We start from the raw sequence: 72,089 nt of genomic DNA on the forward strand, positions 1-72,089 counted from the left end.
GTAACGAATGTCTATGTGCTTTGTTCTTGCATGATCGACTGGATTTTTTGCTCCTTGATTGTCCTCCAGGATCACTGTTGCTGTGGTCTCCATTCCAAGCTCAGTTAGTAGTCTTCTTAACCAAACTCCTTCTTGTGCAGCTTGGCTCAAAGCAATATACTCAGCCTCTGCAGTTGAAAGTGCAACTGTTGCTTGTTTCTATGCCAACTGACTGCACCTCCTGCAAGTAGAAAGATGTTTCCAGTTGTAGAACGTCGATCGTCCTGATCACCTGTCCAATCAGCATCTGAATACCCAACCAAGGTTCCTGTTTCTGTCCTTTGATATTTGAGCCCCAGGTTTAGAGTTCCTTTCAAATATCTTAGGATTCTTTTCACAGCTGTCAGGTGTGTAGTGTTTGGGTTTGCATTGAACCTTGACACCACACTCACTGCTTGTGCAATATCTGGTCATGTGGCCATGGCAGCATGCAATAAACTTCCAACCATTGACTGATACATGCTTGGGTTTACAGGTTGACTGACATCATCACTCTTTCTTAATTTGACATTTGTGTCAGCTGGAGTTGCTGGATTGGCACTGTCCATTCCATACTTTTGTAGTATGTTTTCAATATACTGTCTCTGATGAAGCATAACATGGTTTTTGTCCTTGTCTTGGATCACTGAGATGCCCAGAATGTAGGATAGCTCACCCATGTCTTTAATTTTGTAGTGTTTCTTCAGAGTATCCTTTAAGGTCTTCATGCTCTCTGCTGATTCTGCAATCAAAATCAGATCATCAACATACACAGCCAATATTTCCAACTCCTGACCTGTTCTAACAAACACACACTGATCTGAAGTACTCTGTGTAAAACCAATACTTTTCATGAACTCTGTAAAAGCTTTGCTCCAGCAACGTGGAGACTGCTTCAGTCCATATATTGACTTGTTTAGTTTGCACACTAGATGTTCCTGCCCAGGTTTGATGTAACCCTCTGGCTGCTCCATGTAGATTTCCTCTTCCAGGTGTCCATTCAAGAATGCAGTCACAACATCCATTTGATGCACATTTAGATTGTTTTGCACAGCAAATGACAACAATGTACGAATTGAACCAAATCGTACAACTGGAGAGAATGTTTCATCATAGTCTGCACCATAAATCTGTGAATAGCCTTTGGCAACAAGTCTGCACTTGTATCTTTCCACTTGTCCATCACTGTGATGCTTAACTTTAAAGACCCACTTTGATCCAACTGCTTTGCGATCCTTTGGTAGATCCACTAAATCCCATGTGCCATTCTCTAGCAGTGACTCATATTCCAAATCAGCTGCTTCTTTCCACTCCTTTGCATTTGGACCTGACATAGCCTCTTCGAGTGTATTTGGTTCTGTGACACAACAGATGTTTGCATAATGATCAACTGTAGTTACATCAGCAAACTCCTCAAATCCATATCTCTTTGGAGGTCTTCTGATCCGCTGATCTCCTTTTGCAGCTTCACTGGCGACAGTCTCCTCAGTACTTGTTTGTCTTTCACCCGTGTGTAGTATCACCTCATTCCCCAAACCGAGATCTTTTTCACTTTGTTTGCATTTAAACTCTGTTTCATTGAAGACCACATCTCGTCGACTCAGTATTTTTCCTTTTTCCTCATCCCACAGCCAGGTAGCCTTTTGCATTGGTTGCATATCCCAGGAAACGAACTTTCACTGCCTTTTTGTCCAGCTTCTTTCTCTCTGTGTCTGAAACATGAGCATAAGCAATACAACCAAATACTTTCATAGGGCTAATGTCTGGGTTTTTTCCATACCATCTCTGATAGGGTGTTTCGTTCTTTAAAGCAGATGTTGGGAGCCTATTCTGTATGTAAGTTGCAGTAGCAACAGCTTCTGCCCAGAATATGTTTGGCAACTTTGCATGTGACAGCATGCTTCTAGCAGATTCCACTAGAGTTCTGTTTTTTCTCTCTGCAAACCAATTTTGCTGTGGTGTGTGTGGTACAGTCATTTCATGGTGGATGCCTTGAGCTTTCAAATATTCTTGAAACTCTTTAGATGTGTATTCCCCACCATTGTCAGTTCTGAGTCTTATTACTCCCTGTCCACATTCATTTGAGAAGGTTCTTTCAAACTCTTTGAACTTGCTCGGGACTTCCGTTTTTTCTCTTATGAAATACACTTTACAACATCTGGAGTAGTCATTAATGAAAGTTACAAAGGACTTTTTTCCTCCTAGTGACTCAGTTTGAAAAGGACCACAAACGTCACTATGCACTAATTGCAACTTGCGTTTTGTTCGTATTTCTCCCACTGATTTGTAAGGTTTTCCTGATAATTTGCCCTCAACACAAGCTTCACAAAAAATGTCCTCCTCTTAACTCCTTTTACCAAGTTTTTGACTTTTTTCAGATTTGTAGTGTGACCTAGGCGCTGATGCCACATACTTGCTGGAACTGAAGCAGTTGACACTCCATGACAGGTTGTGCAGTTTCCCTCAATATCCAGCTGATACAAGCCGTCACATCTTTGTGTTCCCATTCCATGGAGAGCTCCATTCTTTCCTCTTATGTAGCAATGAGTCCTTTTGAACTTCACTGTGTTTCCCTTCTTGGCAGCAGCTCCCACTGAGAAAAGGTTCATTGATAATTTGGGAACATACAGCACATCATACATTGTGGCATCTTTTCCATTACTAACTCTGAATGACATTTTCATTGTTATGTTGCCCAGACCTAAAGCCTCAACTACTCTGCCATCACCGAGTTTTACTGTTTGTGGTTCTGAAAACTCTTGGTAGTCCTGTAGAGCTTCTTTATTTCTTTATTTCTTTAGACCGATGTGTGTTCTCTGATCAATAATTACCCATCTCTGTTTGCTGATACTCCCTCTCGCACTTCTGTCCTCGAACATGACATAGATGTAGGTGACCACCCTCCGATCAAACAACACGCTTATCGTGTGAACCCTACCAAACGTGCACTTTTTCAGCAAGAAGTTTCCTACCTGCTGGGAAATGGTCTTGCTGTCCCTAGTTCGAGTGCCTGGAGTTCCCCATGCCTTCTTGTGCCGAAGGAAGACAAAACTCCACGTTTTTGTAGTGATTTTCGCAAGGTGAACAGTGTGACCAAACCCGACTCCTACCCTCTTCCCCGCATGGAAGATTGTGTGGATAGGGTTGGCTCCGCAAAGTTTGTCACCAAACTGGATTTATTAAAGGGTTATTGGAAAGTTCCCCTCACTCCGCGTGCATCTGAAATTTCTGCTTTTGTCACTCCTGATCACTTCCTCCAATACACCGTCATGCCTTTTGGCCTTCGAAATGCCCCTGCCACATTCCAACGCCTTATGCACATTGTCTTAGGTAGTGTCACAAACTGTGAAGTGTACTTAGACGACATTGTAGCCTATTCAGAGACTTGGTCAGATCACCTTGGAACACTCACGGAGATTTTTGAAAGATTAAAAGAGGCATCCCTTACCCTAAATCTTGCCAAATGTGACTTTGGTAAGGCCACTGTGACTTATCTAGGGAAGCAGGTGGGTCAGGGACAGGTGCGCCCCCTGCTGGCTAAAATCCAGGCTATCCTAGATTTCCCTGTGCCTCGCACTAGACGTGAGCTTCGCCGGTTCCTTGGTATGGCCGGCTATTATCGTGGCTTCTGTAAGAATTTTGCAGATGTAGTTGCACCTCTCACCAGTCTCACAAGTGTATCAAAACCATTCGTATGGTCCCCCACCTGCCAGAATGCTTTTGAGTCTGCCAAAGCTCTCCTCTGCAGCACACCAGTACTTGCCGCTCCTGTTTTCACACATCCGTTTAAACTTGAGGTGGATGCCAGCGCCAACGGTGCAGGTGCGGTACTGTTGCAGGAGGATAGGCAGGGTGTTGATCACCCAATTGGTTACTTTTCGAAAAAATTCAACTCCCACCAACAGAAATACAGCACCATTGAAAAAGAAGCTCTCTCCCTATTGCTTGCTCTACAGCATTTCGAGGTCTATGTCGGTTCCAGTTCAGCACCTGTCATTGTTTACACAGACCACAACCCCCTCGTGTTTTTGACCCGAATGCGAAATTCTAACCAAAGGCTCATGAGATGGTCCCTCTTAGTACAGGATTTCAATCTGGAGATCCATCACAAGAAAGGGACAGAGAATGTACTGGCAGATGCGCTGTCACGTGGTTTTCGGAACCCCTAAGCGCCAAACATCTTTAGGGGAGATGTTTGGTCTTGGGAAGGGGGGTGTTATGGCCCTGTCCATAATCTGTTTTGGTGGCTGTTGTTGTCTGTTCCTTTAAGTCTTTGCAGGTCCCGGAGTGGATGAGCTGACGGCTGCTGATTGGTCCCCTGGCCATGTGATCTTCTTCAAATCCCTCACCAGCAGTTGTCCCGGGGCAGCCACTGACAGCAGCAGCAGACCTGACCCTGGCCTCCAAAACTTGAGACTTTTGTGCTTGTGATTTGTGCGGCTTCTCTGAGTTTTGTATATAGTGTGTATATTAGCTTTCATTGTACATAGCACATTGTAAATAGCACTGCAACAGAAGGGGTGAGCTGCCGTATTGTTTTTCCTTGCACTGTTTTCTCCTGTTTATTTCAGTTAGGGAGTTAGGTGTAGCGCTTGTCTTTTGTTTGATGTTTGATTTCACATAGGGTTTTAGATAGCACCTCCTCCTGACTTAGCTTGTTTTGTTTGTTATTTTGGCCTTTGTTCACCCTGGAGCTTCATTTTTGCAGTGTAGATAATAAAACACGATTCACTAAGGAATTGGTTTCCCTCTGTGTATGGTTTTGGGGACCAGGGCGGGGCAGTCTTTTCAAACTTATGTTGCGTTCCTGTACCCCTAGACTGGGGCGTAACACATGTCATGTGTTTTGATGCTCCTGAATCAATTAACCATTCTTCTTGTTGTGCATCACTTTTACATGACTCATTTACAACAAAAGCTCCCTCATATGAGTCCTCTTTGTCCTATACACCATGCTTTTAGCCTTGTGGGCCTTGTATTTCTTTTTAATGCTTGGACAATCACGCTTGATATGTCCTTCCTTCCCACATTTGTAACATCTCCATGAGTCGGAGCTGTTTGCTCCCACTGTTTTTGATCCACTCTGTTCATTTCTATGCATCTGAGATGACATCGCTGATACACTACTGGACACAGTGGTGTTGTCAGTAAGCACTCGCTTTTGTTCCTCATTTATCAAGGCTTGTTGAACAAACTGTCAGACTGTCCATCTTTGTCTCCAAAGCAGTAACAACAGTTGCATAGCTGGGTGGCAAACTACCTAGAAGGGTGACAATTTGATCTTCCTCTTCAATTACAGAACCTATTGCCCCTAGCTGATCAGTAAGTTCCTTCATCCTCTTTAAATGATCATTGAGATGTTCTCCTTCCTTCATTTCACACCGGAAGTACTTCTTCTTCAGAAATAGCTTGTTAGCAACAGTATCTCTTTCAAACTGTGCTTTTAGCATCTCCCATGCTTCTTTGGGGGTCTTACAGTTTGTTATCAAGTACAATTGGGGTGTACTTACATTCAGTACCAGCACTGAAAATGCCTTTTCTTTCTTCCGTTCAAATTCAGCTCGTGCTTGGGCATTAGAATCAGCAGCTAACTGCTCTATCTCCTGTACCATAGTACCCACAGTCCTTTTGCCTTCAACAGGTGCTCCAGTTGAAATTTCCACGTTGCCCAATTCTCCGCTCAGCTTGTCAATAAACAGTCTATCTTCCATTGGGAATCCCACAATTCTGTTTATGACTCCCAAAAGAAAACGTGTTAGCAGCTTCCCTTGGCGACCTCTGGGCCCATAACCTGATGTTTTTAACGAACACCTTTTATTGCTTTGCATTGCACAAACACAACAACAGAGGGCAATAATATCCCTTCAACATACATTGTAAAATTACTATTACAACAGGAATAAAACTTTCAACGGCTCCACTTACCAGAGTTTTGTGTGTGATGAGTCCTCTCAGGTTCTGTGCTTGATGTTCTCTGTACCATGAACGTTACTGTGTTTTTCCTCATCATGTAAATGATTTTCCCACTCATCCACCACAAGACAGGCCCCTCTGCTTAGCAGCTTGCCTGCTGTTTCTCTAGTTTTCCCTTGAGCACCTGCTCTCTCATAATAAACCCAGCTGTTGATTTTGGCAAAGCTGCACTTGGTTTTTTGCCTTATTGTTATTCTCTTCATGGCCAGTACAAGTTTTAGTTGCTGATAGAATGTCATTTGTCTTATCTGACATTACTCATTAATGAGAAATAAGAAGCAAAACAATATGTCAATCAAGTTAAATAATCTAGACTATATTGAGAATACCAGGCAAAGGGCAAAAGGTAATAGCAAAAATAACTAAAATCGAAACTGCAACCTTGTACAAATCAAATTTGCTGATTATTTTAAACAGCTTAAAACAACTGATGGGAGAAATGAAAAAAGAACATTTTAGTAACTTAAATTGGGATCAATCTGTAATCACAGGAGGGCTTAAGTAGAAGAAAATGGTTAATATCTCATACTGTTTAATTGTCGCAGTTTTGTCTTGGAGAAACGGAATAGTTAAAGATTTTTCTCTGTGTGGTCGCCTATTTAATCTTCAGACTGTAAGATGGCCCCACTTCATTCCAAATGGTAATGCTCAGCTATCAGTTTATTAAGGAGACACCATTTGAAGAAACTCATCACATATGAATGGTTTTGAGTAATAAAACACTGCAATGATGTAACATAACAGAGGCGAGTCTCAGGGTGGTGGTGGAAGTGAAGAAGATGAGGACTTGTGGTTCTCTGAGTGACAAGAATGAACTGACTGGGAGCGAGACTGAAAGGCAGAATAACAGAACAGAACTGAGATTTAAAGGACAAGGAATAGAGGCTGATTGATTCACAGAAGGCAGGCAAAAGCACTGTACCAGAGTGATGATGGCAGAGTTTCACATTATGGGAAAGACCAGGTGACAGAAAAGAAAGGATTATCAGCCTGAATGCCCAGGGATGCAAGCAAACGAGTGAAAAGACATATTCCTTATTTAACTTAACAAAAACTTTAATCCAGTAAGATGGGAGTATCCCTAACCGCAAGTCTACACTATCACAGTTACTGCTCATCGTTAGCGGTGATTTAGACCCAGTGTCTGTCTCTGTGTCCTTTTTGGGCAGTTAGCATAAATTAACTTTCATTTTAATAGTGACAGGGATAAAAACTGCATGTGTGGAGCCAAACCAGGCAAATATTTAAAAAAAAAAAAAAGCAAAGCAAAACCAAAATAATCCTTAAAAATGTTTTTATGATTTTGCCCCAAAATATGGTTTTATAAAGGCTTTTCCACTAGAAGCTACACTTCTAGCACCAGCTTTGATGTCACATCTCCATTTCATTGTCTTTGCTTAGACCTCACATGGTCTAAGCAAAGTCAGGCTCTGAGCCACATCTCCAGGAGTGTGGCTCCGAGCCTGACTAGCAATGAAGCAATGGCTGAGTGTTTTTGCACTCCTGTCAATAAATATCTGTGGACTGTCCGCGAATACAAGTTACTCAGCTACCAAAATGACTTTCTCAAGCATTACATGCACTCTGAGTTCTAAGTGAACTGAATGAATAAAACATGGACCAAATTCCAGGTATTTAATATAGTCTGTTGCCAAAAAACAAAATATTTATTTTTTATATATGAAATCAACTGTGCTCTAAGAGCAGTCCCAGAGCAGAACAGATTTAGACTACTTAATTAGATTAGATTACAGTTCTATTTTGAATGTAGCGATTCTGACTGGCGTGGGTTGGTGTTCACAGGTGAGTCTTAAGACAAGGCAACCAGTTGTCTTATGAAAAAGTAGTATTTATCTATTTTTTTCCAATTTAAAAGTACAACTGCTGTGAAGAAAAGACTACTGAGACAGAAAAATAAGCAGGCAGACCATTGGAAATTCACACTTTGCTCTGCTCTGTCTTTGTGACACATGGAGTAAATGAGCAGATGGTTCTCTGTGTGTGGTGTTCTCACTGTAACGCACAGAGGAACCTTGTGATGGGGATACAGTTTATGATTTATACTGACTTTATTCAAGCTGGTTATCACAACACCCTGCATTGATATGTCATGCTACATAGATTTATGTAACTATTGTTTGTTCTTCTGCAGGCAAGTGAACCAAAACACACCTCTGGATGTTTTAGGACTCGAATGATAGAAAGCATCAGACCTTCCTTCCACAAACCTAAACTAAACTAACCTAAAAAGAACAAGCCAAATGTGCTTTTTAAGCAATCAAAACTTGTGCTGTGGCACCTTTTTTAATTCTATGAGTTATTTTTATCAGTATTCTCTCTCCCCAAGCATTCGCAGCAGATGGCCGCCCTTCGCTGAGCCTGGTTCTGCCAGAGGTTTCTTCCTGTTAAAGGGGAGTTTTTCCTTCCCACTTTTGCCAAAGTGCTTGGTCACAGGGGGTCATATCATTGTTGGGTTTTTCTCTGTATGTATTATTGTACGATCTACCTTACAATATAAAGCACCTTGAGGCAACTGTTGTTGTGATTTGACACTATATAAAGAAAATTTAATTGAATTAAAACTAGTGGTGATACTGTTTCCAAACCTTAATTGATGTGTGTTATTGTAGAGTTTTTACCTCACAGTATAAAGATGATGTGACTGTTAATGTGATTTGGCACTAAATAAATAACATTTAATTGACCAACATTGAATCTCTCTCACACACACACAAAATACTTGAGACATAAAATAATCAGCTGTTCAGCTTTTGTAATTAGAAGAAAAATGACATCTATGAATCAGTCCATAAAAAGATCATTATAAAAGAAAGAGAAAAAAAAACAGTACCAAAAGAAAAAAAAAAGACAATATGAATTTATAAAGTTGTCAAAGATTGAGAACTGATTAAAGAGCACAACAAGCAGGATTGCATATATACATTTACATGACAGCCACACTCCTCAACATCAGCAGAGTACATAACAACAATGCTATCAGAGAAAAGACACAGACAGGAGGAGAGTTTGTTTGTGTAGAAAGGGCAGCATTCTTGTTATTCATTTCAAAATTAATGCAAAAATAAAAATATGAGGGCTGACATATTATAAATAAATAATGAATTTAATGTCAGTGAATAAAAATTAAATACAAGAGTTTTTATGCAAAGCTGCTTTGGCACATTTACAGACAGTATTGTGATCATTAGATTCAAATCAGGGACATTTTTAAAAATATTGCATGTTGTGCTAATTGAGCATCACCCTCAACATCCCAGTGTTCAACTTACTCTGTAAAAGGCTCTGTCACACCAGCATCTAAAACAGCCAAATGTGGGAGTAAAGAGTCTCCACAGAGCAAGGGTGGTTCTAGTTCCTCAATCAGTGAGTTTCTACATCTACATAAAGGTACAGTGTGCAAAATATCACCACTAGATGTCAGTAGATTGCAGGAAATTGTAATCAAACTGCTGATCAGATGGAAAGTGTGATTTTTAAGACATTTGAGCCTAACATTAGCGAGCATAAGGTTAGCTTATAACCAGCTGCTATTGTTTAGCTGACTTGTTTTTACTTGATAAGTAATTTAAAGAATTTAAAAAAAATAGCATTGTGTATATTTATTTCAGTGTTTATTTAAGAATTAAACATTCTTTTTTTAATTAAATAACTTAAAAAATTATGGTGCCAAAGTCACTTCAATCAGGTAAATCTGCAGAACTTTTGTAATGGAACATTTGGCTTTGAGTTTAGATGCTTTGATTTCTAAATGTCTATATGGTATTAGAAGTCAGTATTGTAAGCATAGTTTGATCCACAAACTATATATTAACGATTAATGTAGTTTACTGGTCAAAAAAGTACATCCAATGTGGATGTAGCTGCATTATTTTTAATTACCACCAGGGGGTGACTCGTGTGGTTGCAAAAATAAGACTAGAACTCTGTGGGGAAAAGGGTTCTTTTCTGCCTGGATCTTGATATGATCACAATAATGACTTTTATGACTTTTATGCTTTAAACATTAATTTAACTTAAATTTAACTTTAACTTTTATTTATTAGCAGGGATGGGCATTTACATCAAAAATAGAACTTCATATTTACTGGTCTCCTTTTGACGATTCGTTGACAACTGCCAACCCCAATCTTCTTTCACATGATTGTGCATAGTTGTAGTAGACTTGCACCATGCTAACTTTACCTTGTGTTTGCCCTGGTTCACATTGATGTTTTAGAACATTTTGACAGAGTTTCTAAGTAGTGATGGGATTTCCAGCTCTTTTCGGCTCCGAACCGCGCCTAGCATCCTGGAGCACTTCTGTTGTGTTTTGTACGTTTTTTGGAGTTTTTACGTGTTTTGGAGTTTGTACATGCTTTGTCTCTAGGTGCCACCGTAAATATACACAGCAAAATCTCCAGTGTTAAATTAACACTAGAGAGTGTCTATATGGGTCCACACCTCTGAGTGTAAAATACAACACTGTTGAGTGTTAAATTAACACTTTTGACAGTGTCATATGTTTAAAAGTAACCTAGTCAGTTTTGAAGATTAACAATGGCTAACACTGAGCAGTGCTGATTTTCTAACACTGGAAAATAACTCAAAATGTTAGAAATATTCCAGTGTTAGCAAACCAGCACTGCTCAGTGTTAGCCATTGTTAATCTTCAAAACTGACTAGGTTACTTTTAAACATATAACACTGTCAAAAGTGTTAATTTAACACTTTTCAGTGTTGTATTTAACACTCAGAGGTGTGGACCCATATAGACACTCTCTAGTGTTAATTTAACACTGGAGATTTTGCTTTTATTTATTCACTCCACATAAAATGTAACAAATAAATCATATAATACAAAAAACAACTATTCACATTTCAACTTTTAACTATTTAAATTTTCAGCTTTTTCCTTTTAAACAAATTTAAAGTGAAACAACACAAAACACTGCAAACCACAACACAATTAAATACAAATTAAAATATGAAAAAAAAGAAGATGCACATTCTCTGTCATATGGGCCTGCATGAATAAACTTTCTGAATCCTTTATCATCTGCAACTGAAAATAGTTGTGGATGATTACTACACCTTTCTAATGTGACGTTGTTGTCTCTTTCTCTCTCTCTCCCTCCTACTCTGTTCCTGTGCGAGTGTAACTACCGCCCCTCCCCCCTCTTCCCAGCACAAAGCACAAGGCTCCCGTGCGGAGTGAAGTGGGAAAAAAGTGCGAGAGAGAGGGTGAGAGAAAGAAAAAAAAACTTATGGCTAGTGATAAGGATCAAATGATCCGGCTCTAAGAGCCGTTTCTTTCGCGACTGAAACATCACTAGTTCTAATCCACTAACGCCACCTTCTGGTTGTAGAGGTGCATTGCAAATTGAATGGTAAATGGACTGATTCTTATATTGCGCTTTTCTGCTCTTCCAGAGGACTCAACGAGCTTTATACAACATGCTACGTTTTTAAGTGCTTTCTAGCTAACATTCAGCTCCACATTCATACAATTTAGGATTTAGCAACTTGCCCAAGGATATTCGACATGCAGACTGGGGCAGCCGGGGAGTGAACCACCAACCCTCCAGTCAGTAGATGACCTGCTCTACCTCCTGAGCTACAGCGACCCCATGTGCTGGTAAAAACAAAGGATTTTAATAACTAATAAGTGCTTTTGCTTTAGGTTTCTAGCTTTCATGTTTTACAGGGATGATCAATTGTGCTTTTTGTGCCTAGACAAGTCAACAGGTTTTTGTGAAAAAGGTCTGTTGGTCATGGCACAAATTCTTGTGGCAAAGTTCATCATATCTGAATAGGTTACAGATTTTAAATGCTGCCGTTAACACACATTTTCATTTGTTTTAAATGGGCAGCCAAGCAATTTCCATGGGCAAGAAGCATTAAAGAAAATATTAATTAACTGGCAAACAGAGCAATAATCTCTATACAGAACTCTCTATTTCATCTGAAATACATCATAGTTTTGTCTTTCTTGTTTTATTTCAAACTAATCTTTATTATAAGACCATAAGTGGTGCAAGTCTTCTTTATGCACGTCCAAGTAACTATATAGATATGCATGTGCTTTTCTAATGGAAAATACATTTGTGCTGCTATACTGGTGTGGTTATATTAATATATATAATATCCTGATAGTATACTGCACCTTCAGCTTCTTAGACATTTTATTGTGTTTTGAAATAAATCTGAACATTTAAGTGGCATTAATCATCAGGTTACCCTCAGTAACCTACACAGACCTAATGTTGTTTTAGAATTTACCACCAGTAATTAGAATATATCACTTAAAAAGGGCATTTGGGTTGTTGCTATGGCCCTTCAAACTGTGATTATCTTGTTTCCTTTATTTGCTCTTAAGTTGTAGCTAAGAGTAAATAAACTGCCTCCAGTCTGCCTGCAGTAAACTGATTTTGCCTGATAGATTTTAGAAAGAGAGAAAAAGAGCTCTGCGTCAGTGTATGTAACTCTCTGGTGACAAGGGCATAAAACTGTTTTTAGCACTCTGAACGTGAATGTGACCACAGCAGCCTTAATTCCCGTGAATAGAAACAAGTTTAAAACAACCAAAACTCAAACTGAGAAAGTAAACAGAAAGTACCTTGGACAGCAAGGTGACTATAATCACTGTAAGTGAGGATGGAGGATGATCAAGCATCTCTGAGGACACGCCCACTGAAGCAGCATTTTATTACTCTACTGTTTATTGTGTAGCTAATGGAGTGAAGGGAAAAAAATCAAGCATAGAGTAATTTCAGTAAAGTCATGAAGCTAAGGTTAGTTACTGACATGGCAGACCACAATGCTGGAATCCCTTCAGGACAAGACCTGTGGATAACTGTGGTGATAGCATTGCACAGATCTTTCTATCTGCTGTGACATATCTTAAAGTGATTTACCAATAACTGTCCAAATCCAAGTATCCAAAACCAGAAGAGATTTACCTAAGAAGACTGGAGGCTGTATTTAATCTTTAAGAAGTTCATTGAAGTAAAGAATTAAGGTTCTAAATAGTCTTACATTTCAAAACATCAAAAATGTGTTGTGCATTTGTTAATGTGGGATACTGAGTGAAGATTGATGAGAAAAATAAGGCAATATTTCCCTTTTGAATGTCTAAAAAGTGAGTGTAGGTATGAGCCTTTTACGACTTTTGGCTTTAAATGACTCAAGCAATATGAAGTTAATTTGGTTTTATTAATACTGGCTGTGGGATCTCGTAGAGTATAACATGCCATTGCTTTGTCTGTAGGAAAAAAAAACAAAATATGTAATTTTGTTCCAGTAATGTGGAAAATAACCGACCGGTATAAATGCTTTTTTTTTGTTCATACTGTAAACGCTTTGTATACCACAAAGGTCTGAGGTGTTTCATTGGTTCTTGAGGATTATTGAATTATGAAACACAAATGTCATGAACCTCACACTGTATGGAGTCAATTGAACTGATTATAGAGATCTGTAGAATTTTAGTACATAAAAAACTACATAAAAACCTGTGTGGCTTGGCCCTGCTACGAAACACTCACACCCACGCGTTCATAGCAGGGTTTTCTGTCAAGATAGCAGCATGTTAGACGTCATCACGTGCCATTGTAAGTCATGGTGTTTTTTGTGTGTGCATGAAGGCATTCTGGGGGTGTTTGTTACATACACATACACAAGATGATCCCTGCCATCATAGCCTGGCATGCAGGTTGACAATAACGCCGTCCTCAGGGAGATCTTTGACAGGAAGGTCGCTCAAGTGTTCCATGCTATGGTCGGTGTTCTCGCAGCTGCTTTGTGGTGACTCTGGGGGAGGCTGGTACAGGATACTGGCTACCAGGAAAAAGATGGTCCCCAAAACCTGAAACAGAGGAGGAATAAAGATGTGAAAGAGATCAAAATATGACAAATTTGCACAACTAATTCAAAGTTACTGACATACAGTCGGTCACTGGAATGTCAAAAAATTAGCTATAGCATAGTAAAGTGATATCATTTTAATTGAAGACGTTTAACAAAATATTACACTAATCACTAAAGAATTGTCTGCTATGCCTCCTCTGTGCCAATAAAATGAGTGGACAAAGCAAAAAATTAAGAATATTAATTAAACTAAAAAACAAACAAAAACAAAACTGAGAACACTGAAATGCTAATGTTGGTATAGTCAGAGGTTTATATACACTCATGGCTATGAATGTCAAGGAAAATTTGGCCTTTTAATGATTTCTTTAAACTGTTCTTTTTCTTTATTTAAGAGGATGATTCTGCAGCATACATATTTAAAGACTTTAAAAAACAGGAATTGGGTGGAATACATATACATAGATTCACTTATTAAATCACGCAGTAAGTGTTGCTTACAATGTATTTGAACTTGTCAAGGCCAATACCTATTAATATCCTGTTAGTGATTTTGATTGATTGAAAAATAGAAACTGTTATGAATAGTATTGCATGCAAAGTATGTTTGTTTTAAACTTAGCTACTTGGTTATCTTGGAAAATATTTAGTAACCCTATCTGGTTTTATATTTCATTTAAAAAAAAAAAACCACTATAAAAAGATAAACGGTTAAAAGACATTTGGGAGTGAAAAAAATCCGTCAAACAACCTGTTCGCCTATGAATCATTAATACCTTATAGAGGATTCCAGCTACTAGTGTGTACTGGCTCATGGCTGAATTGTGATAAAGGTAGCAGGATCCCTGCTCCCCACACTTATCCTGCCACATTAAGCAGGATAGGTCAATCACTGAGCCAAAGGCTATGGGTCCTGGAATACCACCTGCGAAAAGAAAAAAGAGACAAAATGGCAGAACATAAAGCATTTTGATTTTGCATGGGCATCTGTGTAAAAGTTAATCTAAATAAAGAATGCACTTGGCCTACCAAGTGTGCGCACTACAATCCACTGGATACCAAGTCCAAAGGATCTCTGACTGTCAGGTACACACCTATGGAGGGCAGGGTTAGCCAGACATATTAGAATCAGAAACAGAATACTTTATTAATCGCTAAGGAAATTATGTGGTTAGAGTTGCTTAGAGAGAATAATAACAGTAGCACACTGAACTAAACAAATAATACAATAATTTATTAATTATCAATTTTATTTATAGAGTGTCTCAAGGTGCTTAAATGTATTATTAAAAATGTATTGTTTATTTTATTCACCAATTCAAATTATACTAGAATTTTGTTAAAGATAGACAGTTTAAGAAATACTTTGAAGCTTAGAGCTCAAATGAATGACATTAATAAATGAAACAGAGTGTGATACATATTTAGTACATTCAGAGGTTTAAGTGTGGCCACCTACCTGAGTGTGGCAGTGAGTGCTGGGATGCTACAAAGGAAGGTGAAGCTGATAATGATGAAAAGCAAGGAGAGGAAGGCTGGCATGTGATGGCAAGAGCTGCCACACTTCCCTGCCAGAGCGAAGCCTTCCTCATCCCATGACACATTACCCACCACACAGCTACATCCAGAGTACACCTAGAGGCGAAAACATAAGCCAGATATAAATGTATAATGTATAACTACTGAAACACACTTCAGTCTCTACATACAGTGGGCTATATAGTTATTGAACACGTTGCCAGTTTTCTAAGTTAATTTCTAAACATAATATTGACATGAAATTCTCCCCAAATGTTGATAACAACCCAACCAAATTACACATGCAAGAAATCAAACCATATAGATGTCCATAAATTAATATATGTGTGTAATAATGAGAATGGACACAGTCCATGAACATGCTTACTACTATGTATTTAATACTTCATACATAAGCCTTTGTAGGTGATGATGGCTTTAAGACACACCCTGTATGGAGAAACTGGTCACATGCATTGCTCAGGTGTGATTTTGTAGTTTTCGTTAACTTTATCTGTATTGTTATTTTAAGGTTGGAACTGACTCTTAAAGAGCACATTGTGACATTGTTTCCCTTTGTGTGTCCCCTCTATGTTGTCTTGCAGGTCCCTGGTAGGAACTGGACAATCTTTGCTTCTATCAACACCCGGCCTGTCTTCTCTTTCTTTTTGGGATATCTTCTGATGTATTACTTTAGGTAAATAAAACCTTATATTTACTCTATCATTCAAACACCTATCTGACTGCTGATAGCACACAAACCAAGGTTAGGTAAAGTATAATGTTAAGGTTCTTTTTGTAGGCAGGTGGATATTGGTTAGGTTTAGGCACCAAAGTTACTTTGACTAGTTCAGAGAAAGATTGTGGTTTGAGTAAAAATATAACAAGTTGGAACCCTTTTAACTGTTGCATCACAGGAACACTAAAGAGCATCTTGTGCACATCTCTGGGACACCAGTGGATTTGACTAAACAGCAGAGAATTTTTATCATAAAAATCAGAATAATCATTTATAAATATATTATGAAGTATATAAAATCTTGTATCTATCCATGTAATCAGTATGCAGTTATTCTCTTTTAAGTCTCTTCGAAGATATGATATAATCCTAAACATTGTACATAATTTCATATTTGCAATATTTTTTTTGCATCTCTGTCAATAAAATGCACCTTTTGCACTGCAGTAAGTGGCTCTGCTGCAAAATTCAGCTTTTATTCTAAAATGTATCAATGAAAGTGAGCCACAGAGGATTGTGCATTTTTCTGCTCCTGAGTTTGAAATAATTGTAAAATAACTCAATATTTCAAAACAGTCAGATTGCATCATTTCTGCAAAAGAAAAGATTTTAGCTTATCAGACACATGTGTATCACAAAGCCATCCCCTGTAAAAGCTCAGGCTTTCTGCTATTTCCCAATCTGTCTAAAAAATATGGTGTAATTTCCCCTGTGAGCAAAGTGTGAGCGATACCTGTTTGCCCGTTGAGAGTTGGGTGTGGTTAATGGAGGTGCAGCCAGCATGGCAAGGGGAGTAATACATCACACCGTCTGCCCCACACACTGGGTTGTAGAGCTCTCTGACACAACTACAGCCTGCATTACAGCCCACATCTAAGGAAGAGCTGCAGTTAGGAGGGAGAGAAAGAAGGACAGAAATGAGAGGAAACAAATGAGGGGAGAGCGTGATAGAACTGATGAGGATACATCACTAGAGCTCAGTATTAGAATGAACCACTGATTACTGTTCCAGTGATTGATGCTCACAATAAACAAAGCAAGTTAAATTGCAAAGTTTTTCCTTACACCGAGCCAAAAGAGAAAGCCACAAAGTCTAAACGTTTTCTAAACTCTTGGTTTCAGATTGTTGTTCTACTTTTTGTTCTATGTAAGAGGATAAATGTCATATAAACAGCTCTGTCTGCAAGCACAGAAGACTTCCAATCTGCTGATCAAACATTCTGTCAAGGCCAGTGAGAAGAAAGCTCGCTTACAGGAGCAATGTGCCCATTGATAAATGGGTGTGTGGAGATTAAGTAAAAAGAAACTGTTAACTACAACTAGTGTTTCTGCATGTACTGAAGCCGCACACATGCCCAGGGTACATTAGTCTTGGCCTTGTGTCCATCTGCAGAGTACAATACATCCTAAGTGGTAAAGCACAAATCCCCAATCTAATTAACCCTATAAGTTCAGAGTCATCATTGGAGTTAACCTGAACCTAAGAACACTTTGCAATCAGAAAATGTAATTTTACTTTTGATTAAACTGTTCTCCTAAGTCTTGGCAATCAAGGGACAAAGAAGATAATCATTCTAATGTATCTGCCTGACATCCTTCTCATTCAGATCAGTGATTATAATGGTTGGACTTGGATTTTTTTAAAAAGGCCTATCAGAATGTCTGTGGACAATATCCCAATGCTTTGCAAAGGTATCTTACTTTCCTGGAACTAAAGCAATACTTATATTCACTGGGTGAGTAGGCAGCAAGTGCAAGAACATCTAAAATAATCTCTGATATGGCTGGATGGTGTGGCACTGAGAAACATTGTGGTAAAAGATATCCAAATGAAATATGATTGGATTTATATTTAATTCAATTTCAATTCAATTTTATTTATATAGTTGCAAATCATAGCAACAGTTGCCTCAAGGAAGGTGAATCCCTGCAAAAAAAGAGAGGAAACCCCATCAGACGACGCCCTAGGAGCAAGCACTCCATTAAGCAGGAAGGGAAAATCTCCCTTTTAACAGGAAGAAACCTCCAGCAGAAACAGGCTCAAGGAGGGGGAACCATCTGCCATGACTGGTTAGGGGTGGGAGGGGGAAGTTTTATGGATTTATCGTAACATTTAATATTATATTAAATGCTTTTGTTAATATTTAATAATTTAATATTTATTAAAAGCAGTAATACTATATAACAGCCTTTTATTTTAAGGTAGCAATTTTTGTTTCCTTCTTAAATCTAAAGGGTAGCTGGCTTATTCCACTGCACTGCAGCTCAACACAAACAAAGTCCCTGTTTACATTTACACTGATATAAAACTTTTCTGCTCATTTGAAGCTATAACATGACAGTGAACACAATTTACCACAGTGCACCAATACTTCAAGTGTGACTTAAAGTCCAAAGTAATTTCTGGCCAGATATAATTAATTTGGTATTTTCTGGCTTGTGTTCACATGACAGCAGTAAAGAGGAACCACGAGGGAGGAACTTCAGAGAAAACATTACCTAGCACAGAGACTGTGAGCTGAATGTAAAACTTACCTGGTCAGATCTGACAGACAGGTACATTAACCTCTTGTAGAATAAAACTAACAACAGTCAGAACCAATTTAACTTAAAGAAATCATAACTAAAATAACGAGTTCTATACACAGCTTACCTGTTTCTGAGGTACAGTTTACTTGGGCTGTCATACACATTTTTGTACAGGTCCAGTTGCTGTTTAGTCTTCAGACCAGACTGGTAAGGCACTGTGACACCAGCCATGGGCACATTGGGGCAGTGGATGACAAAGATGAAGATGGCGAGCAGACTGACCATGGCACACATCATGCAGAAGCGGATGATACCTCGACACCGCAGGTTCAACTTCTTTACAATGTAGCCACCCAAGAAGGTGCCCCCACCTCCTGCTGGTACCACCATATATCCTGAGAGAAAAAGAATAAAAGCATAACGGATCAATGTTGTTGATATATGAAAGAGTCCCATCTGTCCAAAAGAGGAGCAAGACCTCCAGACTTAAAGAGGCATAAAATGATCCCAAACCATGAACCATGTAATATTTATGTCATCTGTAGTTTTTTGGGGGTATCAGGGAGAAATGTGATCATGTTGTGCTGCTCGTTGTGGAGGAAAACTGATTGATGATAAGCATTGACAGCCCGGGATTAGTAAAGAGGTAGTGAGGGCAGCTATGAAGAGGATGAGTGGAAAGGCAGCCTGTGGAGGTATGCAGATATGAAGGAGAGAAAGCAGTGGACTTTTTTATTAGATTGTTTAACGCAATACTGGAGAGTGACAGGATGCCAGAAAAGTGAAGAAGAAGTGTGCGAGTACCAGTTTTCAGGAACAATGTGCAGAGCAGGTGATGTGCAAAACTGCAGTAATGCTGATGATGATCAATGAATAGCAGTAAGCAGCAGTAAACAGATTCATTTAAATGTCTGGGGTCAACCAACCAAAGCAACAAACAGTGGAAAAGAGAAGTGAAAAGGAAAGAGCAAGCAGCGTGGAGTAGGTGGAGATGAGTATCAGGGTGGATTTGTGACTGAGGATAGCAGCAAAATAGTGAAACGGTGGCACTGACAAAAGGGTGTGCAGACTGTGATCAGCTGACCTGTGCTGCAATTTCCATAGTCAGGGGTCTACGTGGATTTAGTCAACTGAATTCAACTAGAGCTAAAGAGATCTTTCACTAGCTTTGTGGCCGATTTCCAGATATTACAAAAAGGGAGAAATGGTAAGTGAATCAAATCAGCATCATCAATTGATGTCTTCTAACCTTGATGTCAGCCAGCGACAACACCCTAGATCAGGGGTGTCGAACTCCAGGCCTCGAGGGCCGGTGTCCTGCAGGTTTTAGATCTCACCCTGGGTCAACACACCTGAATCACATAATTAGTTCATTACCAGGCTTCTGGAGAACTTCAACACATGTTGAGGAAGTAATTTAGCCATTTAAATCAGCTGTGTTGGATCAAGGACACATCTAAAACCTGCAGGACACTGGCCCTCGAGGCCTGGAGTTCGACACCTGTGCCCTAGATGCAACCAGTCCACCACAGTGCATCACTGTAAACTTTGGCAGTAATTAGTTTGTCTGGTATTTTCATGCACCTTTGAATAACACAAAATCATATACATCAATTTGGTTTGTACGACCTTTCAGAATTGTTTTTTTTCTACCTGGGAGATACAACAACTATACAGTTATCTCCAAGACACATTATGTGACAAACTACACAAAAACTATTGATGTGTTTGGTGACATTTGTTAGGCTGTTTGGATGCTGGAACGCCCTTCTGGATCATTCTGACCTACTTTAAACCCTGACAATACAGTTGACTTGAATGTTGGAAAGCTACCAATGCTGACACAGGTTTACTAGGTAATTAATAACTAGTTGGCTAACTGCCCTGTACTATAGACAGTAAGTGTTCTACATTTTGACCTGTGAATCATACACCGTGAGTATCATACCATTTTATATTACGTGATTAATATTCTGAATCACATTCTGCAGTAATTTAAAAGTAGAATGAAAAATATGCAGCTTTTATATTCAGATATGAGTTTGCCAAGAAAGATACTCAAAGTAATTACAAATGGCTTATTAAATTATGAGATTAAATCTAGAATTAATAGCTGACCTTGTTTACTAAATTCAGTATTTTACTTTGTGAGAAACTTGCAGTTATAGTTTCAGCAGAGGTGCTAATGTTAGCTAACATTTCCCAAAGGTAAGATTGGATTTGATCGCCAAAACCAAACGATCCCTCCATGATATCATTCTATCATTCTACAGCAGGTGACAGTAGTTTTCCCTTTATTGTCAAATTGCTCTTTAGCCTAGCATATTACATTCAGTAGAACAGTATTGTTCCTTGTTTCTCTTTAACATTGTTACTAGCATAAACTACTATCTGACCTATATGATATTTTGGATTTTTTTGTATTCATTTTGTATTCATGTAGAGGTTGTGCTGCATTTGTTGACCTTCTAGACTATGATTATCTAGTATCCTCTCTTACTAGCAGTTTATACATAAACTGCTAGTAAGAAATCACCAGCATAGGAGGCACTAAGGGAACGGTCTATGATTGAACAAAAGCACCTAAAATTTCAAATTTTCACAAAAAAATAGATCCTCTCTTTTAGATCAGTGTTATTTCACAAGCTGTTGTGAAGATTTTCTAAGGTTCAATAAATAAAGTAATAAAATGAGTTAAATGCATAGCGAAAGTTGCCCATGTGATGGGCCTCTTTACTTTTCACTCACCAAACCATGTGGCAGCCTCTGATGCACTGAGACTGAACTGTGATTCCAAGAACTTTGGACCAAAAGTGGACATGCCAGCAATGAGGGTGGCCTCAGTAGCCCCAGCCAAGCACAGGAACAGGAAGGTGGGATTTTTTAGGAGAAGCAGCACAGATCTGGAAATACACAGTAAGAGAGAGAGGGTGAGAGTCAGGGGGCATCGATGTGTGAAGCCACTGTGACTGAACAAACCTGAGCTTCCTTTTTCATTAATGCACCCTGCTCTAATCGCAAGATGTTCTTAATATAGAGCAGATACACACTGCTGTAAATCCAAAGACATATAATCAAGTTACATAACGTATCATGTAACTCTCTGTAATCTCCACAGAGACAGAGTAATAGATGCGATCACAGTAAGCTCATAGTATATATGGTTGTGAAATGGAAAGGAGCAATACTGTCACTCATTTGTGCTGTTCTGCATTCATAGCTGCCTGTCGTTGCTTTAGGATGACAGTAAACTTATTAACATTAAGGTTTTCTGTGACATTTTAGAGGTGAATTTGCATGGTGAACTAATCCTTGCATAAGCCACACTGATAAACCTGAGCTACATAATGCCAATGAGAAACAGCAGTAAAACCAGTACCAATGGTAAGAGAGCCCACATGTGGTTTGAGATGTCTGTCTCCCAGAACAGCAACATGGGGCTTAGGTTGAAAGCACTGCAGGCTTCATTAAAAGTAATAATTGCTACATGTAACAAACTAAAAACTAAAACTAATTAATCTGTATTCTCTAAAGAAAACAATATGTTTCTGATTTATCTAACGCATGGTTCTTTTGTTAAGCCAACTAGCCACTTTTCATGTAAAGAAACAAGGAGATGCAAACAATAGTTTGCATTGGAAAAAAGTGGAGGCTCTTTGCAGCAACAAAACAGATTTTACATTAATCCTTTTAACAGTCTAGTTATTAGTTTTTAGCCATTTAGAACCACCATTCCCAAATGGGATTTGTTTGTTTATCAGGATGATTAAGCTAGAGGTTATGGATGCATTTGCAATATTCTTTTTTCTGTACCAGGGGTCGCTTAGAAATTATTAATCTTAGTGCTGATCAGTACATTCCTAAGTGAAACAAACTAATCAAGATACAGATATCCTTCGGGATCCTGCTTCTTAATCACAGCACTGTGAGGACAGAGGTTTTAGCCTTAGTAGAGGTTTGTAATAGTGAACAGTTATTTATTTAAGTGGTTAGTATATTTGGGCGTCATCAGTGTAAAAGTGGGAAGCTGTAATACAGAAGTGGACCCAGAGGTAAAGCATGTCACAGGTCAGTGAAGCAGTGTTAGAAGAATAGTTACCAATGGTGATGGAAACGTACAGCTCAGGGTAGTACTAAAAATACCAATACATTACTCCGGATGATGAGGCAAGTGAGATCTTGTGGTTAAATGCATCAAATGCAGCAGTGAGATCCAGTAATATGCATGCAGCAGATTCATCAGCATGAAAAATGGCAATGGAAATTATTCATACAGCATTTTTCATTACACATAAACTCAATGTGCTCAACATAAAAGATAAAAAACAAAACAATGAAGCAAACTGTACAAAGTAATAAAATGCAATTTAAAATAGAAACTAGACGAGGTCGTGAAAGCATTTATTTCTTGAAGCTCTCTACCTTGGCATGTCTTTAACTGATTTGCCAAACTGAGGGTCTGAGGCAGTGGTGTGGCTTCCATCCTTAAGCTGGTGGGCCTCAGACACACGCATGGTCACATACTCCTGAGAGCCTGCAGGAAGACACAGAAAAGTAAGAGTGAGGCTGTTTCGAAAATATATGGTATTTTACATACCAGAGTACCACCTAATGTATTAGTCAGTGTTTTTTTTAATGCCCTCGCTGTTATAAAGAAGACTGGCCATGGCCTTTGCTGGCACCTGGTAGTTGCCGTGGGTAGCCCAGGATGGGAAATGCCACCAGCAGAGCGGCTGCTCCTCCTGCTAAAAAGCCAATCCACCAAGCCCCAACCCAGTGAGGGTTCTCTGGCGTCATCTCAGGCCTGGAACATCACGCACATATGATTAAACACATTTATAGAATCAGAATCAGAATATTGTATTGATACCCGATAAATTATGTGCTCACAGTTGCTCCAAGACAGTAAGAATAGTACCTGACTAAACTAAATTAAATAATACAATATATTACAAAGTTACAAAATATAACAAAATAGCTCTAATATATACAAACAGCTAAAATATAACATTCCCAGTATATAACACTAATTAAATATATATGGTTGAAACTGAGATGCCTCTCTTATCAAACTGTAAAACGTTTCTTATTTTCTCTGTAGAGGATCTGCAATAAAGGTGTGCAACTGCTGCAGTGCGCACTTGTGCATTAGCTGGAGGAGTTGTATGAGAGATATGCACAGGCAGGAATGAACCACTTGACCTTTAAAGAGGCAGATCTCTAAAGCATCTTGTAATGAGACAGTATTGTTCTATTGTGTATATTTTTATTCTACATTCTCCCATTGTCTATTTCATATCACAATATTTGACTCTATTCCACATTCTGCATGTCAGCTTTTGTTTATTCCCAGTTTAGTAATCTGTAATTGGTTTTAGTGCATTGCATTCTAGTCAGTGGTTTTCTAAATCATTATTTTGGCCATTTTAGCCTTTATTTATGTATTGGAAATGACAGTAAGGTAACTAGGTGAGAGGATAAGGGGCACTCTCCCTAGTCTTGCCCTGTAGACTAGAACCCAGGCCCTTGCAGGCCTTACCTATGTGAGGTAAGCCATAGCAGTGCCCCGACTCAGTTCTATTCTATTATACTGATCTCATTTCTTTTTGAGTCAGTTATCCTTGTCCATGGTACCAACCAAAGCAGACTCACGTTAGATGGATCTCAGTGTACATGTTGAGGAAGTAACCACCCAGCAGGTAACCGGCTGCTGGACCCACAATGGCTGCTGTGTAGAAGATCCCTAAGGGGAGGGGGGGAAGACCATAGACACAGAGCAAGGGTGTGTCAGTACAATGACTCCAGCGTCTACCTCCTGTTTCCTACTTACTCTTCCTGTCCTACAGGTTAAAAGGGCCATTGTTCTTTATATGGGCTCTGCATCTAGAAAATTTCCTGTTGTGTTTGTGTGTTTTCATAAAAGCAATGTGCTCTGCTGTTATTTGAAAGAGAATGATAGCTAAATGCTGAAAAGGGGTCATGACAGGAGCCTAGAGGGTCAAATTTACAAGACTTGCAGTAGATGGCATCAGACAATGACAGTGCTCAATATGTACATTTGAGGCACATTAGCTGCGTTTACCAAACAAGCCCTTTTATCTATATCCAGTTCCTTCTTAATAGAGATTATACTGGATGGTTGCTGGTAATAAAATTATTCTGTGGAAGAGGGACAGAGACTGATAAAAGAAGGTAGACAGCTGGTGAAAGAAGTCGTGCTGTAACCGTGAGAGTATATATCTGTTCATGCACCTGCATTAGCATGTGATGCTCAAACAAAAGTCTACATTTACATTGAGCTAAACAACAGATATATTTGAGCCTGCACCTGCAAAAGAATTATTGCTAAAAGACACAGCTGGGATTGTGTTCAGTGCCTGCTGTTTGCATATGCATTCTCACTATTCTATTTAATCAAAGCTCTGTCAAAATAATTAATCTTCAGAGAGAGTTATCACTGTCCAGCTGACAAAATGAGCCAAGCAGCACATGAATCAGCACAACTATGGCCTTAAACCTTGTATCATTTAAAAAATGCGGGAATTTAACAAAGAGTCATCAGTTTAACAAAGATGATGGAAGATCAACATAGAGCTGCACAACTGATGGAACATATATCATTGTGATTTGATGTTTAATCAGTTGATTCATTTATGAAAAAAACTAAACAACAACCAATCAGTTAATAAGCTAATAAATTATTCAAATAATTTTTCAGAGAGAGTAGTGGTTTGAATTTTTATAAATTCTCAAATTTTGATGGTTTAATATATCTATTAAATAATCAATTTATTATCACAATTTCAGTCCCATATTTCTAAAATGACCAAGTCTCTCTAGAAAAACGTCTTGGCACTCATCTTGGCATGAACTCGCATGTCGTCGTCCCCCCCACCCCCCACAGATAGGAATAAGCACCTGTCTAAATGAATAAGCTGGCCACTGAAATATAAAATGTAGGTATGGTACATTACATTTTAGTTTCTGGTAAGCTACTACTGCTACTACTACTTTACTATTGTAATTAATAGTTATCCCCACTTCCTAACAGTTGAAGCTATTATTTAACTGATGAATGACTTTCTGGGGTAATCCCAGGAATGCTGCATCTTTACTATTTTTTCAGGGACTATAATGTCAAATGCTTGGCATGAGATGAGAGAGGTGACAACAGTATGTTTTTTTTTTAATTTTTTGGCATAAATTATCATCAATCATAAATAAATGAATAGGGTTATAGTAAATAATCAACTGCAAACAAAACAGATAAAGAAGAACAGTCTGCTTGCTGCCATTTCTGGTGACTGTTACTAGTAGGACTCACCTATATAAACTGGTGCATAGTTGGAGTTGACATTCTCATCCAGGTATGTGACCCCTAATGTGTAGAGAGGCGTAGCGCCCATACCATGCAAAAACTGGCCAAGCATGAACACAAAGCGATAGCTGGACAGTCCTCCTGCCTCTTTGTTCTGACACGGGCTGGTACGGTTAGTAGAGCACATTCCTGTTTGCTCGGGTAAACTGACCTGGTAGGGAGGTGTAGTAAAGTGAGGCAAGGCAAACATCAGAGAACCCAGTGCCATGATAAGTACTCCCCATCCCAGCCAACGGGGCTTGTGACCTGTACCGCCGAAGTAACTGACAAAGGCCAGGCAGACGCATGCAGCAATGTCATAGGAACTGGCGATGAGGCCAGCCTGGTAGCTGCGCAGATCAAAGCGTCGCTCGATTGAGGTGATCACTGTGTTAATGAAGCCATTGATTATCATCCCCTGGAGGAAAGAGGCCACACAAAGGAAGAACAACACCCACCGAGGAGTGTTGAAAACTTGGATGCTTTTGGGGGTCAGAGCTCCCCAGCCACACAACTGATCTGTGTTAGTAGAGATTAACTTTAGCCCAATCTCTGCATTAGGTCTTGTTTCCCCCCCATATATTGGCCCAGGGAGTGCCGACGCCCCGGTGAAAATGAGTGGCTCATTAGTAATGGGACTGTCAGGGTTTCTGAGACCAGAGCCTATGGGGCTGCCTGTCTGGGAATCCACAGGACTAGGGGTGTCCAAAGAGGGGCCTCTGCTGAGAGGACAATCCTGCAGGTCCAGGAGCTCCTGTTTGGAGCTAAAAGAGGCGTCGGCATTTAGCAAGACGGGCATCGCCCCTCTGAGGGGCACTGTGAGGATCCTGTGAAGTGGATTCTATGAACTGAGGCAATAAATCAATTACCTCAACAACAAAAAAAGGAAATTTGAAGTAATAAAGGGTCAAGAAGATATTGTGGTAAGGCCAGGTTCTTCTTGGAAATTATCTATTCTTGCTTTGTAGTTTGCACCTCATGTGTCCACGGCTCTTCGTGTGCTCCTTTTTATTTGCACAAGGTTGCATATGGTGTAAAGATGGCTTTGTTACTGTGATGAGTAATAGCATCCTGAGGAGAGAAAAGAAAAATTAGATAGATTAAATAAAGAAACAACCAACTTTTGTAAAGATTTAATGCATAAAGAAGTCATCATTAGAATTTATGTACAGGCCACAGACACTGTGACCTAGACCGATGCTTCATATTTTACCAAATGTATAAAAACACATACATACATATCTCTACATGGGCATTAAATAATTCCTGGCATTACCACCGCATTGTTTAAAGAACAGTTTTGCCTTTTAACATTATGCTGGTACAAAGACTCCTCTAACTGTGAGTCGATTGAAGCATTAGTATCAAGCATTGCACCCAATCTCAGAGTCTTACACATACAGGGAACTCATAAAACCTCAAAGTGCACACTGCTAATGAACCATAAGCATTGTTACTTTGCTCTAGTAATCACAAATAGAGCTTTCATAATCACCATCATGAAAATACTGTGCAGGTCTATTTGTTGCATAACAACAACACAACAACACAAGTGTGTATTTGATCCATTATTGCAATCTGAAAGCTCATTTTAACTGATGTAATGTATTTATTTATATTACTTTCTTTCATTGTGAAGTACAATGTGGAACACTAGAAACTCAATGTCCACTTGTCACAACACAAAACAAGCAGCCTTACTGACCTTCAGGGGGTCATATTTGACAGTGACAGTGATAGAGCTTAATTGGATGCATAAACAAAACAGAAGAGATTTACTGAGAAATAAGAAAAGGCGCAGCACAATAAAACAGTTTGGTCGACATATTAAATACATGCAGTACAAGCAAAGTTCTTGTTAGTTTTCCCACTCAAAGCTTGGACTCCAAGATTTACCCATCGTACGTTTTGGAGTGGCAGCTTAGAAACATCTGAACAGTGAGTTTAACTGAATGCAGGAATAGCTTCTGAGCATGATCTGATGATGCTAACCTCTGAATGTTGGTTTAGTAGCACATCAACAAGTTTACTCCACCTTTCTAAGTTGTCATTATTGTGTCACTTTTATGTATCGTCAGCCTTAACAAGTGAAAGATGAAAAGCCATTTTGTTCAAGTTGTGAAAAGATTTATAGAAAGAGAACTCTTTAAATCTAAATTTGATTGAGCAATAAAAACACACTCAATATCCTTGCCAACTCCTCAGATGATGACTGGTAAAACCAAAAGCCTCCTCGTTATGTAGTGACTGTACTTACCACTGTACCAGCGCTATGGAAAAGGAAAACGTGTTTCCCTGATCTCAACCAAGAATGAAGAATTATGTTGCAATGTTCAAAAACACCTTGTTCATAAACTTCTACATACAGTTATGTAACTGTGCTAAAAATGTAAAAGAGAGCACTTCCCTCTATGCCAATACTGTAAAAATCTCTAAAATACTCGCTAAAAATCTTTTAAAAAAACCCCAAAACATTTCTATTGCCAACACCTTTTAATCACCTTTTAATCTTTAAAATATTTACAACGTATCACACACAAAGCAGTTAAAATATAAATTAAATTAAATTATAAATAGAATCAGTTTACCCTCCTACCTCTATTCCTTCATATAACAGCCAACAGGACTGCTAACAGTTGTTAATCTGGGAAAATGAAAACATTTGACAGAGATGGAATAAGAGCGGCAAATAAAGATGAACAGTTACAGAGAGGTATATCCATGCTAGGTCCTAAGCCCATTTCTCAAAGCCTCTTATAACTGAAGGACTACATCAGCAAATTCCTACACAACAACCCCCGCCCCACATGATTGGAGTCCTGCAGGCAGCCTGCAGGGAGGAAAGGAGGGAAGTGTCACCAGCCCACATAGTCCACCTTTGAATTACTGCTCACCAATGAGCAGCAAAATTGTGAGCAAGGAGAAATATAGAAACAGTCATTTCAAATGTGGCTATAAATAATATTTGAATGTTGGTTAACAAGTTTTTGTGTTTTTTATATAGTTTTTCTTTATTTTAACAAGTGCACAAAGCTATTATTCACTTTATGTCTATGTAGGTTCTCAGTCATCCAGGTCATGGTAATCTAAGGAGCTTCCAAAGAAAAGTGACTGGACTTGTTTATGCTTCTTGAAGACAGTTCACCTTTCATCCGAGCTTCTTCAGTTCTAAGACTGAATGGTGGAGAGACCCAGGTTTTTAAGACCTATTGGAGCTTAAAAACGAATACCTTATCTGAATCTGAGGCAGAGGTGCTGTGCTGCCTCAGCTGCTACCAGGCAATTTGTCTTATTTCAGCCACGAAACATTCTGATAAACTCCCCATCACAGAATAGTTTACAGTTTTGTTTTGTTTTTTAATTTTATCACAATACAACTTAGTTGCGAGTGGGCGTTAAGGCGTCTGGGAAGGGATCTCAAAACTGGATTATAGATGGCAGAGAGTTGGTGTCGTAAACCCCCGCCTCTGTTCAAAGATGGTCACTCACAGTGGACATAGATGGCTTCTTTCACTCCTCTTTCAAACCATCTGTCCTCTCTGTCCAAAATATGAACATTGGCATCCTCGAAAGAGTGTCCTTTATCCTTAAGATGCATCGATGCCATCTGACCTCAGGAATTCGCATGATAAGGTGGGGCCAGGTTTCACAATGAACACACCCGAAACTCTGGCTGATTGGGACCCACACCCCGTTTCACACCTTGGCTCAGGCGATTAGAGGATCATCAGGGGGTCCTTTTGTTCCTCTGTGGGGGGTTACTCCCACTAGGTTTATATCTGGGACTCTCCACCATTTGACCTTAGAACTGAAGAAGCTTCTCGGATGAGAGGTGAAACGTCTTCAAGTAACTTAAAGAAGTCCAGACACTTTTCTTTGCAAACTCCTTTGACAACATGCCTTGATGCAGAACATGAAAGGGTCCTGGCAAGCAAATCAACACAAAATGAATGGTACCAACCACACTGCTGCGAGCTGTTGTCTGTTCAGCTGATCGCCCATGAAAAGAACAAGTATAAGGTTTTGGAGGGAAGCCAGAGCGTAAAACCTTATTATGCCCAAATGAAACTCGGGCTTATTTCCCCATTGAGGTGGGGCTGAATTCCTCATAAGCAGAAGAATTTGAGGTTTTAGACTGTGAGTTTTAACTTTGATGTCTAAATTATCATCAGTGTTGAACTGTGCTATCAGAATGCTGTGATGCTGTGTTTAAGTTTTTTTGTTTGTGTTTAAGTTTTTTTGTTTGTGTGTTTAGGCTTAGGGTTTAGATTGGGGATATCACCAATTATGACTTAATTCCTCAGGATCAATATGCACCAGATTGCCAATACCTCTGTAAGACAGGGGTATGAACTTGCATGTGTTTATTTAGACTGTACATTATTTTTCATTTATTTATTTATTTACATTTGGGGTTTTTTTTTTTTCAGATTTTGAAAATGCTATAAAAATGGTGGCCATGCTTTAATCTAACTTGGGGAGGGCAATTCATTTTCCCAAAGGGGTCACATGAGGAACTAGGACTATTGAGGAGGGCTGCACCAATAAGCGTATAAACAGATAAAATTAATATTGAGCAAAACTGAGTTCAGCTTGTGGCCACTTAGGAAAATCAATTGCCCAGCCCTGATCTAATTCAAACCTTACACCTAACCCAACACGTTATTCCCACGATCCAATGGTTGTTAAGAGGTTAAAAGCTATCAGGAGAGGAAAGGAGGTGGGCCACTATCAGGTGATGATGAGACGACCAGAGGTGGGAGTGTTTTGAAAGTTGAACCAGGCCACACTGTTAACAATGCACTTACAGTGAGGTAACACTTTCCTGTCTCACTGTTTGTTTGTCTGAAGCCAGAAATGGAATAGTTCTCAATGGATAATTTTTTTCTCATGTAATTTCGATCCAATTCTCCATCACGCCTTTTCATTTCTGTTTTCAAAGCAAGATCAGAGTGGGGAGCTGCAATATTAATAACCAACAAGCTCTGCCTTACCTAATGGGTCCTTTATCTTCACAGTAGAAACTTATTTATTTTGGAATGGGAAGACTTTCCTCCTCTGTGATACACAAAGGCTTTTGAAGTATCAAGAGGAAGTCTCTCATGTGGTTATTATAACAGACTTAGATGAAGCCTAAACTGTCAATCTCACACAGAAACACCACCGGTGTTTGTATACACTGTTGTAATATCTCACTACAAAAGAAACAATAGAAACTTTAGCAGGTCGTTGCTCTGGTAAAACTGGAAGCAGAGAACAAACTGTGAGACTCACTGTGTCAGCTTTGAGAATAAGTAACCCTGTTTGAACCCACTGATGATGTAATTCCAGGAACTGCTCTTTGAATCTTAAAGTGGAAAAGCATTGAGTTACAGCAAATTGAGCTACAGCAGCACTGTGCGTTTGGCCTTGTTGAACTTTTGCATGTCAGGCTAATGTTACATCTTTTGTGGGCGATAACAACCCAAGAATTCTTGGTTTTGTTCTTCTATAAATAGCAGAGACAAATAGTCAGCTTGAAATTCAATCAAGTCTGAACTTGAAATTGTGAGTCCTTTTGCAATTTTTCAGTTTTTTGGTTGTTGTTGTTTTTTTTGTTTTTTTTTTAAAGAAAAACAGAGGTATTGGAAGCTCTTGTTTTTTGCTTATTGCTTCTTTGATGTGAACAAGACTTAAAGTGATACAACCATGAATGGCAACTTCAAGGTTTGAAAACATGAGGTAACATTTTAAAAATTATTTTTAATCCTTTTCCAGCTTAGCCAATATCCTATCTTGCAGGTCCGTTGCTCTTGCACTCAACACCTTCAACGCACCAGTTGAAGATATTGAGAAATCCTACCAATGGCTGCACAAAGTTACAGAGGTACTGATCATGGTAGGACAGGAACAAGCTCTAAGCACAAGATCAGTAGAGGCTGGGGACTATCACACCAGGCAAGACCCCAGGTGTAGGCTGTGCAAAGAAGCTCCTGAGACAATCCAGCACATAACAGCAGGCCAGGGCATACATGGAACACCATAACCAAGTCGCTTTCAAAATATAGAGGAACATCTGTGCTGGGTATAACCTGGAAAGCTGAGGTCAAAATCAGATAAACCCGCTAGGGTGGTGGAGCTAACAAAACTAAGATCCCATGGACTTCCAGATACAGATAACTAACTGGTGATAGTAGTGGTGGACAAGCAAAGGTGATAGCAACATAAAGAAGAAGGAACACGAGAAGCTGGACAATTATTAAGGGCTGAGAGAGGAACTCAAGGCAGGACCTTATCTATTGCTGCTCCTAATCTCTGGAACAATCTGCCCCATCACATTAGAGAGGCCCCTTCAGTGTCCACTTTTAAAACCCATTTTTACTCCTTGGCACATGACACAGTATGACCCTGATTTTATTGTTTTAATCTAAAATCAGGGTCATATCTGATTTTAGAGTATTAACATGCTGATGGCATTGTATCTGACACATGTAAGTCAGTAAGATGGACATAAACCAAGTATAGCCTTAAAAATGAGAATATAATAGTAGTTATGTCTCAAACGTAACAAAGCAGAACACCCAACCTGATCATACAATATACCGTAGTGAGTAAGAGCTTTAAAATTTGTAATAAATCTCAGTGCTTCATGATAGACAGAATCCAGCATACATGTGTAAGCATATTAATCACATTACTACAATTAAGCAAGTGGAAACAAAAAATCATTTTCTTTATTCAAAGGTAAGACAGGACTTTATTCTAAAGTAAGTATCCAGTTTCAATTTAAAGTTTTTCACCAGTTGCTAAATGTGAGACAATTCTAATTTGTGAGTACGAGTTTTATCGTTGACTGTTCTACAAGGCCTTTGGCAATCAGGAAACAGAGAAAGTAGTCTTTGTAACTGAAAAGTATCAAAAGCTGTTTACAGGTCATGTATGTCTTTGCTTATTGTTGTATCTATTCTGTTGATATATATGTTAATCATTTCTTTGTACAATATTCAGTACTTACCAGCAAGGGATATCAACCTCTTCACGGCTGGTTTGGTACAGGCAGAATAGTGGAGGTGCACAAGTGTAACTGAGAACAGCGAAACTTACTGCATGCCATTCATGTGATTCTGGGGCACTGCTATTGGACATGCTGGCTCATTGTCACTGCCACTCAGTTACATGAGTTACATGTTAACACTGTTAAAAGGCACACTCCACATATTTTTTTCTGCAAACATATATAAATTGAATGATTTGAAACTTGTATCATGAAAAGAGTAATTCTGATTACATTCAAACTGGCATATTGAATAAAGTGCCCCCCCCCCCCCCCCCCCCCCCATTCATGAGTTCTTATATTTTTGGGATATTTATCACACTAACACGGTTAAAATTGTCAAACTAATTTTGTTATTAGATAGATAATTGTTTGTTCATTTAGTTAAACTTAAAGTGTTGGTTAAAGTTTATTTATTTATTAGATAGATTCGATATTAGAAAGATAACATATAAAGTCTAGCTTTTAAATTATGATTTCACGTATTAGGCGAAAAAGAAAAATTATCAGACCCTGCCTGGCCTTAGCCCAGCCTTGGCGGAAAATCCCATTTGCTCCAGATCTCTGACCTCAGGTAAATGCTATTGCTGTCACTTCTTGGTAAGGGAAGGTTTGTTATAAAACTTTGGGCTGAAAGTTTTTTGACCGCTGTGTATTGGTGTTTTCAAAGCAGACACTACTACCAAACCTGAAGGTACTCATAAGCACACTCTAGACAATACTTCTTATTGACTCTAATTGAAAAGATAAACTTCATGTTTTACTTAGTATGAGCATCTAAGACCTCATTGAGAGGTTACTGAGGCCGCAGAAAAAGGAAACCACCGTCCATTTTCCCATTTTCTCAATTTTTGGTCTTAATATTTCCATTGAAAATTAAACAGACTGCAGAGTCTATCTATTTAACTGAGATGTCTGCAATGAATGCATGTAGAAATTAGTGCATATATTAATAGCCCAGCAAACTCCTTTCTTTTAGTCAGTAAGTGGTACAATAGTTGCTCATTTTACAGTAGGCAGGGTGATCTACCTCTGTGGAATCCCACTGTTACTGTGGGGAATTAATGCAATGGGACAGCACTGACCTGATAATGCCCTTCTGCTTGGCTGCAACTTCGAAAGCAAAAACACCAACAGTAGCATCATTACTGTCTGCTGTCCTTCTCTTCCTCGCCTTTTTAACTCCATAGTCGTGACAATATGGGCTGATTATGGAGAACAAATATACAACTAGAAGTGCAGGTACACCAACTCTACCTCTACCTAAATTGAAGGTGGAAGAATATTTGCATGATATGCAAATTATCCTGTATTGATTTCCATCCATATACACATGGTTTGAAAGGGGAAATTTAGGGGGAAGTAAGTCCATGCAGTACACCAGTACACAGTGTGCTCATGGTAACATTTCAGAGAAAATAGGAACCTGATAACATCCAGCAGAGCAGCAGTGGAGCCTTTTACTCCAAGTCACAGTTATCATAAAAGGAGGATATGTATATTTATATACTACACAACCATTCTTAAACCTATATAAATATCCATTTTGTCCAGATCTCCGTCTTAGTGTTGCGTGACACAGTTGTGAATAAAGCAGTTTGTGTTTTCATTGATTCTGATTGGTTCTCTGACAACTGACTTGTTGAAATGCATTCTCCTTTAACAGCTTCACTTCCCCTACCTGATAAAATCACCTCTATTTCAGTTCAGCTATTTAATTATTGTAAGGGGAATACAATAAGTTACATATTTACATTAATTGTAACCTAAATTTGATCTATTCAGTAATGCCACTGTGGCATGCTTGTTTAAAGCTAAAAGCATCCACCTGCAGACATAGACACACACACAGTCATCATGTATGCGTCAACCTCCTGCCCCAGATCTCACAGTCATACTAGCATACGTGAACTTGCTGCCTCCTGTTGGTGAAAGAAGTGACCTAGAGAGTAAGTCAATACTGGGTATAAAAGGCAATTAAGAAGATGCCACCAAATCTGTTTGACTGTCTGCACTGCTTTGAAGTTCAACTTTTGACCTTAGCTAAACCTTTCAAGAAATGATGGAGGGTGCAGGAGGGAAAGTACCGCATTTGTACTGTGAACCACAAGAAAGGATGAACAGTCTCAGAAACAAACATGCCACACATAAACCTAATTACCAACTCTTAAGCCAGATAGAGAATAGAGATTAGAGAACTTCAATTATCCAAGCACTTGGCAATCATGGGACACAAGACCCCCCTTTTAAAAGAAAGACAGGCAGTCAACCACTAAAAATGACATAGGAGGTTAAAGGAAAATATCATACAGAAATAGACAACCAAAAACTCTGAAATGGTTTACCTGAAGGCCAAAAATATATATATATTTTTTTTTTCTCCAAAATCATTCACCTACAGCTGGAAAAAATGAAGACAGCTCTAAATGCTTTATATGTATTTAAAAGTAAACAGGCAAAGACACATGCTTAAATCAGTTGAAATGTCTAAAAAGACAAAGTTTCTGTTCTGTCTCTGTCGCTACTAAAAAACTCCTTCCTTTGACTCTACCTTACTGACGTTCATCTGTTAATATGTATTTGGGGAAAATATCAGTAAATCATGTATTTTCCAGGAATTTCTCTCTCACACCATTTCTCAGAACTAAATGACTGTTTACCACTGACTCATTATTTCCTGTTAAGAAATAATGTGGGTAACATTATGAAGTTGCCTGCTTCTCATTTCAAAGTTATATACTTTTTCATGGATTTTATTCTTTTTTGTCTTTCTTACTTCTGCTTCGTGTGGATCCAGTAATGAACTACTAACTGGTACATGTGTTATATTCTGCATAGGCAGATGTGTACATGCTAGCCCCTATTAGGATGTATCAGTTGAAAACTTCACTTTTGTGATACAATTAATTAAATTTGCTGTATTGTTTTGGACAAATACATTCATATACTATGCTACTAATACTAATATCTATGTTATAATTAGTTTTTTTAAAGAAACTACAAAGCAATTATGGTGAAGGGGGTGTGATAAAAATAAGACTAATGAGAGGCAAGAAGAGCCAGAAATAGAGATGGTAATTAATCCTCTGAGGTCTAAACTGTCATCTGCGATGACCCCAACCCAAGCTCTGAACACTTGCTGTGTCAATATGTGTGGAAGACAAGCAAAAAGTGCTTAAATACATATACAAAAAAATGTGTGTGTTAGTTACAATAATTACTTTTCTTGCCTCATAATAGCCAACACTTTGGAGAACAAAAATAACAAAAGTTTGATATTTTATCACGGGGTTAGGATTAAGGTCCTGATCTGGCCCCATCTGTTTCTGTGAACTGGGTCGGACAATCTTGTTAAATTAAGCTGCATTAGTTCTGCAACACGCTCATCAGCACAGAGGCTGAACTCCCTGTGAAACCGCTGTGCTGTTATTAAGCAAAATGTCATGTTCCACATTTGGTACACTCTATGACTTTACATTGTACATCATTCAAACTGCACTGTAAAACAGCTGTGTTAACAGATTAAATAACTGACACGAGGCATCAGCAAACAGCTTGTTTCTGTTGTGCTAACGTGTAAGAAACACAGACGTGCAGAGAAGGTGCAAGCTTTGATGAGAAGTGCTTATAGGTCTGTTGTGGTTTGGCAGAAACTAAGTCAGCAGTCAAAGCCTAGACACACACGAACATTATGACTTTACTTCTGATAAGCTCTGAACTAGAATGCAATGTTTTAAAATGTACAGAACAGTGTCCACATGAAAATAATGTCTACTGTGATACAAATCTGATCGGCTATCAAAGTGAAACTGAAAGGAGGAACATCTTAAAGCATGTGCCAAGGAATATTAACTTGACAACAAGTGATCTAATACTGGAGCTGTGTATAAAATCACATTCATAATTTCCTACACAAAGTGCCAGTAACTTCATAATACTCTTTCTGTCAGCTGGATCTTAACCAGGCAATATGCAGAATAGGGATTCCACATCAGAGCTATTCTGTCCTGTAATGAAGAGAAAAACCTTCATGTTGCAGAATTAAGATACTTAAGTAAAAGACTTGATATTTTAGGGAATATGCTTTCCTAAATATCACTAAACATTATATTATGTGACCTAGTATGCTGATTTTCAGCTCCATGTTTTTTTTCTAGGACTCTACTAGATACCCAGAAACACATTGTTTATAGTTCATTGTACGCCTTATTTATAGTATACTGGGCGAGTAATCAACCTTATCACTTCAGAAGTCTAAAAAAAGATTTGTGATGGAGGCTGCTAAATGGGAATTTAACCAAGAAATTGTCTACAAAACCTTTCCAAAATTTGGAAAGTTAGACATCTTTAACATATATCATTGGCTTTCTCAGTGGATGAACCTTTTGTCATCTGGATGACAAGCAGGCAGCACTTTAATTAGCACAAAGTCAAGAGGGAATTTCTCACATTAAAACTTTGGCAGTTCTACTAAGTTATTACTTTTGGCTCTTATCTATCTGCTGATTCCTAGAATCACCACATTATCAAGTCAAAATTAGAAGAAATGACTATGGGGACTGTACTAGGAACATGACAGATAACGTGCAACACACTTCTTGAGAGAGTGTGTCAGTAACAGTCTATTGAGCAACCAGACTGACAGCTTCCAAAAAGGTCTATGTGGTTAATTGTGGGGATCATTTAAAGGTCACAACCTACCTGAGTATCGCTGCTGATCATATCAATCCCTTCCTGGCCACAGTTTACTCAGCAACACTAACAGACGGATGGATAAATGCTATAAATGAAATGAAAAGTCCAACTGAGATGGTAACTGAAACTAATAGACATTCTAAGCTGTGATTGCCTGAGTTGCCTTTAATATAGTCTGAATTGTGTCATGTTTCAGTCAGCGGTATTCTTCATGGCCATTGGTAGCTGCTTAAATCGCTTTCCTCAAATTAAAAAAAAAAAAATTAACACAGGATCTGCCCACTTTGTATCGCCAGCTGTCACTTGAAGTCATTGAACGTGTCTGATCACAACATCAGTGCTTGCTGCTCGCTGTGTGGATACTACTTTGGAGCAACATAATCCACAAGCAACATGCATATGTGTCACAGTGAGAGCAGGCAAAGGACAAACACACTCTCACAGTCGAAACAAGACTTAAGCAGAGAAATTAGCTCACATTTTTAAATTTTTCATGTGATTTGTCTTCATCCTATGTCATTCATCATAAAAAGTTTCATTGTGCATTCCTTCATATCATTATTATTGTTATTATTACTCTTGTTGTTATTATTATTATTAAAAAGCTTCTTGGACTCAATAGGCAACGTAAAACGTAACAGTTTTTTTTGTAGATTTCCCTACACCTTAATAAAGATTGTATGCATTAAAACATGACCCAATACACCTACACCAATCTGTCTTTGATAAAATAATCAAATTGCCTCCCTACGGACTTCCCGTGTTGCATGTCTGCATCACAGGAGCTCTTGACTTGAAACGCACTCTTTCCGCCTGTACCGCAAGTGTGTGTGTGTGTGTGTGTGTGCGTGTGTTCGGATGTCTGGCTAAAGCAGATCTTGTAGCCTCACAGGAAACAAAGCGTAGGCGAATACACATAGGACTATAAATGGTGACTCACACTGTCTACACATGCTTCTAAGAAAGGCACTCAAGGCAAACAAACCCACCGGAAGATGCTTGTCTTGCAATAATCAGCCAAATCGGCGCATTTTTCATTAAATGAAAGACACGTGGGAGCGACGTATATGTGAGGGGAATGCTTTTTGATGGCTGACAATTCAAAAACGTATCCGCATTAATGATTTGCTGATTTATTTTGAATGATTGGCTCTGTAGACATTGAAATCGCATCTATATATTACACTAGGCTATTTACTACAGTGCAGAATTCAGTGAGAGAGCATGTGAAGGATGAATGAGACCAAATGCGACTGATTAAAAAGCAATTTGTTCATTTTAGTTTATGGATTGCTCAAAAAACCCTAAAAAACAGACAATGTGTGGAATGTTCGCGTATTGCTATATGAACATGTTGTAGATTGCAAACTAAATGCATTTCTTGCCATCATTTTAGCTTCGGACATGTGGATACAGGGATATCACTGCTGCTGATGCTGAGCGGCAGTCCCCGCCATATAGTCGACACCGGTGTATGAAAATAGGCACGCTTACCTTGTAAATCAGCGCTTATTAGTTCACTTCTTCCCATATAATCTTCTGTCTACAGTCTCGTGTGCTGAAAAACTAGCTGCAGATGTGGTGCACTGACTGCAATGCTGCTGCTTAGCGATCCTCTTTTATGGAGGCAGCGGGATTTAATCGCGGTGTGGCCACTTTTAGTATGGAGGATGATCGGTGCCGCCATAAAAAATAAAATAAAATAAATAAATTAATAAATGAACAAATACACACATATGAGCAAAAATAGAGTATATTACGATTACGCATGCATGTTTATTCATTTCTTGTCTTTTTCCTTTTAGTATTAAATTGTGTTAGTCTGAATAAAATATCACTGTAAGATATGTATGTAAAAATTACAGTAAATAACTGTAAAATGGCAACGGTAAATTAACATTAAATCAAAAAGAGTAAATGATTGTAATATGTATATTAAATTTCTGTAAATTGAGAAACAGTGATTTGCATTTATTTTTACACTGCTAATTAGTTGAAAATATATTAATTTACAGTAATATGGCACATTGTCTTTGAAAACAACAGGAAAAATCTGTAACATTATCTACAATTTACGGTGGCCCCTAGAGACAAAGCACGTACAAACTCCAAAACACATGCAAACCCCAAAACACATGCAAATTCCAAAACACAACGGAAGTGCTCCAGGAACGCTAGGGGCACTGTTGAGCTTTTGTTACCTAGTAACTACACAAGCCAGGAAGTACCAATGACCGGATTTGGGCTGTATCCCAATTCAGGGTTTGCAGCCTTAAAGACCGCATTTTAAGGCCAATTACGTCACAGCGACACGACGAAGGCTGTCCCAATTCAAAGGCTGCTCAAAATGCGGCCCTCAAATGCGTCCTTAATTTCCCTGAATTTTAAGGATGGGCCCAACATATCCCAGATTTCATAACGCGGCGGTGGTGTGGATAAGCCGAAAAAAAACGGCGGAAGCGGAGCCACCGAAGAGTAAACTTTCAGAAGTAAGTACTGAATATTATGCCACTTATTTATGCGCAAATGTTTTTATAATGAAGAACATTAAAACATTACTGTTGGCCACATGTCGGGAAAGTTATGTGGCATTAGCGATGTTTGTACTAAATTGGTTTTAAAGCCTTTACTTTATACGCCGTTCAATAGTTTACTTTAATCTTACAGAGAATGTGATGATTTTATGGATAATTAAAGTCAGTCATGTATCCACAAACACAACAGGCTGAAAGTCAGTGATGCTGCTCAGTTTGCAGTCCTGAATATCACGGCAAAAGCAGGATCCACTGCACTGTTAATGTTAGCTATGTTATATTGCTGCCTCTGTTCGATGGTGTCGAGCCAAACGGACTTTAACGTGTGTTTGAGCGAGCTGACGGTTCACTCGTTAAGCTGAAAGAAAGATGCTTTAATCACAGGAGTCACACATGTGTCCACTGTACCATCTGGGAACTCTTCTTGTTTCGTAATAACACAAACACTAAATCCTCCTTCTCTTGTGCTGTTTTGTAGCAGTGTATACACCTGAGACTCCTGACTCACCTGTCTGTCTGTCCTGCACTCTCTCTCTGTTTCTTTCTCTCTGATTGTGTAATAAAAGTATGAACATGTATTTAGCATGAGGTTTCAACAGGTCAGAGATATACTAGGGAGCTTCACCGTGCAGAGCTCTAAAAGTTACAACTAAAATTTTAAAATGAACCCTAAAATTTACTGGCAATCAATGAAGAAGAGAAGCCAAAACTGGAGTAATGTGTGACCTCTTGTTTGTACTAGTTAAAAGTCTTGCCGCTGCATTCTGTACAGACTGAAGGCGATCCAGAGCTGATTTGTTGAGACACGTAAAAAGACCGTTACAATAATCCAAACGAGAAGAGATAAAAGCATGAATAATCATCTCAAGTTCTGCCTTTGACACCAGTAGTCTGAGTTTAGAGATGTTTCTTAAATGATAAAAACAGCTCCGGACAAGTTGTTTAGAGTGTTTCTCAAGAGACATTGAACTGTCAAATATAACACCCAAGTTTCTGAGACTGAAATGAAGGGTCTAAAAAACTGATATGCTGCCTAATTTCTGTGTGATCAGGTGCAATAATCAAAGTTTCTGTTTTATCTGCATTTAACTGAAGGAAATTGTCATTTAACCATTGTTTGATTTCTGACAGACAATTATTTAAACAAGACAATTTATAAAACTCAGAAGCTTTGAAAGAACAGTATAACTGAATGTCATCAGCATAGAGATGATAAGAAATATTATTGTAACGTCTGATAATTTGGCCTAGAGGGAGTATATACAGCAAAAAGAGAATAGGACCTAAAACAGATCCTTGAGGTACCCCAGAAGGCAGAACTGATGTTTCCGACAACACATGATTCATACAGACAGTAAAGGATCTCTCAGATAGATACGACATAAACCATTTTAAAACAACACCAGTAATCCCAAACAAGTCCTTCATCCTATTTATCATGATGCTGTGATCAACAGTATCAAAAGCAGAGCTGAGATCCAACATAACCAGAATGGTGTACTCTCCGGTGTCTGCTGCCATCAGAATGTCACTAGACACTTTAAGCAAAGCAGTTTCAGTAGAGTGCAATTTGCGGAAACCACACAGGAAAATGTCCAGAAAATTGTTCTTCTCCAAAAAGTTGTTAAGTTGTTCTGCAACTGTTTTTTCCAAGATCTTTGACACCAATGGCAATTTTGATATTGACCTGTAACTGCTTGGAAGAGATGGGTCCAAATTGGGTTTCTTTAACCAATAGCTTGTTTAAAATAGCTGGGAAAGAGAAGTATTAATTATTTCCAGAATACAGGGGTCAATAGAGTAAAACACACTAATGAAAAATGATGGAGGAAGTACATCAAGGTGGCTTGAAGTCAGTTTCATTCGACCAAGCAGAGCACTGATGTCCCGTAAGGTAACAGGAGTAAAAGAGGACCAGGTATGAAAGGTAAGCAACGTGTCAGTGTGATACTGAGAGGATGATGGAGAAATATTATAACCAACTACCCTGAAAATAACACCGTCTGTGTGCTTTTACAGTGTTTTTTAACCCTTTAATGCACATCATGAGTCACAAGTGATTATGTTTTAATCTTCCTTATCATTGCAAAGAGGACCCGGAGGACCCAGCCAGCACATCCTCGTGTCTGCTGACGGCTCTGGGGAGCCTGTTCAGCCACCACCTGCATCACCACCTGCAACCTCCATGCTGTTGTCTGCTTCCACAGCTGCCACGCTGTCATCTGGTTCCGCAGCTGCCTCACCTGGTCCTGCCTCACCTGGTCCTGCCTCGCCTGGTCCTGCCTCGTCTGGTCCTGCGGTTGCTACACTGCTGTCAGATCCAGCCTGGTCTGTTCCATCTTGCCGCTGCTGTCCACACGGCCGGCCCCCTGAACTTTTTTGGCTCATGTGCTTTCAACCTCCGGGTCAACCCCTTGAACTTTTCATGGACTCATGTCAAGATCTAGTTTGGTTTTGTTTTGATCTGTTTTCCTGTGTTCCTGGATTTTTGCTCCTTGTCTTTTGGTTGTTTCTGTTCCCCCTTCCTGGATGCCCTCCGGCCGCCCTGGCCTGGTGCTCTGTTTTGTTGTACTGTTTTCTGTTTAGGGCTGTTAGGAGCCAGCAGCATGGGGGGGGGGGGGGTTGTCTCGGTTCTGGGTCAGTTTTGACCCAGTATTTTGAGTATGTTTTGGCTTATACAGTGGGGCAAAAAAGTATTTAGTCAGCCACCGATTGTGCAAGTTCCCCCACTTAAAATGATGACAGAGGTCAGTAATTTGCACCAGAGGTACACTTCAACTGTGAGAGACTGAATGTGAAAAAAAAATCCATGAATCCACATGGTAGGATTTGTAAAGAATTTATTCGTAAATTAGGGTGGAAAATAAGTATTTGGTCACCTCAAACAAGGAAAATCTCTGGCTCTCACAGACCTGTAACGTCTTCTGTAAGAAGCTTTTCTGTCCCCCACTCATTACCTGAATGAATGGCACCTGTTTGAACTCATCATCTGTATAAAAGACACCTGTCCACAGCCTCAAACAGTCAGACTCCAAACTCCGCCATGGCCAAGACCAAAGAGCTTTCGAAGGACACCAGGAAAAGTATTGTAGACCTGCACCAGACTGGGAAGAGTGAATCTACAATAGGCAAGCAGCTTGGTGTGAAAAAATCAACTGTGGGAGCAATCATCAGAAAATGGAAGACATACAAGACCACTGATAATCTCCCTCGATCTGGGGCTCCACGCAAGATCTCATCCCGTGGGGTCAAAATGATCATGAGAACGGTGAGCAAAGATCCCAGAACCACACGGGGGGACCTGGTGAATGACCTGCAGGGAGCTGGGACCAAAGTAACAAAGGTCACCATCAGTAACACACTACAACGGCAGGAAATCAAATCCCGCAGTGCCAGACGTGTTCCGCTGCTGAAGCCAGTGCATGTCCAGGCCCGTCTGAAGTTTGCCAGAGAGCACATGGATGATACAGCAGAGGATTGGGAGAATGTCATGTGGTCAGATGAAACCAAAGTAGAACTTTTTGGTATAAACTCAACTCGTCGTGTTTGGAGGAAGAAGAATACTGAGTTGCATCCCAAGAACACCATACCTACTGTGAAGCATGGGGGTGGAAACATCATGCTATGGGGCTGTTTTTCTGCCAAGGGGACAGGACGACTGATCCGTGTTAAGGACAGAATGAATGGGGCCATGTATCGTGAGATTTTGAGCCAAAACCTCCTTCCATCAGTGAGAACTTTGAAGATGAAACGAGGCTGGGTCTTCCAACATGACAATGATCCAAAACACACCGCCCGGGCAACAAAGGAGTGGTTCCGTAAGAAGCATTTGAAAGTCCTGGAGTGGCCTAGCCAGTCTCCAGACCTCAACCCCATAGAAAATCTGTGGCGGGAGTTGAAAGTCCGTGTTGCTCGGCGACAGCCCCAAAACATCACTGCTCTCGAGAAGATCTGCATGGAGGAATGGGCCAAAATACCAGCTCCTGTGTGTGCAAACCTGGTAAAGACCTATAGTAAACGTTTGACCTCTGTTATTGCCAACAAAGGTTATGTTACAAAGTATTGAGTTGTATTTTTGTTATTGACCAAATACTTATTTTCCACCCTGATTTACGAATAAATTCTTTACAAATCCTACCATGTGGATTCATGGATTTTTTTTTTCACATTCTGTCTCTCACAGTTGAAGTGTACCTCTGGTGCAAATTACTGACCTCTGTCATCATTTTAGGTGGGGGAACTTGCACAATCGGTGGCTGACCAAATACTTTTTTGCCCCACTGTATTTGCATTATGGATTGTTTTTTGTTTCTCTGGTGCTTTGATTATTATGATAAATCTATGTTTTAGTTATTCTGGTGAGGGATTAGTTCTTAGGGTTGTGTCTCATGTAGAGCTGGGTGATAGAACGATAACGATATGTATCGCGATATAACTTTTTCTCGATAGAAAAATTAAACTATCGCGATAGACCTCGCCGCTCTTGTCCTCTTAAAAAAAAGAAAAGAAAAGAACAGCCAATCCAAATTACGTAGCGCAGAGCCGAACCAATCACAGCCGCAGCGTCACGTCATGTGACTTGTTACGTACAGCACAAGTGCCAAGCCGCACATGTGTATTTGTTTGGGAAGCAGCCAGCCACCGTACCGCCCGGGTAATGGAGGAAATGAGTGTGCCGACTAGAAAAATCAACCGAGCGTGACCGAAGGTTACCGAAGAGAAAACAGATGATGGTTCCAATGCTGGAGAGATTGTCGAACAGAAGAGCCATAGAAGTTCCATAGTGTGAAGGTATTTCGGCTATTTCAAGTCTGACAAAAAACAGAGTAGCGCACACCGTAAATTGTGCTGAAAGCAAGTCTGGAAATACAATAAACTGGTGCATGCGCTACGTTCACACGTGCCCGGGTATTTTTGAAAACGCAGATTTTTCTATGCGTTTGCATCTTTCGTCCACACGTAAATGGCGTTTTTGGGCACTGAAAATGAAGCTTTTTGAAAACTCAGTTTTTGCATTTACGTGTGGACTAGAAAAACGGAGAAAACGCAGCGTCAAAGGTGTGCGCATTTTTTGACGTCACACTGTGCGCCACATTATTGTTTCGGTGAAATGAATTTCTACAATACTGTTACTGTTAATTCTACTCTCTGCAGTGTTTAAATGCTTACATATACACACAGTTACTGTCCCTCCACACATACGACTCGGTTCTGCTTCTATGCCCCAGCTTTGTTTACTTTTTCCCACCGAGGCTTCTAGACTTCTGATTGGCCAACATTTCTGCACGGTTAGGAATCTAGCGCCACCTGCTGCTTTGGCATGTTCATAGCAGCGTTTTCCTTCATTTCTCCCTTTATGTGTGGACGGGATTATTTTTTAAAACGAAAACGGAAAATCTCCGTTTTCAAAAATACCCGTGTACGTGTGGACGTAGCCTCAGTCTCTGACTGGAAGCGCTAATTCATCATTCGGCTTTTGTCAGACTAAAGTAACTGTTAAAACTGTTTGAAAAGCTAAGCTATACAACAAGGAGAGATTGAGAATTTCCTTTTAGTTCTCAGTTTGTTTGATATTGATAAAAGTTAGTCAATTTTGTCTGTTCTTCTGTAAAACAAACTAAGCTTTATTTTTAGAATTAATATTTTGTTTCTAAGTGGAATTGACAATTTAATAGTCTGTTTCGTTTGTTCTATTTTGAAACTTAAACGCTTTAGCGGCTGCCTTTTGTGTAGTTTGCAATATTTGCCTTTATTTATCTGAAAAAGTCTCATGTTCCTTAAGTACATCTTCCCTGTTGAACTTATTATGGGAAATAAATATTTAAATAAAAACAAGCTGCTGATTATTTCACATTTTACTTGTGAGCAACGGCACATTTAAATCTTACAAATATAGTTATTTGGCTTATATCGTGATAGATATCGTTATCGCCTGAAATGAAAAAAACATATCGTGATATGAAAAAATCTTATATCGCCCAGCTCTAGTCTCATGTTTAGTGTAGGTTTAGTTCAGTGTCTAGTCTGTCTCTCTCTGTCTAGTCCGTGTCTTAGTAAAGTGTGTCCTGTTTCCTGTTTTACTTTGAAGGTTCATGTTCATGTGTGATGTCAGCGTGTTCTGTTTTACTTCTCCCCTTGTCTCTTCGCCCTTATTACTTCCAGCTGTGTTCCCCACCTGTGTGTAATCTCCCTGTGTTCTTCTGTGTGTATTTAAGTCGTGTCTTCTGTTGATGTAGTTGCTGGTCCGTCTGTGAATTTACCGTACTTCATTCCATGTGTTCTCCCTGCTATCTACCTCCATATGCCTCTGCTGACTCTCCTTCATGTTTGCTGTTTTGTAGTTTAGCTTTGTTCCCAGTACAGTTTAGCTTTAGCCACACAGCTCATCCCACTCACCCTGACATTACAGTCCTGATCAAAAGTTTAAGACCATTAGCAAAAAATCATATTTTGTATGGTTGGATCTTAAAAAGGTTCCAAGTAGAGCTTCAGCATGCAACAAGAAGAAATAGGAGTAAGGCAAAACATTTTTTGTGCATGGAATTTATTAAAAGCAACGCTTAAACTGAAGCATGCTGTTTTATAGCTGATAAAAAGTTTAGGACAACACCTCCAAAAAACAGAAATCAAAGTTCCAAACTTGAACTCGGTAATGAATAGGTCCGCTGTTATTGTTGATCACTTCATGCAAGCACTTCCATGAGGTGAGTGGGAACATTTCTCCAAGTGGTGAAGACGGCCACACGAAGGGCATCTACTGTCTGGAACTGTTGTCCATTCTTAGTTGGATTTAGATCAGGGGAACACGCAGGATGATCCAAAAGAGTGATGTTATTCTCCTGGAAGAAGTCCTTTGTCCTTTGGGCATTGTGAACTATAGCGTTGTCCTGTTGAAAAACCCAGTTGTTACCACACAGATGAGGGCCCTTAGTCATGAGAGATGCTCTCTGCAACATCTGGACATAGATGTCTGGACAGCAGCTTTTTGACACCCCTGCACCTCCTGAAGCTCCATTGTTCCACTGAAGGAAAAAGCACCCCATACCATTATGGCGCCCCCTCCACTGTGGCGCGTAGAAAACGTCTCAGGTGGGATCTGCTTGTCATGCCAGTAACGTTGGAAACCATCAGGACCATCAAGTTTACATTTTTTTGCAGGAGAAAAAAAAAAGGTTACATTTTGACTTATGCAGTTCAACAAGCCAACCATGTTCAAATAGGAACGTTTTTTGCTTTTGCCATCAGAACGTCATGACAGTGTGACTACCTGACAGAAAATGACAATGAATCCACATTTTTGCAAAGATTTGGCCTTTTAAAGGCATGTGGTCCTAAACTTTTGACCAGCTGTAAAACAGCCTGTCCCAGTTTAAGTTTATTAAATGTAAGCTAAATGTTTTGTCTCACTCCCATTTCTGCTTATTGCATGTTGTTGGAACCTTGTTAAGATCCAACCATGCTAAAGATGATTTTTTGCTATTGTTAAATCCTCCCAATTCTTTCGATCTTTGGGCTGAAGGAAGGACAGTACTCAGTGTATAGATGCTCAATCAACAATCTTTTATTCCATACAATTCAACACTTTATGTGCATAAACCATCCGGATGGGGAGACATGCATGAAGAGGGTCACAGCAAATCTCTTATAGCCCCTGATGGCCCCCACCTAGTCGTAAAAAACTAAACATTCACATTCTTTCTCTCTCTCAGTGAGCCTGAGTTATGACCTTGGCTTCCTTTGCAGTATGTTCTGTTCTTTTCTAATCAGACAAATAAGGCGATGACTCTCTGAAAACAGTATTTCTTATAACTCAGCAGTATAATAATAATAATAATAATAATAATAATAATGGATTGGATTTATATAGCGCTTTTCAAGGCACCCAAAGCGCTTTACAATACCACTATTCATTCACTCTCACATTCATACACTGGTGGAGGCAAGCTACAGTTGTAGCCACAGCTGCCCTGGGGCAGACTGACAGAAGCGAGGCTGCCATATCGCGCCAGTATAATGCATCATAAAACAATATCATTAATTCACAATAAATCAGCAGTCTAATGTAATACAAATCAGTTTAATAAGTGTAATAGTTATCACCTTCTTCTAAGTCAGGAGAATAATGCAAACCAAAACTATGATTTCACAATCTTTAATTAGGGGTCTAACGTGGCATAAGATAATATAATAATCTCACACTATTTTTCAAGTGATCGTAAACTTTTTTCGGGACTGTATTTAATAATCGATTAGTTCTATATCCGCATTGCAATGCATCACAATTGTAAATCGTTATACGATTAATTGTGTCAGCTCTATTGTCACGGACCCAGCTCTGGAGGACTCGGGGTCCGTGAGCAGAGTGGACTGTTGTTGGTGTTGTTGTTATTATTATTATTATTTTTGTTGTTGTTGTTGTTATTATTTGGTGTATGTGTGTGCACTGTTCTGCCGTCTGGGGTTTTGTTCCATGTGTCTATGTATAGGGAGGTGTGTGTGTGTGTGTGTGTGTGTGTGTGTGTGTGTGTGTGTGTGTGTGTGTGTGTGTGTGTGTGTGAATAGTGGATAGCATGGAAAGCCAGAGCAGCAAGCACGGAGAGTGCAGACACACGGGAACGGAGAGCAGTAGACACAGACTTATCGGGGAGGAAGACACGAAACGGGAATCAGGGAAATGCACAGGGATTATTTGTGTGAATATTTGCTGCACTGTAAATAAACGCACTGTTTACTGCACAGAGTCCAGCATTTGGGTCTTCCTTTCCCCACATCCCCACGGTCTGCAGACCGTGACAATTTAAGATAAGATAGAACTTTATTAATCCCTCGGGTGGGTTCCTCTGGGAAATTCGATTTCCAAAAAAGCACAGCACCGACAGAAGTTACAGAGTTACAGAATATTATATATATATATATATATATATATATATACACACACACACACACACACATATATAAATACAGAGACAAATATAAATAAAATATACAAAGGGGATAAATAGAATAAATAGGAATAAAAATAAAAAGTGAAGTGAATTGCACATTTCAAGTATTGAGGTCTATTGCACTGTTGACTATTTACAAAAAGTATTGCACAAGGTATTGTACAGTGAGGTGAAGAGGCACTACAGCTTAGTTGTTCCCCCCTCCTTTGTCCTCCTGTTTCCCCTCCCTCTCCCCTCCAGAGAGGAGTTAAACAGTTTGATGGCGTGTGGGACAAAGGAGTTTTTAAGTCTGTTAGTTCTTGTCTTGGGGAGAAGCAACCTGTCACTGAACAGACTCTTCTGGTTGTTAATGGCCGTGTGCAGAGGATGCCCAGCATTGTTCATAATGTCCAGCAGTTTCTTTAATGTCCTTTTCTCTGCCACTGTCACCAGAGTGTCCAGCTTCATGCCGACCACAGAGCTAGCCTTCCTGATCAGTATCAATTTGTTGATACATGTCTATTTGACCCACCACACTCTGACACCGGTGAACATCCAGGGAGTGGACATTGAGATAGTGGACTCTTATAGGTACCTGGGTGTTCACCTGAATAATAAACTGGACTGGAGCCACAACACTGATGCTCTTTACAGGAAGGGTCAGAGCAGTCTCTACCTGTTGAGGCGGCTGAGGTCATTTGGAGTCCAGGGAGCGCTTATAAAGACCTTCTATGACTCTGTGGTGGCATCTGTCATTTTTTACAGTGTGATATGAGACCGGGGATAGTTGTAACATTTTTGACATTTCTGTCTGTAATTTGGAGCTCGTTTAAGGTAGTGGATTCAAAATGTAATGCAAAGTATTTACATGTCTCTGCTATTAAATAGTGCAGCTATTTTCTCTGCAGCACAATTACTCATTGCATGGTATGGTCTCAAACACAAAGAGTGAAATGTTACAATTAACCCCATAGTCTGGGTTAGTTGTAACATATCCTGGGGTGAAATGTAACACAATGAAATAAGGGTACTGACAAAATATTAACATGTAATCTTTGTTTATTCAACACATGAATGCACTTAGAGCCATTTATGTAGCTGTGTGTGTGTGTGACAGAATGCAGAAATCTAGCTTTTGAACATATTCCAACCCCCCAAAAAAGACAAATTATGGAATTTTCTGCAACTGAATATTTCATTAATTTTCATTGGTCTTCCTTGAGTTTGGCCTCATTGGCTCAGTGGGCATTATAACCTACAGCTCTTGCACCAATTTTGAACATAACAATGAAGCTGAAAAAATGTAGTTGTTCACCAGCATCGCAATTCCATTACTTTTTATCATGGCTTACCTTGGTGTGGTTTGCAAAGTGCTTCAGAAAGATGAGGAAATCTGTTTCTTGCACCCATCCTGATTTATTTCCACTACCAATACTTCCTACTGGTCCATCTCTGACACAGTAGTCTGCATAATGTATGTGTGGGAACACAAACAGTGAAGTAATTGTGTTGCCAATGGCATTAACCGCATGTACAAACGCGACCAGTGAACCTCTCTCTGCTGATGTCGTTGCCCCAACTTGTTTAATATAAGTTAAAGTAATAGTGTGGTAAGTTGTAACATACATTATTGTTACAACTAACCCAGAGTGTTGCTGTTACAGCTGACCCAGACTCCTATAGCCATGAACTAGCTAACATTACAGCCAACGGCTAAAACACTAGCACTAAAGACTTACACAGAATATATCCCCATAGACATACAAATAACATAATTTAAGTTTGTAAATAGTAACCATTGTCCTTAATGTAAATATGTAAGAAAAATTGTGTATGTTTCTGTTCCATGTCCTGTGTGCTGTTTGTTTGTATATTTGTCTTTTTGGCTGCTGTTACAACCAAATTCCCCCTTGTGGGACAATTAAAGGATTATTCTATTCTTCTATTCTATTTGTTTTTGAAATGGGTAGTTTGCTTTATTGTGCTTTGTATTTGCTTTCAGACTGCAAGGAAAGAACGCTAATCTACACCGAGCATCTGAAGAACAACATGCAAGTCCTCAAACACATTGGATCCAAAACCTGTTCCAGTCCCTCTGACACGATCAGAGACTGTTTTATATGGATACACCGTAATAAAATGGGAATGGTTGGTGATATTAAAGTCCTGTTTGTGGCACATTAGTATATGTGAGGGGGCAAACCCCTCAAGATGGGTGGTGACCATGGTGGCCATTTAGAAGTCGACCATCTTGGATACAACTTTTGTTTTTTCAATAGGAAGAGGGCCATGTGACACATCAAACTTATTGGTAATGTCACAAGAAAAACAATGGTGTGCTTGGTTTCAACGTAACTTTATTCTTTCATGAGTTATTTGCAAGTTTCTCTTTGTTCACAGCCATTGACATGTCGAAGAGGTTAACACGTGAGGAGCAGATCAAAATTATGTTGATATCTGGTGAACGCAGTAACCGGGTCATTGCAGCAGATTTCAATGCAAGACACCTTACGAAACCACCCATCTCCCATGCTACAGTTAGCAAACTGCTTGCTAAGTTTCGTGGAACTGGTTCAGTGTTGGATTTGCCAAAATGTGGACGCAAGAAAACTGTCACTAATGAAGAAACATCAGTGGCTGCCCTAGCTTCATTCAGCAAGAGCCCACAGCGTAGCACTAGTCGCATGTCACTGGAGAGTGGCATTAGTGGAACATCCCTTCGGCGGATATTAGCTACTCACAAATGGCACCCTTACAAACTCCAGATACTGCAGCATCTCAACGAGGATGACCCAGATCGGCACACAGAATTTGCAGAATGGGCAAAACAAAAATTGGAACAGGACCCTCAGTTTACGCAGAAGATTTTGTTCAGTGATGAGGCAAACTTTTATGTGAATGGTGAAGTTAACAAACAAAACCACTGCTATTGGTCTGACACTAACCCACATTGGATGGATCCCTCCAAGACTGTTGGAACAACAAAAGTGATGGTTTGGTGTAGTATATGGGGTACAACGATAGTAGGTCCATTCTTCATCAATGGAAACCTCAAGGCCACTGGATATTTGAAATTGCTACATGATGATGTGTTTCCCTCTTTATGCACTGAAGCTGGCATGTTCCCTGAGTTTTCCAGCAAGATGGTGCACCACCACATTATGGGTGCCAGGTCCGAGCATTCCTAGATGAACAGTTTCCTGGAAAGTGGATTGGTCGTCGTGGGCCAGTTGAATGGCCCCCAAGGTCTCCCAATCTGACCCGCTTGGACTTTTATCTTTGGGGTCATCTGAAGGCAATTGTCTATGGTGTGAAGATACGAGATGTGCAGCACCTGAAACTACAGATACTGGATGCTTGTGCTGGCATTTCTCCTGCGGTGTTGCTATCAGTGTGTGAAGAGTGGGAGAAGAGGGTTGCATTGACAATCCAACACAATGGGCAGCACATTGAACACATTTTATAAGTGGTCAGAAACTTGTAAATAACTCATGAAAGAATAAAGTTACGTTGAAACCAAGCACACCATTGTTTTTCTTGTGACATTACCAATAAGTTTGATGTGTCACATGGCCCTCTTCCTATTGAAAAAACAAAAGTTGTATCCAAGATGGCCGACTTCTAAATGCCCACCATGGTCACCACCCATCTTGAGGAGTTTGCTCCCTCACATATGGTGAGGGGGCAAGACATGTGGTCTTTGGTCGGCTTTGCTTTGCTTGCCAGTGTGTGGACAACCTGATTACCCCACATACATATTTTATGAGTCTTTTTTTACTCAGAAGTACCACTGCAGGACTTGGTTGTGCATTAGCAACAAAAAGTTTAATTTGAGCCTGAGAGGGTTAAGGCTTGTGCACACCTGTTCAAATAAATTGTTTTTAAATTAGCATAACAGTTTTTCGTGATTGCTTTGAGCTGCTTAAAGAAACTGGAACCCACTTAGTTTTCATCATCACTATCTCAGCAGAGCAAAAGACACATCTTGGAAATGTGTTAACCATTTCTCACTGGATTGACAGTGAGAGTCAGTTAACACAGATGTCATTCAAGCAGTCCAAACCCCACTGTTTTAGCTATGGTACCCAAACAGAAATCACTTATTTCTAACTATTAGAAACTACCTAGATCAGCAGTTCCCAACCTTTTTTGCACCACGGACTGGTTTACAATACTTCACAGACCTTTAAGGTGCCACAGATAAATACAACAAAATAAAACCAGTGCCGGTACCAAAAAAAAGAAAATTTTATTTATAACACACGGGAAAAGACCCAGGGAAACAGTTAATCATGAAAACAATACAAAATAACGATAAAAAATGATAAAATCCTGAAAACTATAAATTTCACACCTGAGCCTCAGCTCTCGCAGCCTGGTATCAAACGACTTACGAACCGGTACCAGGGGGTTAGGGACCGCTGACCTAGATCAGTATGAAAACAATGAGCACCTATTTGACACTCCTTCATACAAATCTTCACTTAGCAGTCGTCTGCAGGCCTTCAAACATGCCACATCGTTGTAGTTTTTTACCAGCATGTATGGAGGTGTAAGGCAGATGAGAGTGAGTATCAAAAGTGGCAATTTCTTATATTGTAATAGATTTTATTTTGGTTTACATGTATAATGTGTAATACAGTGATATGCAAAAGTTTGGGCACTCTTGTTAATTTTCATGATTTTTCTTTATAAATCATTGGTTATTTGGATCAGCAATTTCATTTAAATATATCATATACCAGATGAACACAATGATATGCTGTGGACTGGTGAAACTAAAATGGAGTTATCTGGACATAAAAGGAGGTGGTATGCATGGCGGAAACAGAACACAGCAGTCCAAGAGAAAGACTTGCTACCCACAGTAAAATTTGGTGGCGGTTCCATCATGCTGTGGGGCTGTGTGTCCAGTGCAGGTACTGGGAAACTTCTTAAAGTTGAGGGTCACATGGTTTCCAGTCAATATCAGCAGATTCTTGAGAACAATGTTCAAGAATCAGTCACAAAGTTGAAGTTGCGCTGGGGCTAGATATTTCAACAAAACAAGACCCTAAACACTGCTCAAAATCTACTAAGGCATCTATGCAGAGGAACAACTACAGTGTTCTGGAATGGCCATCTCAGTGCCCAATTCAATTCAATTCAATTTTATTTATGTAGTGCCAAATCACAACAAAAGTCGCCTCAAGGCGCTTCATAGATACAGAGAAAAACCCAACCCAACAATCATATGACCCCCTATGAGCAAGCACTTTGGCGACAGTGGGAAGGAAAAACTCCCTTTTAACAGGAAGAAACCTCCAGCTGAACCAGGCTCAGGGAGGGGCGGCCATCTGCTGCGACCGGTTGGGGTGAGAGAAGGCTCTATGGTGTGTCTTAAAGCGGGCCGTCCATGCTCAGAAACCATCAAACCTGACTGATCTGGAGATGTTTCGTAAAGACGAATGGTCCAAAACACCTTCTACCAGAATCCAGACTCTCATTGGAAGCTATAGGAAGGCTTTAGAGCCTGTTATTTCTGCAAAAGGAGGATCTACTAAACATTGATGTAATTTTTCTGTTGGGTGCCCAGATTTATGCACCTCCCTAATTTATTTGAAGTAACTATTGCACACTTTCTGTAAATCCTATAAACTTTATTTCACTTCTCAAATAGCATTGTGTTTGTCTGCTATATGATATATTTAAATGACATTGCTGATCCAAACAGTACGGAAGAGGATTAGGGCCACCGGAAAATTAGACATAGGCACGTCTTTTTTTCTTCTTTTCCAGAATTCTGAGATTAAAGTCGAAATTCTGACCTTCTTTTTTTTTTTTTCAGAATTTTGGAAATGAAGAAAAAAAACATGAACCCACTCCCCCACTCTAATTTAAACTGAGCTAATATTCTTCCTGAAGCAGTAAAATGCCCAAGTTTTAAAATTTGATATGTTATAACAAAATATGATAACTAACAAATAAAATGTTATTATCTAATATGGGTTTATAAGCTTTACAAATTGCAACATTCTCTTTTGTCTGACCTTGGGTTTTCTTATCAATTGATTTTGTTTGAAAAACCCATACAAAATAACCCTCCCTTTTTCACAGTAATTATGTGATGGAATAAACTGATCTTGCCCAGAATATAAGTCACTTAAAATAACTGAGAGAATTTGATGAACCATCAGTTCAAATAGTTCACAGGAGTTTAATTAAATAGCTCTAAAAAAAAAGAAAAAGAAAAAGTTTCTCACCAATTTGCAATTCATCAGAAACTTATGTTGTGCCTTTGTGTAATTAACGTCTCCTAACAGATGTTTCAGCATGGCCACTGCGTACTCTGTGACCACTAGAGCATGCTATTACTGCTACTCACACTTGTGTCTGGAGCTTAATGCTCATACATAAGCATTTTCTATTTAGGTAAGCCATTTGGAAAAACATCCTATTTTTCTACAGTCAGCAGATGTGATTAGTAAATGTTCTATTAATAATGATATTCCAATGAAAACTTTGACTCACCCCTGAATGAGTCATAAATGGGGAGTAGCCTTTTTAATTTTTTTAAGATGACACATGAATTTACTGTCAGTTTGATTCTCAAAAACATGTGCATCATATTACCAGCTTTCTGCCTTGTTTTGGTTTGTCTGATGAAGTCACACTTCTCTGCCGACATTCTTTCTGATAGTGTATTACAGATGTGGTGAACACCCGACAAGTGTCCACAGTGTATTATGGCTGCTTTGAAATAAATTAAATTTGATAGACCAGCCTTATTCTGAAAAGCCTCACTGTAAAAGCCAGAGAAGTGCAGAAGATAAATAAAGAATGTTGGGATGAAAAGCAGAGGTTGTACACTCACCCATCCAAATCATTCAATTCAGGTATTCTGATCACTTCCATGGCCACAGGTATATAAAATCAAGTTCCCTACCACAGGGTTAGAGGCGGTGTACACCCTGAAGAGGTCACCAATCTGCATGCAGTGCTGCATTGACTGACTCTTTATGACCACTAGAGTGCGATGTTCTCCAGCATTTGGCATCTAACCGTCCCTCTGTTATGTCAGGATGGTGTACAGTACATATACCCAAGGGACCAAATGAAAACCTGAATGAAAACCAGTGAGAATTCACTGATTAGAAACAGTTTTTCCTATCATCAACCTCATCTTCAGTCATTTTTTTGCGATTTCTTTGTGATTCTTCTCAGGTGTCTGGGCTCTTTTCTAACTGTTTTTGCTGCACTGCTACTGTAGTGACTATGCTTGTAGAAATGCTTTTTTCTAAAGCCTATATATACAATACATCCGGATATAGAGGATATATATATGGTAAATGGTAAATGGCCTGCATTTGTATAGCGCTTTTCTAGTCCCTAAGGACCCCAAAGCGCTTCACACTACATTCAGTCATTCACCCATTCATACACATACACATATATGGAGAGACCGCCCGCATATAGACACACGCACACACACGAGTGTGTATATAATGTAACATGACAAGATCCAATAAAAATAGAAAAATCAGAAAAATAGATGCAATAAAGAACCAACAACTTGAGAGAAATAACATAATAAAAAAATAAATGAGTTAGTAACCACAAGTTACAAGGTGGGTACAGGCTGATAAGTTTCTGTTTTGTGCAGAGACCATCAGACTCAGGCCAAAGTGTAATTAAATCCAGCTCAAAAGCTCACCTTGTGCATTATCGAGTGTCATTGCCATGTGAATACAAGTATGCCGAATGTTTGTGTGTGTGTGTGTGTGTGCGTGTGTGTGTGTGTGTGGGTGTAGGTGGGTGGGGAAGGGGGGGGCAGACTGGACAAATAAGTTACTTCATTTGTCCAGTAAGAAACTGCTGCCTGGTTAACCATGATTAATACCCACTGAACAGTTATCTGCGGTTTGGGCTGTGAGGCGCCAGGTCTACTGTTGTGAACCAGCATGGTATCTTCATTAATCAAAGCTGGAGCTGCTGTCTAGTTAGCATTCATCATAAATTGTATGATGATATTCAGATGATTCAGTGTGTGTGTGTGTGTGTGTGTGTGTGTGTGTGTGTGTGTGTGTGTGTGTGTGTAGGTGGTTGGGTGTGGCGAATGTGTATACCAAGCTGGCCTGGATGGGGTGGGGGGTTGGAGGCTGAAAGTACCAGAAAAATCAATGCATGCGGAGAAAGGCTGTTCTCAGCAGTAAGGTGTCCGGAGCTCGGTAACCGAGTCTTTCTCTGCAGAATTAATGAGAGGGCTTTTCATGGCCATAGAGATCTGTCGACTTCCATCCCAACAGTGGCCTAACAACGGAGGAGATGGTGATGTAGAGCCAGGGACTTGGACGACATTATAAAGGCCAAACAAAAGACAGAGTAGCAGGAGGCTGCTCAAACACAAACGAGGGACTTAAAAAAAAAGCTCCCCCCTGCAAAAGAACATGTGCCAAACACTCAACCACATAACACAGATATAGAAATGTACATAAGAGGCACCATGCTCTTACTATATATTAACAAGACACAAGCATTTCTTTGGCTATATGTTTGGGATCATTTTAGATTTCATTGTCATTCTTTTTTTTTACACTTATTTTTTTTGCTTGTTTGTTTTTTTGGGGCCATAGCATATGTTCTTAGTGTTCAGTGGGATATACAAACTTCTTCAATAATTTAAAAAAAGATTTGCTTTCTCTGCACACATTTGGTTTGCAGAGACACTCAAACTAGGCCTCCCCTTCTTTGTCCTGTTGTTTGACTCCAGTGGGGACTGATTTACAAGGCTGAACTTCATGTTGTATTCTTTAAGATCTGAAACTAACTAGTTAGACCCAGTTCCTCAGTAAAGTGGACAATGAGGTTTAAGCTCAACTGTGCAGAGATTGATTTTCTAGACTTCCCTATAGCTGAACTTTTTTGAATACACGAAAGGAACTTCAACACTGTCTTTTCTTTTCAGACTTGGAAGCCAATCTTTTATATGTCATTTTTATTTTGTGATCATTTGATTAAATTTCTCTGTTGTCATAGGGTGCCATAGGGTGAGAGGCAGGGTACACCCCAGACCGATTACTGGCAAATTTAGAATTGCCTGTTATTCTAACTGTATGCATATGTTTCAAGGGGAAGCTGGAGTGCCGCGAGGGAGCCTGTGCAGACACAGGGAATACATGCAAACTCCACCAGGAAAGAAATTTGAACCCAGGAGTTTCCTACTGTGAGCCATCGGTGCCTTTGAGCCAACAAAACAGATTTGATCCATTTGAGTATAGACACTGGACCTGTGGGTGTGTCCTGTGGTATCTGCCACCAGTATGTTGCTGTGTTCCTTCGAATCACCCCCCACCCCCCTATCCATCACCTGTGGCTTGTCATGTGCTCTGATGTTGTGATGTGGACATTAATGTGCTCTCTGTGCAGAGGAGTTTTTTTTTGTTTCCTGTTCTCATGCTGTCCTCCCATAGGTTGCCCAGCGTGTGAAGAGGTCTCTTTTTTTTCCTCTTGTACTTTTCCCAATGTTGTGTAATTTTTTCAGTGTTATTCTCCCAACGCTGCCGATCTCCGACTGTATTCCCTTGTGTTGTCTTGTTGTTGTGTGTGTAAGTCGGGGGGGGGGGGGGGGGGGTCCTATTCCTCTGTGGGGCAACCTGCATATGGCCAATAAAGCATTCATTCATTCATTCATCATTGCTCATCATTGCTCATCGTTGCTAGCTCATCATTAGGCTGTTCAAAATTTTACAGCTACATGTCAGGTTCCTCAAGCTGTTATTGAGTATCTCTTGTGGTAAAAATGTCTCCATGGAGAGGAGTGCTTTGTCTGCACCAGTGCTAAAATTAGTGATAAATGCTACAATAACATAGACAGCACGGTGGCACGGTGGTTAGCACTGTTGCCGCACAGCAAGAAGGTCCTGAGTTCAATTCCACCATCAGGCTGGGGTCTTTCTGTGTGGAGTTTGCATGTTCTCCCCGTGTTTGCGTGGGTTCCCTCCGGGTACTCCGGCTTCCTCCCACTGTCCAAAGACATGCAACTTGTGGGGATAGGTTAATTGGATAATCCAAATTGTCACTAGGTGTGAGTGCGAATGGCTGTCTGTCCCTGTGTGCTGGCCCTGCGACAGACTGGCGACCTGTCCAGGGTGTACCCCGCCTCTCGCCCTATGACAGCTGGGATGGGCTCCAGTGCCGCCCCCCCCCCCCCCCCCCCCCCGCGACCCTGAAAAGGATAAGCGGAAGTAAATGGGTGGATGGATGCTACAATAACCGGAGTGTGAATGCATGCCACTGTTGATAAGCTCCTGGTGGATGTGTACTGTATCATCTTAAAAAGATGGTTATGTTGCCCTTAAGTGGTCCAAACAATACAGCATAAAAATACACATAAACATGATTACTTTATTTGTGGTAATACTTATATTGGTGCTCAAGGGAAAAGAAAGTGTAGAGCTTTTCTCTTTTTGTTTTTATCAAGGTCAGGATTAGGGCTGGGCCATATCATATCGTTTACGGTAATACCGGTATAATGTCGGGCAATGATAAGAAAATGAAATATTGCGATAGAATATGGGTAAAACGCGCATGCAGTGTTTTCATACGCACATGGAGGAAAAAGTGTGCCGGCGACGGAAAATGAGAAGGGCAAAAGCGGATGTTGAATGAAACGGATGAACCAGAATTGGTTTGTAAAAATGCTGCAACTTTACTGGTGTGGAACTGGTTAAGCTTTCGTCCGTCAGATACACAACAAAGAACTATTTTTGGTAGAGCATGCTAGCGGGCCGTCGTTATTACAGTGTTTTTTGGAAAATATGGCACACTTAAAATCAATCCTTTGATTTTTCTGAAAATCGACAGTGCCCCTTATAATCCCGTGTGCCTTATGTATGAATTCTGGTTGTGTTTATGACCTCGAAAAAACGACTTTATGTGGTACACGGTGCTCGAAAATTTGTCAAATGTTTTAGTACGACTTTGCTAAGCTACGAAGCTGCACCGCTTGATGGATTGTCGGAGCATTACGGCTATCGTAGGCAGGCGCCTCGCGGAGTGATACGTACTTTGCTTCAACATAATATTACCGTATTGTGTGTGTATAACCTCTTTTTAAGTTTTGTGGATATTATACATGGTTATGCTGAGGATATGTCAGCCAATTTCCACTGGAAATGCCTTTTGGTTAAACTGTCAGCAAGGAATTTGCATTTGCACTGTTAAATTTTTATATAACTTTAATGCACATAAAAAAAAGCTGCTTGTTTAAGTGAAAATACATTGATGTGGTTTTTTTTGCACTAATAAAGTTGTGGAGATGTAAAGTATTTTGTCTAGTGTCAATTATATCGTCAGTTATATCGTTATCGCAAATTTTCAAATGTATATCATGATAAATATTTTTCGTCATATCGCCCTGCTCTAGTCAGGATATGAATACATTTTCCATCTTTCCAGTCAACGGCATACATACAGACACACGAACACAAACACACACACAATGTAGTCAGTAATAATCAGTCGTCACATCTTGGTTTCAACACTGACTGAAGGCAGCTCTCTTTACAGCTTAGGCTTTATTGTAACAGTTGGAAGTCCATTCAGGTTATTGCGCTGTATAAAGAAAAGCAAGCTGGAGAAAACTTTACAATATTTCTTTATGAGGAGCAGGCACTCATGTGCATTACATGGCGTGGATAATGTGCCGTGTAAAAGTGAAGGATTACCTACAGTTGAGTGATGCAATGCTCCACAAATAATCCTGTTCAGTGTTGATGAATATCCCAGTCTCGATCAGTCCTGGGCATCCATCTGCTTTATTGGGCAGCTGTTGGTACAGCAGACCACCGTAATAATATATACAGTATTAAAAGTAAAGAGCAATTTTTTTTAGAGGCAAAGTAGTTGAAGTCATTTTTACAGGATGACTTGTCCTCTTGGTCCTGATTGCATTCGATGTGTGGGCATCGTTCACTTTGATTAGCGGAGATATCACAGAAAGTTCAGGTTCAGGTACTTCTCCATGTTGAGCACTAGAGGGCCCACTCATCTCTCTCTGCTGTGTTGTCCTCAGTTTGAAACCACCGGTATGACATATTAGTTGTCCCTCTGAAAATTGCCAACAATTTCTCCCTGTTCCTAGTAATTAAAAGCCTATTACTCAACCTGCAGTATGTATTTGTGCAGGCTGTTTATATCTTTGCTATATTTCTTGACTGTTAACTAGGTATTATTGCTTTTACATTGATCTTGGTGACAGATAACAGCAATAGAACTCTAAATGCAGAAGGGAGCTGAAGACAATTAGCCGAGCTTGTTGTGCCTTCAGACAGTACAAAGCATGGGGAGCCTTGCTTGAAAAAAAGGGTTTTGTTTTTATTGTTTGTTTTTATTCACCACCTTTCAAAATAAAAGTAGCATAAATGACAAAGAAGAACGACAAAGCACAAAAGACCTATAAAATGAGAAGGGAAGTTCAAAGATAAAAATAATTTTTATTTACTTGCTGGTATTACATATCTGTTTTTATTTTCCCTGTTTATCAAAATACTAGAATTAAATAAATGCTTAACGGTGTTGGATAAAACTACAGCAAATAATTGCTACTATTTAAAAAATGTGCATTTTTGTCTACATCACAACATCACGATTGCTTTTGTCCTCAGCAAATTGGTACTGTGTCCTTTAGCTTGCATGCAAGAGACCAACTGGTTTGCAAATAGTCACTAAGTAACCACCAGTGTAATTGTTTACATCATTTTGCATCACAGTTGCAAACTGATGTGGAGAGAGTTTGCCTTCAGAGTAAAAGTTGTGCTTTACCCATTAATTCAAAAATTTCAAAAGCCACAACTTTTCCTTTGATGGTGAAGAGTCATATTTGGTAAATGGCCTGTATTTGTATAGCGCTTTTACTAGTCCCTAAGGACCCCAAAGCGCTTTACACATCCAGTCATCCACCCATTCACACACACACATTTACACACTGGTGATGGCAACCTACATTGTAGCTACAGCCACCCTGGGACGCACTGACAGAGGCGAGGCTGCCGGACACTGGTGCCACTGGGCCCTCTGACCACCACCAGTAGCCAACAGGTGAAGTGTCTTGCCCAAGGACACAACGACCAAGACTGTCCAAGCCGGGGGGTTCGAACCGGCAACCTTCCGATTACAAGGCAAACTCCCAACTCTTGAGCCACAATCGCCCGTGGCAATTTGTGTCATACTCGTCACAGTTTCATCACTGCTCAGCAAGTAGCTGGAAAGTGTTTGCAAACAAGCCTGTCTCCATGCAATCTATGGGCATATGTTAGGGACAGAAGCAATCACAGGGGGGTTTTCAGCACAGCAGTGTATGCCTCTTTATGACTTCTTCACCAAGGTACATTCAGCAACCTCCTGCAACTACTCACAATTGGCCAGGGAAGACACATCCTTCTCTAACCATTGTTTGCCAGGGGTCACGAACTACTGATTAGTAGGCTTGAATGTCTGGGGCCTAAGTCAAATTGTTGACTTTTTTTGGGATAGAGTAGGCTCAATGATGATTGTATTGGTGTGACCAAAACAATTCCATATTTTTAATCCCCTCGAAGTGGGTGTGTTTTTATGAGGGTGCAACAGTTGCTATCATGCTCAGAACAAAAGTCCAAAATAGACATTTGCAAGTAGCTTCAAGATCTCATGACCATACAATGCCAATTTTGTGAACAGCAGGCAAGGTGTTAGAACTTTTTGTTCCCATTATTATGCTCTTGATTTCAAACACCCTTCTAATATGTTTATGGCTTCTCAAAAGTTATTAAAGCCTATTTAAGTTAGTTTATTTTATTGCAAAAAAAAAAAAAAGAATGACAAAAGTCCTGTCTTGCACACTTTAGCAATTTTGTGTGTGTTCCATATATTGAACCAAACATAATTTACTTTATACTGCTGTGTTTTAGAGTTCAGAGTGCTAAAAACAGTGCAGAAAGGGTATGTTTCAAAAATCTGTACAGCCAGGCACATTAACCAAGTCACTCTCCTTCATTCTTCCTTCACCTCCTTTCTGTTGTAGAGGTGAGACTCTCCTTGACCTCCGAGTCACACAGCACATGCTGCACAGGGTTAGTTGCACTTGGCTGGAGCCGTGATTCTCACAGAGACCAGGTGAAAGAGAAAAGGTTGTAGGTTTGATCTTCACACAACCACATCAGGAGCAATTCTGAAGCACTCTTCATAAGTAAAACAATCTTTCCAATTGCAGATAAGAGTATCTGCCAACTTTCTTAAATGTAAAACGTAAGCCACGTATCAGACTGATGGATCAGAGGTTTAACAGGCTTTATTGGCAGAGAATTACGAATGAGATCTGACAACAGACTCCTAATGAAGACATCCTGGGATGAGCCCAATGAGACAGAGCTCACAGAGAGGACATTGATCAGAACCACCAGACTGAAGACAGACATTTACAGAGACTGGGAATGCAAGAGGAAAGAATGGAGGAATTCAGTCGGTTGATTCAGTCTGATGACTTCATTCAGTTTGTACAATATCTGCGCGTAAGATCTGTCAACTCCCTGCTCGGTCTGGTCCTCTGTGTGTGTATGTGTGGTGGAAAGGAGGAGGTTATCCTTAAACTTATTAGAGCAGGTGCAGTCCATTGAAAATCCATTCGGTGTTGCTGTCACAGCGATTCTCTTCCATTGAATTAAGAGGGGTCAATCCCACAAATCAAGAGATTACCCTGCAGGGAGATAGAGGACTAAGTGCTCAGTGGTATACACACCAATACACACATTCTCTGTGATGTAGGTCTGTGCATGCGTGTAGACTCTGAGTAATAGTAGTATTTAGTTTTATGCTTAAATTAAGGTATTTAATTTAAAAAAAAGCAACCAATGTGTTTAAAAGTAGAAAATGTACTGCATGCATAAAAAGGTTCTCAGTAGGCTCATTTTGTTACAGCATCTCTCAAACACACTCTGACACACACACAAACACAGCAAACCCACTCGTGTGTGACCATGCGGCGGTTGCTCTGTAGCGGTGCTGGCAGGAGGAGAAGTGGTTGTGGTTGTGCTGAGTAGAAAGATCTTGAGTTTGGGGACCTTGGCATTCATCACACACTCACACACATACGCTGCAGTAGCCCTGCGGCTCAGTCTGCTTTAATTATTACACGGCCAGCTAATCAATAACAAAGAGGCTAATCCTATTTCATCCCTTCATATTCATTTATGCCGGTGTCAGATTTAAACTAACAGTGCCGAGATTCTCATCAAACTGGGTGCGTCTGCATATTTTATAGATGCTGCTGTACATGAAAGCTGAGGAAAGGTGTGTTTCTGTCCACTTGGTTCTTTAGTCTGCGCTTGAAAAACCCAGGTGTAAACATCAAAAAATGTCAGAAATTGCTGTATAAATATACAAAAATTTACAAAGGAAACAGATGGAAATGTCCACTGATACTCTATAGCTATTTTCCCCATTAATTATTACTGTACAGAGGTAAACATTTAAATAACTGTCCAATCACCCAAACTGGTTTAAGTTGCCGTGTCCAGGGAATGGCTGCTTTGAGTGACAGGTGGGTGCTTCACACCAGCTTCATTATTCAAGCCCAGAGGCTGTTTTATTATTTGTTTTTAGATGTAATGATCAGCAAATAACTCCAACACAGCACAACCAGACTTGCCCATGTGTGCAGTCAGACATTAATGACATTCAATTTGTCAGCTTTCTAAGCTTACACATTCACAGGACATTGCACATTAAGTACCCTTCATAATGATAGTTTTAAATAATATTCTTATGTAAATGCAGAGGAAATATTTTCTTCAGCCCCTTTAGCCCGCGTCTATTTATTTAATTTCCCACCTGGAAGTAACAGTTTCACAACTTTAGGGCAAAGTAAAAAAAATGTTGGCTCACTGGAGCATACTAAATTACACTATATTTAGTATGAATTGTATATTTTTGGTATTCTCCATATTGCATATGTTTTTTTTTTTTATAAATTAATAAATACATATTTTATTTGTCATATACACAGTACAAGTGAAATGTTTGTACCCAACCTGCGGACACTTTTTAACTTTTTAACCCCCAATTAACAGCGAGGAGTGAAATTACACTTGTTTCTTCTCAGTATATTCATTTTAATGTGAGTTCCACGATTAGCGTGATGACCAAATATATAGTTAGGTGAGAATATCCTTTTTTTTTATTTTATATTGTGACTTTGTGTCCTTGATATATTAATGAGTCTCTGGTTTATGCCTTTTTTAGTTGTCTGTGTTTTGATTCATGTATTTGTAATTGACTGCATTGTCCTGCTGCTGTTTCATCTTCCTGTGTTTTCATCTGTATTTATTAATTCATTTATGTTAAAGTGTTTCCTTGTTTCAGTTATGCTTGTTCATTTCCTGTTTTACCTTGATAATTAGTTGTCTGTTTTGTCTTGTTTTGGTTTTCACATCCTTCCGTATGATCTTGATTGTCTTCACTTGTTTGTTATTAGTCTCCTGCATCCAGTGCTCCATCGGTTCCCGTCTATAGTCCCGTCCCTCTCTTTCTCTTGTTGACTGCTTATGTCTGCTTTGTGTCAGTGTTATTTCTTGCCTTGTTCCATTTTATGCTCTTTATTTTAAAGTCCTATTGTCCAAACCCAAAAAGTGTCCCCATTTATATATTATTTCTTATCAAACAATAAAACTATTATAAAATTGTTTTCATCCGACTGGAAAAAAATGCTTAGGAAAATTGCATCTAAAAATATGTCTTCCAATTGTTTCCATCGAAACATGACAATATTACATGTTATTAAAAAGGACGGTCTGAAACACTGTGCGTAAACAGGTCAGAGGGATCTTCAAGGAATAGTGACCCTGTTTTTCAAGCTAATGACTTGATTTTAAACCTGAATCATCAATAAGGTGTGCATTCATACCTGCTGTTCTCTAATCTGGACTCTAACCTATTCCAAAGCAGGTTAGATTTACAGCATAAGTTACCATGGCAATGTACTCCGGTAAAAAGCTTATTACCAGAAAAGCCAGAGTTAACGCCTCAGGATTGTAATATATTGACTCATATTATTTTTCATGTTGATTTCTTATTTTAGACTTATTAGTTACTAAATGTTATTACTAATTTAAAAAAGTCCATCTGTATTATATTGACTCTAGATAACTGCTATGGTCTGTGTGGCAGTGCATGCCCAAATATACTGGATATACTGTATTGTATTGCATCTTCTCCTCCCACATACCCTCCTCAGTTCACTCTGTTATTGAACTCAATTACAGAAAGCAGCCACTGTTCCAGACTGTAGCATCTCAGAGGACTGCAATACCGTCTGTCTCAGCATCGCGTGCTTCCTAGACTATTTCTACTGCTTCCTCCGATGCACTCAGGGTTTCAGTTTACTGTACAGTCCTGACCCCTCCACTATAATGAAATGCAGTTCTCAACTGTCAACACAGATATTGTTGAGCTTTCTTTGAGATTTTTAATCTTGACTTCAACTACAGAGAAAATAATGAACGGTTAAACCAATCGTCCCTCTGCTTTGTACTTTTCACTGATTATTGTCTGAATTCAATGACAGTTTAATACAGGCCACCTGTGATTGAATTATACTAAGGGATGAGCATATCTGTCAGAGGTTGTGTGTGGAGGCGTGGAAGAGATGACCCAAACGCAAGACTCACGGTGCAGAAATGAAGAGGATTTATTGGAGAGGGTGAATGAACAAAGCAGGAACGATGGAGTGGCTGGCTGGCTGAAAGACTGGATGAATGGCTGACTAACTGAACATACAGACGGAGAGACGACATTAACATCAATGACACGACAAAGAACTGGTGAAACCGAGTAACTTAAATACACAGGTTGAATGATGACAATGATTGAAAACAGGTGAGTACAGGGCTGAACATAATCTGACTAATGACACGAGAGACAAGCTGACACGGGGAAAAAACAGGAAGTGAAACATTAATGTGGCGAACTAAACTGAACATGAACAAACTGAAATCACTGGGTCAACGACCCAGGAACCCTGACAATATCAACTCAATACATATCCTGTGATTCAAGATTCTTCTTATTTTCAAAATTTTATCCACCAGCTTTGACCATTTGGTAGTTTCACAGATACATAAAAAGCTAATTTTTATCAATCAATCGCTCAACTAGATGTACAAAAGGGCAAAAATATTGTACAATAAATCCCATACTGTATTTTCATAATTTTTTTATTTCATACTGCATTTGAAAAAAAAAATTCAGTTCATGTTGAACTTGCTGTTAGTCTCTTATCTATTCCAACTCACTCATTAACCAATCAACATTTGGCAGATGCTTACATCATCCGCTTCCAGCAATATTACTCACCACCTTCAGCTCTTGGGTGTCTCATTTCTCAGTCTCACTTGCATACCATAAACTCTGACTTGTTCATTGTAGGCCAATATCTGTAAACAGACTTTTTGCATAATTGTGTAGAATCTGTTGGTTTTGCCTATTTTTAATATTTCTGAGTTTTTAAATAATTAGTTTACACTCTGGTGGGAAGCTTCCTACAAGAGTCCAAAAACACAAGTCAAGATTTCTAGCTAATATGGCCTGCTTGCCAAATTTCTCCTATATTGTGAAAATATCCCTGCAAAATATCCTTCTTAAATCACTTGAAGGTATTCGCTCACTTCTTATTTCTCTAAAAAGTTCCATTAACATCAAAAGGTATATTCCACCACTGAAAAGCAGGCACTCATGTTAAATTTTGCAATGAAGCAATTAATTTTCCCCGGGTCCACCCATCTTCCAATCACTGTTTACATTTTTACTACTCTCTGCTGAGAGAGCCAGTAGCTGATTCAGTGTCCATCAAACAAGCTTTAATTATTGTTTGTCTGACTACATAATTCCATTGCTTTCTAAAACAAATTTAAATTTAGCAAAACAATCATCTGTACGCAACAATGGGTTAGCCAGACATTTAGCTGTATGCTTTGTGTAAGGTAGTCTTACTTTCTTCAAGTACGGAACATTGTTTTGACCCATAAACTGACTGAACCATGACAAAGAGGATGATAAAGAGGTTAAAAGGAAAGCTGTAAAGCCATCTTTCACAAATGCACAGAATCCAAATAGAGAAAGAAGAGAGGGACTGATGAGAGAGCGATGTGGACCCCAGCCAAATGGGGACTTTTTAAGTATTTCCAAGATTAGAAACCAGCTACAGTTTTTTTTGCCCTCACACTGCTTTGTCTTTTCTGGTTCATTTCCCTGTCATCACACAGACCCACATATACACTCACACGTGTGCTGGGCTTGTCTCTCCTCACTTTCTTGGCTGTGATTTGCACACATTCAACTGTGCACAAAAATGAAGTTAAGAGATAAGACATGCAGATGATTTTATTGTGATTGCTTTGCAGCATGCTTTGCTGCAAATCATGTGGAATGTTGCAGTGTGATCTATGGTACCAAACAGAGAGGCACAGTAAATAATGTTTCAGAAAGGCCTTGGAATGACTCATTTTGCCTCCCTTCATATTTTACAACAATTCCCTATGCCAACACACACTTGTTAAACACTTGAAGACAGAGGGCAGGGAACTATAGACAGACATCTGTGTTTTTTTAAAGACAGCAGTTTTCCTTTTCTTAGTGGTTTATTGTTCACTCTTAATATCCAGTGAACGACCGGCCACTGAGGGTAAGGTTATGTTGGATCTTACCTTGCAAAACAAATATAGTTTCAGGAAGTATAATATGGCATCTTTTAAATAAAGTCTTTTAAAAACAATTTGGCTTCATGATCCTGTTATGGTTAAAAATATTGGGGATGGAGACAAGAGAAACATTCCCATTGCTGTCTGGTCCCTCCGGGCCCCCTTTTTATTCTACAATCCTTTAAATAGGTAAAAATAGGGTACATTACATAGATTCACATCTACTCCTTTATATGGAATTTACCTAACACTAGCCCCAAAAACATCATGAGTGACCTGGTGGAAGTTTAAAGGATAAGTGATCACAGAAGGTAAGATCAAAGTGAGGTACACAGACTTGCAGTCTGACAAACACTTACAGAAAGGAACACACAAAGTAATTCACCAATGCCATGTTCTTATATGGCTTCTTGACTCTGTCTTTGTCTATGTGACCTGAAGTCACCCAGTGGTGGCAAAGGAGATAACAGCCCAACTGGTAGTTGAGGAATTAAAGATAGTGTCCAACCCTGAGGACCTTTAAATAGACCATACTCATCACCGACAGTATCTCCACTGGCCTCTTTACACAGTGTGACCCTTAGTCTGTAAAATTCAACCCCATCCCCCTTTTCTGTCCACAAGGTGATAAGTGGAGACTGTAGGCTGTGAATATACCATTAAATACCATGTATTTTATAGCAGAGGTTATTCAACTTTTCATTCCGTGACCCAAATAAGAAAATTATTGTCTAGCCCCAGGTCTCAGGCTCATTAAAATATATTGGTTTTCATGACATCGAGGGATCCACCGCCCACTGTAGGCCTATGACCTGTTTTGATTCTTGATGTAAAGTTTCAGGAATTAAGTTTAACAAGATACTTGACTGGCTATTATTACAGTATTCAGTACATTATCATGCTATGAATTTTTATTTTATTAGATCATCAGGTCAGATAAGAATGAGAATGAAGCAGATTAGTCACTCATAGCTGGGTGTCACAGAGACAGGCTTTTAAATACAACAGAAGTGATACACAGCAAAAGATAAGCAATGAAGCCATTTTTTTTTCAGTATAATAAGGGTAAAAATTGTTTTGATGATGACATAGGTATACTATCTCAAAAACAGAATATCTATTTCTGTCCCTAGAGGTACTATTTAGACAGATAGTGTGTTTTGAAAAATAAAAGAAAGACAATAATAATGTATTGTTTATTGCTTCCCTATTTAATTAATACTATTTAATTGTCACTAGAGGAAAATATAAAGTATAAAGAGTCAAGAGTACAATGGCTAACATTTAGGGTATATACCAGAGGTGGGACCAAGTCATTGTTTTGCAAGTCTCAAGTAAGTCTCAAGTCTTTTTCCTCAAGTCACAAGTCAAGTATCAAGTAAAGTCAAGCAAGTCAGAGTCAAGTCGTAAGTCAAGACAGACAACTTGCAAGTCAAGTCCCAAGTCCGAAACTTTGAATTTCAAGTCCTTTCAAGTCTTTTTTTTTAAAACAATGTTGCAGTTATATGTTAGGTGTAAATAATAGACCATGTGTTCTTTTTTTAAAATCTGTATTTATCTCATCACCTGATGAAACAAGTAACTTACAAAATATGCACAAACGAATTCTGAAATTGCACCGTGTACAGCTCAATTAAACTATATATATATATATATATATATATATATATATATATACACGCTGGATAGCGTAGTGGTTAAACTACACGCCTTTGGAACAGAGGATCGCAAGTTCGATTCCTGCCTGGGGCGTCTGTATCCAGTAAGGGTCCTAAGGCTAGACCCCCTATGCTAAGCAAGCCTACCGCAGACATGAGCGAGACAGATAAATATGAAGGCATGCCGGCTCGGACGTCGCCCGGATCAACAAGGTCCGCGTCAGGTGTTGAGGAACAAGAAGGCATCGGTGGGCAAGGGACGAAAACAGGGCGTTGTTGGAATGCTACTACGCAAGTAACCCCGGCGGAAGGGGCTACATGAATAGGATGAGGGACCTATGGATTCTTCGATACCCAACATCCACAATGACGGCGAAACAACTAGTAGCTCAGTGTTCCAACATTCGAAAGAAGGGACTGCTCTCACAGCTAGAGATTGACGAGGTACAACACAAATGCTACGGCAAGGAGTCAGGACGCCAGGTCAAGGGGGAGATATCATCACCCCCACCCGAGATTGGGTACATAGCCCCAAGTGCGATAGGAGAAGGATCGTTGAGTGCCAGAGGAACTGACCTGAAAAATAGGATCATGGCCAAGCTTGAAACCTGGATCCCCCGTAGCCGGTTACCAAGATTACGTGAAGTACCCTCAGAAGGTCTGCTAGATGATGTTAATGCAGCACTACGGGCAATACCTACAACCACGATTACCGACACAGGCTGGGGTCTATCACACCAGGCAAGACCCCAGGTGCAGGCTGTGTAAAGATGCCCCAGAGACTATCCAGCACATAACAGCAGGGTGCAAGATGCTAGCAGGCAAGGCATACATGGAACGCCATAACCAAGTGGCCGGCATAGTGTACAGGAACATCTGTGCCGAGTATAACCTAGAAGTCCCGAGGTCAAAATGGGAGATTCCCCCAAGGGTGGTGGAGAATGACCGAGCTAAGATCCTGTGGGACTTCCAGATACAGACGGACAAAATGGTGGTGGCTAACCAACCGGACATAGTGGTGGTAGACAAACAGAAGAAGACGGCCGTAGTGATCGATGTAGCGGTTCCCAATGACAGCAATATCAGGAAGAAGGAACACGAGAAGCTGGAGAAATACCAAGGGCTCAGAGAAGAGCTCGAGAGGATGTGGAGGGTGAAGGTAACGGTGGTCCCCGTGGTAATCGGAGCACTAGGTGCGGTGACTCCCAAGCTAGGCGAGTGGCTCCAGCAGATCCCGGGAAAAACATCGGAGATCTCTGTCCAGAAGAGCGCAGTCCTGGGAACAGCTAAGATACTGCGCAGGACCCTCAAGCTCCCCGGCCTCTGGTAGAGGACCCGAGCTTGAAGGATAAACCGCCCGCAGGGGCGTGCTGGGTGTTTTGTTTTTTTTTTATATATATATATATATATATACAATGAACAAGATTGTGCACTTTAAGTTATTTCAGTTAACTATTCTTCATTGCATTTGCAAAAGACCAAATTGGCCAAAAGTCTGTCAGTCATTTGTGCACGATGAGGCCGTAGAATGATGCCACC

General features: G+C 39.6%; 1 protein-coding gene across 2 annotated transcripts; it reads right to left on the reverse strand.

Annotated features, from left to right (window-relative positions):
• Nucleotides 1-10,726: 10,726 nt before the first annotated feature.
• Nucleotides 10,727-39,405, reverse strand: slco4a1 (solute carrier organic anion transporter family, member 4A1). Of its 2 annotated transcripts, none has more exons than XM_086277726.1 (12): nt 39,223-39,405; nt 25,968-27,071; nt 24,296-24,386; nt 23,326-23,447; nt 23,066-23,177; nt 21,392-21,546; nt 18,768-19,038; nt 16,848-16,998; nt 15,317-15,492; nt 14,887-14,951; nt 14,634-14,782; nt 10,727-13,855 (listed from the first exon to the last, which is right to left on the reverse strand). In XM_086277726.1, exons 2-12 carry the CDS (start codon nt 26,797-26,799, stop codon nt 13,685-13,687), a joined length of 2,295 nt encoding a protein of 764 aa, XP_086133852.1. In that variant the 5' UTR covers nt 26,800-27,071; nt 39,223-39,405; the 3' UTR covers nt 10,727-13,684. The 2 variants fall into 2 exon arrangements, with proteins under 2 accessions (XP_086133852.1, XP_086133851.1); XM_086277725.1 differs by lacking the exon at nt 39,223-39,405 and adding an exon at nt 28,597-28,740.
• Nucleotides 39,406-72,089: the final 32,684 nt, after the last annotated feature.

The sequence above is a fragment of the Aulonocara sp. 'chitande type north' Nkhata Bay genome, linkage group LG20 (genome assembly GCF_057382095.1).
Source record: "Aulonocara sp. 'chitande type north' Nkhata Bay isolate Kocher_YH1m ecotype deep benthic linkage group LG20, A_spYH_male_GT1.1, whole genome shotgun sequence".
Taxonomy (NCBI): Eukaryota; Metazoa; Chordata; class Actinopteri; order Cichliformes; family Cichlidae; genus Aulonocara; species Aulonocara sp. 'chitande type north' Nkhata Bay.

Bases quoted from the DNA above. Each gene is read 5' to 3' on its own strand.
- slco4a1 (XM_086277726.1), bottom strand. From the start codon at position 26,799: ATGCCCGTCTTGCTAAATGCCGACGCCTCTTTTAGCTCCAAACAGGAG. The intron at 23,448-24,295 runs GTGAGTCTGCTT...GTGATGTTCCAG, and splicing joins TACACTGAGATCCATCTAAC to GCCTGAGATGACGCCAGAGA. The intron at 16,999-18,767 runs GTAAGCTGTGTA...TCCTAACTGCAG, and splicing joins AAACTGTACCTCAGAAACAG to CTCTTCCTTAGATGTGGGCT.